This window comes from Haliotis rubra, unplaced genomic scaffold, assembly GCF_003918875.1.
Source record: "Haliotis rubra isolate DU_JTF1 unplaced genomic scaffold, ASM391887v1 Scf364, whole genome shotgun sequence".
Classification (NCBI taxonomy): Eukaryota; Metazoa; Mollusca; class Gastropoda; order Lepetellida; family Haliotidae; genus Haliotis; species Haliotis rubra.
In genome coordinates this window covers 12,914-85,002 of record NW_025767040.1, presented here as the reverse complement: position 1 = coordinate 85,002, position 72,089 = coordinate 12,914, and the positions used below count along the sequence as shown (strand labels likewise).

The following is a 72,089-nucleotide window of genomic DNA, read 5'->3' as shown; positions in this document are numbered from 1 at the left end:
AAGTTCAGCATCCTTTGCTGTTTAAAGAAGTTAAAGTATATAAATAGTATGAGTGGGTCGATGGAGGATATGGTGTAAGGTAGTTTCAGTTGGATTTGTCATATATATGAAATGAGAAATCATAATAATTATCTGCGTTAACTTTCCTTTGGACAGCAGTTACAATTAGAAGAAAGACTTGTTGAAAGTGTTGTTTTTTATAGTAAAGCGTAGGGCTAGTAATTTTTGGAAAGGACTAGTGACATACAAAATCCACTAGCCAGGAGGGCCAGTTACATTTTTTAGTGAGTGTCGATCCCTTCTGTTCTAAAATAAAAATATAAACAGAAGAATTTTCTGGATTTTCCTTTTGTCACTTTGAAAGAAGCTATACAATGCACAATGGTTACTCACATATACTGCGATTCAATTTGAAGGTAAAAGAATATTACCAAGTGGACAGATCTCAATAACTGTTCTTTCACAATATATTGCAATACGTATCGCAATACAGAAGACTGTATCGCAATATATCGCAATACGAAATTTGGGGCAATACAAAGCCCTACTTACTACTGGGGTATGAGTTGGACTAACCTATGTTTCTTATGGATATACAGCTATTGTCAATAAGGTTAGTGAACCACATGTGTGATTTTGAACTGGCTGACAACTTGGGTATCTGGGACCTAGGCGGACAGCTTTGAACTACGTCTTTGCACATAGAAGCACGAGCCAGAGGTTACAGGGAGCTCTGTAATATCACGTATATTTCACAACAGAAATCCTGGCAGGTGACAATTGTTCCCTGATCAATATATTTGCTTCACATTATCATGCAATGAGGTATTACATATTTGTTATAATGTGAACGAAGTATATATAAAGGATAATGCTTTCAAATTATATGCCTATCATAATCTGGTCTGTACATAATGTAAATAATGATTACTAATAGCTATTTTCAGTTTTACTTACTTTTGAGGTACAGCCGAGCATGCTCTTTTTATCAGGATTTCAAGAGCGTCATACCATTCTTGTTCAGAAGTTGTTTGATCAAGGTTACAACAGTCAATGACTCAGTAAAGCTTTCAAGAAGTTTTATGTGAGACATGTGGAGGAAATCTCCAAATTTGATGAATCAGAGACAAAAATGAGGTCCGATGCAATTCCCTATTTTGACTTATACCAATGCATTCTCGAATTATTTCAGGTGAGCAATTGACTAGACTTAGCATATGTTTATGACGGGTACCACCGGTGGGGCAGGATACATTCACCTTTTCGCGAACCCATGGTATCATCACTATTTCATAGAGATTCATAAACACATGCTCTGTCATCGTATTGCATGGTGACAATCACGAGATTGTCTCGTGCGGACGCGGTTTGTTTACAAACATCAAACAGCTGTAATGCTTCTGAAACAAATATATCCTCATGATATAGTCACAATTGTACAATCGACTCTGCTTTTATCAGAGATTTCTTATGAATGTGGAAAGGGTTTTGTCGCTTCTGTTTTATCACGAAGACAGACAAACGCTCATTTCCTAATACAATAAGGTCGCTATCAGAGTTGCTGACAACAACTATAGCGTTTGTAAGTGTCGTATCGCGTTGAACACCCTGACCACTCGTTTGAATCGACCCGTAGCTAAACGCTCCTGTCAACACCACTTGAATATTGGATCAGCTGACAATACGTCCCCTGCTGAGTGGGCAACATGTAATTGGCTTGGTCATTACGGCAGGGTACTGTAACCGTCTTTGTTCCAAGAAAGCAAGGGAACGTTTCAGTTGTCAGACCATTGCCAGAACGATGCTACCGTGAGACTATAGACCATTGTGACAGGTAGGTAAGCGCTGTCAGATCAGGCGAAGGCAGATTTGAGGTGGACAGGTGTAGGCTTTGGGGGAGCTGTCTCGTCAGCCACCCTGGCATCCAGGGATTCAAATAATGTTGACATTTTGCAGCTCATTCAAGACGAACATTGAGACTACTCTCGGTGATTTCCGAATTGGGGAACAACTATGAAGAGGTTCCTGACATGATACCATTCAAGCAGAACCCCCAAGAAGGCGTATACATTCTATCATTTCTAATGCTGTTGAAATATCTGATCAAATTGCCGAGACATATGACTAACTTTACGCCACCACTCAGGAATTTCAGCCCGAGGGTGGGTGGGGAATAGCAGTGTCCACTTAGACGCCAGCACATCTGAGTGTGTTCCCCTTTCAGCAAGAAATTATATCCCTCTCCCTAAGTACTTCGCTGATAAGAAGGCTGTCTTAAACATACAGACTATGGTGTTTTGTTTCTCCTCGCAGCCAAATACCCACTTGAGAGTATGGAGTTTGCTGAAAGACTGAGTAAATATGTTGAACATGAATTGCACCTTAACACAATCGGCATGTGTAGCGTGTGAATGATTAAACATGGGGGAATGTAGCGTAGTGATATTATACATCATGTGATGTAATGTGATGTAGTGCGCATGTGCGTGGCGTACCGGATGCTCTGGCACTCGGGAAGTAAAAGGCTTATCGTCAACACTTAGTTGTGTCGTCTCTCCTCCTAGGAACAGCAAGTCATGCAGTGAAGGACCCAAAGAACACTACATTGGGGGCGAGGATGTTTGTTTCCTAGGACTTCAAGTGGTTAGACTAGGCATGTTTCGATAGGCAACTCAGAACTTTTCGAGTCTCGATATAGCCGACCCGTAGTCAGAGATACATTCCGCCATGTTTTCCCGTGCACATGTGATTTTTCAGTCGACCCATGATATCATCTTTTCTACTTGTGTTGAACACTTACAGAACTGTCTAGCATAATGAGTTTACTTCTACTCATCATCTATATCACGTTTATAACTTCGTTTGAAGTGTTGGAGAATTTCGTTATAATGGCAGAGTCAGGTCTTAGACCGCCACCAACTTTGAACATGAACGCTAGTGACTTGAGTAATGAATTCAAGTTAAAGTGAGAAGAGCAACGTTACTTCATTGTTTCGGCTTTCCATGTCAACGTATATTTCACACGTTACCTGGTGAAAAAGACTCTTATACTTCAGCTGTAACTACATTGGAGGGTTATTTCATTCAAAAGAGGAACATTGTTGCTGAACGTTACAGCTTTAGGTCTAGAGCACAGATTTCTGATGAAAGCATTGATGTTTATGTGACAGATTTACGTGAACTTGCTAAAACATGTGACTTTGGTACTTTGAGTGATGAAATGCTTCGTGATCAGATAGTTGAAAAGTGCTATTCCAAACATTTGCGAGAGAAATTTTTATTACAAGATAATTTGGCTTTGGAGTCAACTTTGAAGATAGCTAGATTAGATGAGAATTCCAAAACATTTTGTGGAAATTTAACTACTGTGAATAAGATTAAGTTGTCTTCGCAGCCTGCTAAACCATTCCAGTGCTATATATGTGGTTATTCTGATCATCATCTATCTCAATGTGGATCTATTGGTGCAACTTGTCTATCTTGTAAAAAGAAAGGTCATTTAGCTAGAGTGTGCAAAAGTAGAAAGCCTAAGAAGCCTGAGGCTAGTGTTTCTGTTTCACACAGGTCTAGAGGTAAAGGAAAGAATAAATCTAAGCAGCATGGTTACAAGCCAAGGTTAAATTCAGTCTTTGTAGAGGATGGTGATTCTGATTCATTTTCTGAAGATGCAGAGTTTGTACACTATCTTGACTCAGATTGTTCAACTACTGTTGATGTAAATGAATTGAACGTAACCATGAATGTTGACTCTGGATCACTGAACAACATTATTTCTTCAACAACTTATGATAAGTGTTTCAAACATTTTCCTTTGTCGACAACTGCTAAGACGTTCAAAGGATATGGACAGACAAAACCATTGAACTGTTTGGGATATTTTGTTGCTACACTCAGACATAGTGGTAAAGAAGTTTCTGACAGAATCTATGTTTTGTCTGGTAATGAAGTGTCATTACTGGGAAGAAAATCATGTTTGGATCTTGGTGTGATAAGCATTAACACTGTTCATTCACCTGTTGATATTGACTATCTGTTTGATGAATATGAAGATGTGGTTGATGGTATAGGTATGATCAAGGATTTTATACTATCAAGGTAGATGAATCTGTTCCTCCAGTTACTCAACCTTTGCGTCGTTTGTCATATTCTATGGTTGAAGCTGTGAATTCAGAATTGGATAGAATGTTGGATGATGACATTATAGATCAGGTTCATGGTGCTACACCTTGGGTATCTAACATTCATTGATTACTAAAGCCCAATTCATCAGAGATAAGGGTGTGTTGTGATTTTCGCGAGGTGAACAACGCAGTTGTTAGGGAGAGATTTCCAATTCCTACGATTGATGATACACTTAATGCTTTGAACTCGGCTAAGTACTACGCTAAGTTGGATTGTAAGCGAGGGTTTTTACAAATTGAACTTGCTGAAAATTCCAGAGACATTACCAGTTTTGTTACTCATAGATGATGTTACTTACTCATAGAGGATGTTACAGATTCAAGAGATTACCATTTGGTTTGAACTCAGCATCATAGGCTTAACAGAAAGCTATGACTTATGTTTTTCAAGGTATAGGTCTTGAGAAATACATTGATGATTTGATCTGTTATGCAGAAAATTTGGATGAACTAGTTCTGAGATTAAGAAAGATATTTCAGAGGTGTAGAGACTACAGTGTAAACTTGGACTAACAGAGATTGAAGTGTTAGGACATGTTGTATCACCTTCAGGAATTAAGCCTAATCCAAAGAAAGTACAAGCAGTAGAATTAGCTTCCCCACCAACGAATGTGTCAGAACTTAGATAATTTCTTGGTACGTGCAACTATCTCATGAAGTTTGTGCCTAAATTTGCAGAATTATGTGAGCCATTGAGAAAGTTGACTAGAGCTAGTATTCCGTGGAAGTGGGATGCTCATGTTGAAACTGCATTCAATACTTTGAAGAAGTGAAAGTGAAAGTGCTTCTTTAGCATACTATGATTTGAATGCTACTACAGTTCTCATTACAGATGCTAGTCCAGTTGGTCTTGGGTCTATATTGTTACAAGAACAGTCAAGTGGTCCCATGATACCAATAGCTTTTGCAAGTAGTTCTCTCACTGAAACAGAGAGGAGGTATTCACAGATTGAACGTGAAGCGTACGGATGTATTTGGTCAGTTGAACATTTTCACAAATATCTGTGGGGAAGGAAGTTTGTTTTGCAAACTGATCATCGTCCTTTGATTCATATGTTGACTCAACAGAACACTGTACAGTTACCTCCACGCATTCTGAGATTTGCTTGGAAATTGCAAGGGTGTGAATTTGACATTGTTCATATTCCTGGAAAGACTTTTGTCTAGACAACCTTTGTCATCAAAGAAATCTGAAAATGTTGCAGATCTTTATGTCAGGTCTGTGGTTGATACGTGTATTTTGGATTTGAATTCAGTTTCACTGGATGAGTTAAGAGATGCTACATTGCATGATTCAGAGCTTGTAAAAAGTAGGGAATTCAGTTGATTCTGGAATTTGGAATTGTGAAAGTGAATATTTTAGATACAAAGATGAACTCTCTATGTTTGAATCATTATTGTTGAGAGGAGAAAGATTAATTGTGCCAACTGTGTAGAGAAAGAAAATTCTGGACATTGCACATGAAACTCATCAAGGAATAGTCAGGACAAAACAGTTTCTACGAGCAAGATTCTTCTGGCCGAAGATGGATTCAGATGTGAACATTTAATCAATAACTGTACATCATGTGTATTGAATCAACCGCTACAGGATGATACTCTGTTACAACCTGTTGAACAAGCGCCTGAAGTTTGGTCGACGATTGCCATTGACATTGTAGGACCTATTGGATCAGACTATTTATTAACTGTGATTGACTATTATTCGTCATATCCGTTCGTAGTTGTGATTAGGGACACTACATCATCTTCAGTGATTGAGAAGTTTGAACGGATATTTTCAGAGCATGGATTTCCTGAAAGCATTATTACTGACAATGGCCGACAGTTTGTTAGTTCAGAGTTTTGTAAATATCTGAAGATGGCAGGTATTTCACACATCAGATCTTCACCATATTTTCCTAAAAGTAACGGGAAAATTGAACGTTTTCACAGATACCTTGAGAAATCTTTCAGAACTGCAACCAGTGATGGAAAGTATTGGAAAGTACAGAGCTACAACTCATCGTGCAAGTGGAAAACTCCAGCTGTGTTATTTCTTAACAGGGACATTAAGACAAAATTACCTGTGTTGAAATCTACAAAGATTGATCCTTTATTATCTAGGAAATTGGAGTATGCAGAAAAACTGAACACCTATGCTGACGAGAAACGCCATGTGAAACATCATACATTTGATGTGGGCGATATTGTGTACGTAGCAAACATTGTGCGTGGAAAGTTAGAACCGACATTCAACAATGTGAGACATGTTATCTTGCATAAGAAACAGAGAGACTGTTTCCAGATTGTTAATTGCAACACTGGAGTAATGACAGTCAGAAATGTGAAATATCTTAGACACGTCCCATGTATGGAAGGTTATTCAGAGATATTAGAAGAAACCATCCAGGAACTGGTGCCTCGAGCTCCGAATATACATGTGACACTACCTGCTCCAGAGCAACCTTAACCTGTTGACACTGGTGAGACAGAACATTCAGATGTTGGTCCAGAACTACCAATATCGAACGATCTTCAGGTTAGAGAACCACGACGTTCGCAGAGAATCAGAAAACAACCTGAACGATTTCACGACTATGTCTTGAAATTAACTTTGAACTGTCATCGAATATATCTGAATGACTGAAAGAATTGAAAACTAGTTTACTTTTAAACTTTCTGTATAATATGATAATATATCAGGAAATCAATTCTTTGATATTGGGCTGGTGTTATTTGATATTGCATTATTTCGTAAATATCTTGTCATTGGTGAATTGAATGAAAGTATGTTCACTGTATCATGTATCTAGTAACAGTAAAAAAATAAATATATTGATTTATTGATAAGCTCTACAAATGTTATATATTTTCATATTAACATTTTACAGTTGTTGAGAGAATGATTAGAACCAACTCGTTTGTGAAGCGTGTGAATGATTAAACATGGGAGGAATGTAGCGTAGTGATATTATACCTCATGTAATGTAATGTGATGTAGTGCGCATGTGCGTGGCGTACCGGATGCTCTGGCACTCGGGAAGTGTAAGGCTTATCGTCAACACTTATGCAGTCATGCAGTGAAGGACCCATAGAATACTACAGCATGCTAATGTCATTGTCACAAATATTCATATTTGAAATACAAAACGAAATATCCATCAGTGTTAATACAGGTCTACCAAAGAAAACTTCCCACTGTGCAGAAAAACGCAGAATAGCCCGCAGTAATCGTGGAAATAGCAACACAAACATAATACCTCTCTGCTGAAACAGTAAAAACGGCAACTTTAAATCGGTTAAAAATGAAATGCCTGCAACTTCGACTTTGCGCATGCGCACATGGAAGAGGAAGTTTCGACCGCATGTTGCCATTTTCCAGTTTGATCAAAGGTTACATTCCCTTTTTAAAGTATTTCTGTTGTGTTATTTGGCAGTTATCATCATCATACTTGTGTGCACACTTGTTTAGTTTACTTTCCATTCGTATGACATGATTGACAGTAATTATTTGGACATATTCAATCCATGTTCTACGCGAGGCGACGCACAGTTGCTCGGAAATTTGACAGAAGCGCGGGTCGTAATGCGCATGCTCAGTAGAGGTCAAAGTTCGCTGATGTAAATATGTTGCAGTTTCATAGTTTTTCGTTGCCGTTTTTACTGTTTCAGTAGCTAGGTATTATGTTTATGTTGCTATTTCCACGATTAAAAATGTGGGCTTTACTGCATTTTTCTGCACAGTGGGAAAGTTTCCTTTGGTAGGCCTGTAATAGCTATGGCGAAGTTGATGGGTCGTTTCTTTTATATGTAAGCAAGTACAGCAGTTCTAAGGAGGGAGATCGTTTGTTAGCAAGTTAGCATTTTTTCAGATTCAAAATTTCACTTGACGACTGTGTGACAGATCTAATTAAATATGAACATCGACTGTCCTACTGCAGCAAATGCCTTAGTGGGTTTGTAAGATATTCTAGACAACCACATGCTTTGTAAATGATTTGTAAATATATTTTTGCCTTTGGGGGTGAAGAATGGTAAAATCTTTCTAATTCTTGTGTTATGATGACTTGAAAATATTGCCTTTTAGGATGAGAACATCACGCGAAAGGTTCTCGGATTTGACCCCAGTGGAGATGTTTCTTATACTTCAGAGTATCAGAACCATGATTCTTCTGGTCCCGTGAAAATCCGGGTTAGCAGTGGACTTCAGCAACCCATGCTTGTCGCAAGAGGCGACTAGTGGGATCGGGTGGTCAGGTTCGCTGACTTGGCCGACACATGTCATCGTATCCCAATTGCGTAGAACGATGCTCATGCTGTTGACCACTGGAGTGTCTGGACTAGACACGATTATTTACTGATCGCCGTCATAATTTTGGAAATTTCTGACTGGGACTTTACGCAACAAACACACTTCCGATTCCTGTTAGAAGGTGGTCAATTTAGTTCCGAGATTATACAAGACAGCTGTGGTATATAGTGACCCGAATGGCAATCAGTGATGGATGGAAAAAATACTGAAATAAACTGAAAGTGGTTGAACCCAGGATGCTGTCGAAATATGAATAACTGGTATTTCAAAGGGCAGTATAAAATATCTATCGATGAAGGTCGAATTGGATGGACATTTGTTCTTCCAGCGTAGGAAAATACAACAACTAGAGATAATGGGTAACTAAAGAGGTATATCAGGGGGGCATACTTTGAATTTGCCATTCATAGTTGCGGTGCAATTTCAACATAGATAAGCTTTAATTTGCTTTATGCATATGTTCATGATGTGATTTTGTGCTTGAGTGAAATCATGCGGTTACTAAGTTAACTCAAAGCTTGTTGTCGATTTGATGGTTTAGTCGCCAATAGATGGCTTACAGCTGACTGACAACTTGTTTCCGATTGATGGTTAGTCGCCAATAGATGGCTTACAGCTGATGGGTTGCTTACAGCTGATCGATGGATTGTGAGATAAGTGCGGGAATGTCTTTTGTAATTTGTGACAACACTTATGGTTATGTGTGTGCGTTCTGCATGGTATACCGCTGTGTGTTATGTTGTTAGTGTGTATGAAGAATCTGTATCGGAACGTCGCTGAAGTTGTTCGTCCATGAAGTTTGTTCTTATCAAACACAATGAAACCGAAACACCAACATCATCTCTTCTACAACAGAATGTGACAGTGGGCAAGAAATGTTTAAGTACATGACTTCGTTCCCATGACAACAATAGGAAATATGTACTTTTCAAACAGTTCATTGTGATGCATATAGCGCACTTTTAAACAACACACATCAAAATTAGACTCATTTAGACACATTACAACATACGATACTACCACGCACACGGATTGTTTTAATATTTTTATTGTGCAATGTTTCATGTATATGTTAGAATTCCAGGTAAGAATACATCTGACATTTGTAATAAATATGTTGAATTATTTTGTTTACGTTAAAACCGAAGATAAAATAACACTTGTAACTAATTGACAATGCATGTATTTTCCATTCAACTGCCACCGTTCAAAGTCAACATCGCAAGTGCTATATCCAGGCGGCTAATCACATTAGTGCCATAATCACAATCAGTAGTCCATTGGCCAGCTGACTTGACGCTCCATCAGTAAGTGGTACTGAAACAAAACAGTGAAGCCTGGCTTGACTTAAGGATTTCAACATAAGCTACGATGCGGGTGAATGTATGGTTATACATCAAGTGCTGTACATAGAGTAAGTGACATCTTGAGTCATGAAAACACCAGTATCTAAATGTCGTATTGAGGGAATACAGTGAAAGTGTAAGTGTAAGTCTGTAAGTATGTAGATGAAACTGTCATTCTTGATGACGTAATCATCAGTCCGGTACTATATTGCAATACACACGCTCTCACACACAATTTTGGATTACAATTGATTTAATAAACATTAAATACCCATGGTTGATTGGTTGGATAGTTTGTTGTTTAACGCCACACTCAGCAATATTACAGCTATATGGCAGTGGTCTGTAAGTAATCGAGTCTGGACCAGACGATCCACTGATCAACAGCATGAGAATTGATCGACGTAATTGGGATGCGATGACATAGATCAACCAAGCGAGTCTGACCACCCGATCCCTATCGCCTCTGACGACAAGTTTGGGTTACTGAAAACCAAGTCTAACCCAGATCTTCACGGGTAAAATACACACGAATGTCTGCTGTGTAGGAAGTGTTTGCTTGCGTCCAGAATCAGAATCATAAACAACAGATACATTTAGAAAAAGCATATCCCACTATTCACCATGACGCCGCCACTTCATCATACAACACGCCAACACACACGCAAAAACGCATACACAAACAAACATGCATACATATTTGTGGATTACAAATGCTGGAATAGTACATTTCATTACACAGACATTTAAATATCTTTAAGGAGTGCGGGCTATGCGTTTCCTTCCGAGTACCCAGAAACAAAGTTGTCAGTTGAACAGAATATTCACTGAAATATTGACTATCAATTGTCTCCCTTTGTGCAAATGTAAACGACACCCTTACTCAACATGTAAAACCCTTACGTCAAATGCAGCATCATTAATAGACACGAATATACATTGCAGTTTCTGTTTACCTGTGAATGAGTTGTACTCCAACTGGAATCCTTTGTCGACACCTCTGCTGTCAGTGGAGAACTTGAGCGTAATGGAAGGACCAGTACTGTCAATCGGAACGCTTGTCCAGGAACAAAGAGTCTTCAGTAAAGGGTCATTCACAGTGCTACCTGGTTTTAATACATAGCAGTCCGGTTACATATGAATTGTTTACAGGCATCGTTTTTTAACAAAGCTCTCAGATAAAACTTGATATTGACACGTTATATTTTAGAAATAATGTAGCATAACATAATCATGGTAATAGTATTTGTCCCGCTGGGAAGTCAGGAAGATATTTCAAATTGACCAATTAGTAAAATGTCTATTTCTCACCCATTTCAGAATATTTCCCACATAGTTGTTATCCATAAAGTTTGTTCTATATTGTACTTCCCAACTTCTAATATGCCGCTCAAAGAAGTTACATCAGCAGTAGACTGGAAGGTGTTGGCCCTGTTGATGAAGCCACCATGGATGTATACAGTGTTCGTGTTGGCAACAGAAGCTAAGGTTCAGGTGGATCACAATAACAACAATAATAACCTTCATCGGTTATTATGACCTTTTGTGTTCGTGCCATCATGACAGTTCAATATGTAAAAAGGTCATCTTAAACGTGGAACAGAATATGAGCTGTAGGAGCATTTCTCTTCATAGAGATAGCAACGTCTTCAAACTAAACACACGAATAATTAGAAATCGTGAAGCATCTGTGAAGATTTGTAATGAAATCCATCAAAATAGTTGATGAAGTAGAATTCTGTCACCATGAATGTATACAGCGTTCCCCTTTCGATGTTGCCAACATAGGAACACAGGAACAACGATAATGATCCTCAATGATTGTTACTGACCTCTGTGCTCGTGTTGATAATAACACCATCGTGATAGTTCAACATGTAGAATAGTCATTTCAAATGTGGAACAGAATATATGAGTTACCTAAGGAGCAGTTCCCTCATCCTCAGAAGAAAACGAATCTTCATATTCGTGAGAGAGTTTTTTGCGTGGGGGTGCCATGGTAAAATATGTATGATTCACCCTCCTAGCTCCCCACCCACCATGGAGTGTCAACAAGGACAACAACGCCCGGGTCTCCATTAGAGAAAGCAACATGCACAAACCAAATACAATGTATAGGAATAGTTAGAAACTAGGAAGCATTTATGAAGTTCTGTAGTAAATTGAATCGTGTATAATATTGGTTGTTCTTACCATCATATACGCTGATAAAATCTCGACTACAGGTTTTATCTGATTCTTCCATGTCGGAAGAGAATCGGAATTCGGACTCGGTATGCAGCTGATTCTGCCGTAATGGTCCACATATAATATTTGTTACTGATATATAAAGAAAGAAATTAAGAAATGTTTGTTTGAAGCTTTTGACTAGAATGACTCATTATAAAGGAGCTCCTGTACAGTGGCTAACATAGGTAATAATATAGTTCACCAGTTATAAGAAAACAGAAAACAACAACATATACTATCAGCATTTCAAATAATCCCTCAGTTAAACATTGATGACAACAATGGAGTTATTGCCTATAATTCCAGACTATTTCTAAATCTGTATGTACACACCTGCATTTATCACAACTATAAAAATAAGGCGAATTCTACATGACCACTGTATTTTACATGACCTGAAGCTTATGAAACACACTAACTGATAAGGAATTGACATTACTTGTAGTACTTGACAGGGTAGCCGGGAGACGTAAGGTTCTGTGGAGTCGATGTTGCTGTAAGTGCAGTTGCTGTTGGAGCCTGTGCGTTAAAGTGGGAATCTGTAAACAAACGGTAACACACTGTAAAATAACATTACATGTTTTTTTCAAGCTTCGCGCGAGCAGAACTAGTGCGCAATGGAATATTTTGTATTTTTGATCTGTCATGTCTTACTTTTGTTGATGGTAATGTTTTACATGAAGGAAAAGACAACATTAGCAGACCAACCCTAAAACAATGCTTTCTGGTAATATTCTCTAATGAGTCACCACAAACATGTTTCAATAGGGGGATCTCGGAAAAATATAATTGTAAATACAAAAATGATAAAAAAAGAATGAATAAGAACATGACATCATATGACAGGATATTGTATGGTATCAAACCATTAATCAACCAATTACAAACAGTTCAACACTGTTCTGATAGAGGCATTAAGCAAGTGTGTTCAGTTTTATTGATGGTTTCAAGAAGACAAAGACGACATTTGTAGTCCCATTCGTGACTACTCGCCTCCATCCGGGAAATATTTGAAGACCCGTACCCCTATCGTACGCCATTATTGCCAAGAATCGTGGCAAACCAATCAAATCGCGCGCATTAAAACTCATTTCGAAGCACAAAAATGGCAGCACCGTTGAACTTGGAAACTTCGCTAAACTATGCAAAGCACAAATTAACATAAACTTTGTGCTAAAGGATCAGCAACTTTAAACACTGAAACATATTTCCACAGGGAATGACTGCATTGCTGTTTCGCCCAAGGGTATAGGATATTGTAGGAACCATGTTTGGAAATTCAGAGTTATCTTTCCTTGGTAATAGTACTTGACTATTTTTATCTCTATGCCCGTTTTCGCTTAGACAGGGCCCAGTCGTAAACATAGCTACGAGAGGGGTACGACACGCCATCCGGCTTGCCGGAAAGACACGGGTAGTCACGAATGTTGTAGTCCAGAAACAGTGCTTTCGGGTAATTTAATGAAGGGTGAGCTAACGCAAGTATTTGTTAATAGCAGGAATATATATCCAGGTGAAAAAAGATGTGAGTGTTTAGTTTAACGCCGCTTTTAGCAATATTCCAGCAATATCACGACGGGGGCACCAGAAATGGGCTCCACACATAGTACCCATGTGGGGAAGCAAACACGGTGTGACGAGCGAGCGCTTTAACCATTAGGCTACCCCACCGCCTCAGAAAAAAGATGAGCATGACACCTACTGTGTATGTAGTTCAGAAGCGTCACCCCTTTTTCGTACACTAGTTGATGAAACATCCCATACATTGTAAAGATATGTACATTGCATCTTCTTACTCACCGTCATAGTCTACCATCCTGTACTTCAGTCGAAACCCAGACCCGGAGCCAACGCCATTGGTTTTGAAGACAACTCTCATAATGGATCCCCGCGTGATTAATGTGCCTTTGTGGACCCCACACAGTGGTCCTAACGGTTCATTGGCATTATTTACTGCAGACAGGAATAAATATATCAGGTGTTTGTGACTTTTGTAAAAATTCTTTAAATTGTTCTGATTAACAAATAAGTAAAGCCCAAAGGATGCGGATATAAGATGTTAGACAAATACCACTTTGATTATTGTGAGGATCGCGCAAACGTTGATGGTGCTGAGGAAAAGTCATGATCGAGGATTCGAACTCACGATCATCGGACCCAAGAAGACTTAATAACACTTCAACATTATTTCTGAGCCCCTTGTCCACTGATATGTTTATACATGTAATTCATATATTGTATCTTGCATTTGTAGAAATAGAAGTCAATGTCTGAAACGCTCCACGTTGATTTACATTATACTTATTACTTCCATAAAACTTATAACCGTATTAATTCGACCCCTACAATTTAATAATTACTGTCATGTTCTTACTGTCATAGACTTGGACAAAATCGCTCGCACAGTCAGTGCTTTCATCAAAGGTGTTGTATATGATGTCCAGGGCAATATGACGCATGGAAGCTGTTCTTAAGGTCCAGGCACAATTCAAGTTACTGCAAAAGGGAAAATGCATGAATTAACATCAATATTCTGCACTTTTTAGGATTTAGGAAATAGTTAAGAGAGTTATCAGCTTAAAAAGCTTATATCCTTTTTTTAAAATGTTGTTGTTCATTGCGCCTGTATAGGACAGAACTCCCACGAGACGTTCAATTTTGATTTCTCCTTTGGCCTACAAAACACAACAGCTTTTACGAAGTTGTTCACGATGGGATTGTTTGGAGAGGCGTACCAGTAACATACATCGAACTCACAAACGTTGGGAACAGGCTCAAACTATGTTATTATAACGAAATGGTCCAGAGGATTTATAACAGTACAATGGCGAAACAGTACAATGCATAATGAAGGATGTTGCTTACATCTGGATTCATTGCTTTCAAAGTACTTAGTCTATATTTATAAAGTTGCTTACTTGTAGTAGTCATCTGGGTAGCCAGGGGACAGGATGTAACTAGCATAGCCATCTCCCGGCGTCAGAAGCAAATTACACATGGTCTCTGGGAAGAGAAGAAATAGGCTATAAGGAGATGCTAATTTTAGAATATTGTACTTTGTTTTACACAGTTAGAATAGAAATAACTAGAGTTGCGACCTCTATCATGCAATGTGGGACATGTATATTTGCATTCTATTTTAGTAACTACAGCAATTATCTGTAATCTAATTGTTCATGATATGATACTATTGGGAACGTTTATAATTTAATTGACAATGAATGCTACCCAATGATTTAACACTGTTTTTACCTCTCAGGCATACGCTTGGGAAAATAGTATTGAAACATATTTGAAATATTAATACACCAACACATAAAAATACTTACTGGAAATTGCTTTGTAACTAAAACTGAATATATTAGCAGCAAACCTCGTCAGGTGTATTTGTGCACTCACAAGGGCTTTGCTACTCGAACTCTGAAAATACTTCGGGTTCGAGCCGCATGAATGTGATAATAGCTCCGATTCTGAAAATTTCAAAACGTACCATTAATTTCACTATGTATAGTGTATATTGATACAAGATGTGGAAACGATATCATCATATCAGTATCATATACATGGTAGAGCTTTCAAGACACAGCAACAATTCACGTTCTACGAGAGCAAAAGAGAACGTCAGCTTGTCGTCAGAACGCTGGGTTTTTCTGTCCAAGAAAATCACGCTTAAGTTTTATACACTGCAGATATGACTATCTTACCTTACTAACATGCTAAGCTGTCAGAATAACTAATGCAATTTAAAGTATTCGAGGCCTGATGTCATCGCAGTTCCAACTGCATAAATCGATGTATATTGTGTCAATCACTTGATTGTGTGGTTCAGACTATTCACAGACTGCCACCATGCAGGTCGATATAACTGAGTTCGGGGCAAAATAAAAAAAGAACAATCGTATCGCTGACTAATAATATAATAAATCACTGTTCGTACAGATTCCAAACTTCTGTGGGGTCTTTGGATAAATGTGGGCGGTGGGGTAGCCTAGTGTCTGATGCGTTCGCTCGTCACACCGAAGACCCGGGTTCGATTCCCCACATGGGTAGAATGTGTGAAGCCCATTTCTGGTGTTCCCCGCCGTGACATTGCTGGAATATTGCTAAAAGCCGCGTAGAACCATCGCACTATATCTTAAGTAAATATCAGTACATTAAGTGTTCTTACAGATGATCGAAAGGACTGGATCGTTATACATAATCCTAAAATGCGGAGGTTGTAAATGAAAGGGCAGTCACAAAATATGGTTTCATTAATTAGAGACTTACCTGTAGCAACCTGTCCGTTATAGAAGGATATTGTGTCATTCCCACAGTACTTGCTTGTAACGGAAAACGTGACCAACTCAATGAAGATGGTTTGATCACTGTTTTGGGCAGAGATTATCCAGTCACACACGAGATAGCTGCAAATACATCATTGTACTTATCAAATCAGAGACATACACACCTTAATATCAAATATTGTAATTACTATTATTATTGATAATTATGTATTATTACATGTATTACGCACACTATTATTGTCATGACCATGCAAATCTCTAACTAGGTGAATGTTTTCTTAACTCTAGCCATCTGAATTGTTGCTTCAAACCTGCCTTCAGACAGGCCACAGTGAGTGAGTGAGGGAGTGTAGCATTTAATTTGTTTATCACCGCGTGCCAACTTGACGTGTGATAAACCAGGGAGAATAGAAGACGATGAACTAAGTGATGGTGATTATGAATTTTGTGATACGTTAACTTGAAGATACATGTAACAGAACACATGGTCACATGACATGCGTCAATAGGTAAGATACCTGTCATCACTCTAGTAGGGGATTGGACGAATTGGTCTGTGTAGCCGTGAGTGGGCCTCCGCAGTCAGTCGCAACTGGAATGTTACTAAGAATGTGTTAAGCGCTGTGTCGCTTGGCAAAAATTATTCGTGTAACTCTTTCCACATTTAAACGTGTCGCTTGTGAAAGTTAACAGTGACCACTGAATGTGGCCTAGGCAATTTTGCAGGTTAATGAAACCCAATATTTCGGGCCCTAAATATAACTGCAAAAATAGCTTGAGCAGAAAGTAATGACAATGAAAGTAAAATAACTATATTTGGGGAGGGTTAAGACGAAATTATCATGTTTATAGTAATGCAAACGGTTCGTCTACATGATTTAAATATACAAGAACATGGGGAAAGTCATTAAAAATGTGACAGGAAGTACAGGAGGATAATATTTTCAGTAAACATTCCTGAGTTTTTTTATTGGCATTCTAAAAGTTGAGGAGATGAAGAATGAGGGCAATTTTTATGGATATAAACTTCTTTATTGAAACTCTCGTGATCCACGTTGTAAGTTGGAGTATGCCAGACCTCAAACAACAAACAGTTGACTGCACGCACGCGAATATTTGCGTATACTCTAAGATGGCTGGAGATCTGAAGCCAGTACATATCGGGATATAGATGGACAGTACCGAGGACAAAGGGCGAGGCGATAGTACGTTGATATCTCTGACCCTCGTCCTATATCACAACAGCGTTATCCTTTTTGACCTGACACATGACCACGTTGACCAAGCATTCAAGATATAGGATTTTGCAAGATTGATTCACCAACATTACTATGTAAATATAATAATATTCAATAGAACGCACCCGCATCTTGACATCCCAGCACCAGGCACAGCAAAACTCCCAGAAGAAACCGCCTGGTAAACATCTCATCCATCATTGTGATGAGACTGACCATGGCTTACCTGCCCGTTATATATAGTGACAGTCTAATATAATCAATTCTTGCAAAACACCCTTTGTCCTACGTTATATTGTCTGGATGCCTCATAATGACAGTGTTGTGATATACCCCACCGGTCATGTGACCATGATCTGATATTTCTTTTCGACAATGAATCAAAATGGAATTTCGGGGCACGTTATAGACAAGCTAAAAACATTTAAGAAGACACCATATAATTAAACATACAGGCTGTGCGGTCTGGACCTCGAGTCAATACTATGTATTCAGTATCTGTCCATGTTCTAATGACAATGTTCAGTTCCGCGTGTTCTAAATCAGCTTGTGTTTGTATGAGTGTGCAACAGGACACGTCTGCAAGATACTGCTATTAAAAGATATACATTATTACCTACGAGGGCGAAAATATCGGGGTTAATATTCTTCATACGATGCCCTAGGGCGAAATAGCACTTTGTCATGGTGACGTGACGTCATGAACAATGTTATGACGTCACGTCTCTTCAGTGACGTTGTTCTACACGCGGTGACGGCGGGGTGGGTGGGGTGGGGTGGGGATGGGGCAGTCTGTGTTTGAAAGTAGATGTGGGTTTATTTTCCTCAATTTGACGACTTCGGTAATAAACAGAATATTATAACCGTGCCCATGTCATGCTATGTTTAGGATACTCGTGCTTAAATATCGGTACTGGTATGTCCCTCGTTCTCGGGAAATGCCAACATGCAGGCACTCGTGTCGTACACATAGTATGACATGGGCACTCATACAATATCCTCTATTTATGATACGAAAGTGTCTATATTTATGTCCAAAACCCGCGTTTCATGTTTCGATACTATGATTTTTTTTTTGAAGACTCCACCCATTTTCTTTCTAGCTGTATTAATAGAAAGTCCACATTTTCTTGCTGTGAGTCTCAGGAATATCAATCTTTTTCTGTATGTTAATAACCCTATCACCATTTATTATAGCAACATCACCGCAAACAGAAGAGGAAAGTGAGGGTACAGTTTCGTCAATCACTCGTGACAATGTCTGTAACAAGTTCATCAATATTCTGAATATGTATAGTGACAATACGATAAGATAATCCTTATCGATCCTCTCCGGACAGGAAGTCAATCCACAACATCACCGCGCGTGGTGAAATTGTAGGATTATTCTAGATTTTCTCATCAAATGAAAACGATATCAAATATTTGAAATCGAAAACGGCGTCAAAGATAGGTGAATATATATCAATTGGCCAGCAGGATAATGACTCCGCAAAGAAACCTGTCTGGCTTTCACATTGCCGTAGAGCAACTACCTCTTAGTGAGCATCCATTTTATTTTACCTATTTAATTCGTTTTGTTAAAACGTATATCTTTTTACCATGAACGACCAAAATACCTTTTACACAGCACCATGAAACAATCTTTGAATTTTCACTACTAAAGCAAAACTTATGACGGTTGCTCCCTCTTGCAAAGTGATTGGGGCTGCTACTGGATGTATAGGGTGTTTGTACCATGGAGAGAATAAACTCTTCGTGAAGTCGTCATAGTAACCCGACAAAGAAATAAATACATCAACGCTTCTAGCACACTGGAACCCGTGAAGATCGTCGTAAAAGACGACTAAAGGGATCGGGTGGTCAGACTCGCTGACTTGGTGCACACTGGTCCAAGGTAACGTTGTGTTTTTTATAGAACAGAGCTTCAATACAGTTCTGAAATGTACAAGATGAGTACTAATGTCACGGGGAAAGGCTTTACCTTGTCATCTTGTCATAATCATACACATACTTCTAGTACAATCAAATACACATATCTACATGTCATATCTAACCTGCAACATGATTGGATGATACCCGTGATCGGCCAGTGACCAGGCTCCTGACTTGGCTGGGGCATGGGATCGTATCCCAATTGCGCAGGTTGTTGATCTCTGTATTGTCTGGTCCATACTCGATTGTTTATCGACCGCTGCCACATAACTGGAATATTGCTGAGTGAGGCGTTAAACGACAAACAAACACACAAACTGAGTGAATAAACAGAGTGATGTTTGACTGTCAATAATCTATTATAACGACAACAGATAATCTTGTTATCTTTCTATATTAACACGGCGATTAAGTTGTCAATGCGGTGGTTGGCGAGACCATTTCGACAAAATTTGTATGATTTAGTTTGTCAGAAGTATCGGTAATAACAATGTTTATGAAGGAATGAATATGAACAGGAGCAGTTGCCCAGCTAATATGCCATTGTTTGTATATGTGGCTGATTGTGATATGATATAGGTGGATGCTAAGTATAGCCCTGGATACAGAGATATTTATTACGGCCTTCAAGTTGCTCAAGTGCTTCTGGCAAGCACAGTTCAATATCTCTTGGACCATGTCCTTAGCGCGTTATCATTTAGGAGCTGTGGAGATTTACACTGAAGATGACACAATAGTATTGATATCCTGTTATTTTATCCTTTTCAATCCTTAATATTTTGCATGAAAAGTGTTTTTGGTAACTTTTTGTCCCCTTCTCCCAGTGTTAAGGTTGTCACACACATGTCTTGATATGAATAACTCCGAAATACATGTGTGTTGTGTCAGGTCATTCATTGTGTGGTATGTTGCTGTGTTTGTGATATATGAGTATGGTGAGTGTTTGTGTGGTACTATGTGGTATGGTGAAGTGTTTTGTATTGGTACTATGTGGCATGGTGAAGTTGATGCTGTGTTTTGTGTGGTACTATAATGGTATTGTTTGATGTGGTACTATGTATGGTGAAGTGTTTTGTGTAGTACCGAGACTGTGATGTGGTATGATGGAGTGTTTGTGTGGTACTATGTTGTATGGCCAAGTGTATGGTGAGGCACTATTAGACATGGTGAAGTGAGACGTGGAGGTACTATTAGGTATGGTGAACCACAGTGTGTGGTACTATGTGGAATGGTGCTATGTTTTGTGTGTGGTATCTATTGGGTGTTTGGACTGTTTTTGTGTGAGTACTGTGTTTGATGTTTGGTATGTTGCATGGTGATGTGTTTTGTGTAGTACTATGTGGTATGGTGCTGTGTGTGGTACTATGGTGTGTTTGTGCTGTGTTGTATGTGGGATGCAATATGATTGAGTATGGTGCAGTGTTTTGTGTGGTACTATGTGGTGTTGAAGTGTTTTGTGTGGTACTATGTGGTATGGTGAAGTGCCTATGTGTGGTGCAATTATTAGGTATGTGTGGGGAATTGTGGTATGGAAGTATGTGTGGCTTGGTATTATGTGGTGTGGTGGTATGCTGTGTTTTGTTTTGTGTGGTACTATGGTGGAAGTATTTTGTGTTGCATGCATGTGGTTGTTTTGTGTGGTACTATGTTATGGTGAAGTGCCTTTGTAGTAGCTAATGGGTACGGTGATGGTTTGCTGTGTTTTGTACGGTACTATGTTGTATGTGGTACTATTGGGTATGGTGCTATGTTTTTGTGGTGAAGTGTTTTTCTGTTGTACTGTGGTATGGTATTATGGTACTATGTTGTATGGTGCCGTGTTTTGTGTGGTACTATGTGGTATGGTGCTGCGTATTTTGTGTGGCACCATGTGGTATGGTGTGTTTGTGTGTGGTACTTTGTGTATGCAACCATGGCATGGTGATTGTGTTTTGTGTGGTACTATGTGGTATGGTGAAGTGTTTTGTGTGGCACCATGTGGTATGGTGAAGTGTTTTGTGTGGTACTATGTGGTATGGTGAAGTGTTTTGGTGGTACATTTTTTGTGTGGCACCATGTGGCATGGTGAAGTGTTTTGTGTGGTGCACTATGTGGTATGGTGCCATGTGTTTTGTGTGGTACTATGTGGTATGGTGTGTGTTTGTGTGGTACCTATGTGGTATGGTGAAGTGTTTTGTGTGGTACTATGTGGTATGGTGATGTGTTTTGTGTGGTACTATGTGGTATGGTGAAGTGTTGCCTGTGTTTTGTGTGGTACTATGTGGTATGGTGAAGTGTTTTGTGTGGTACTATGTGGTATGGTGAAGTGTTTTGTGTGGTACTATGTGGTATGGTGAAGTGTTTTGTGTGGTACTATGTGGTATGGTGAAGTGTTTTGTGTGGTACTATGTGGTATGGTGAAGTGTTTTGTGTGGTACTATGTGGTATGGTGAAGTGTTTTGTGTAGTACTATGTGGTATGGTGAAGTGTTTTGTGTGGTACTATGTGGTATGGTGAAGTGTTTTGTGTGGTACTATGTTGTATGGTGAAGTGTTTTGTGTGGTACTATGTGGTATGGTGATGTGTTTTGTGTGGTACTATGTGGTATGGTGAAGTGTTTTGTGTGGTACTATGTGGGTACTATGTTTTGTGGTGAAGTACTATGTGGGTGGTGGAAGTGTTTTGTGTGGTACTATGTGGTATGGTGCTAGTGTTTTGTGTGGTACTATGTGGTATGGTGAAGTGTTTTGTGTGGTACTATGTGGTATGGTGCTGTGTTTTTGTGTGGTACCTGTGGTATGGTGTATGGTGTTGTATGGTGATGGTGTTTTGTGTAGTACTGTGTTTTTTTGTGTGGTACTATGTGGTATGGTGAAGTGGTATGGTGAAGTGTTTTGTGTGGTACTATGTGGTATGGTGAAGTGTTTTGTGTGGTACTATGTGGTATGGTGAAGTGTTTTGTGTGGTACTATGTGGTATGGTGAAGTGTTTGTGTGAAGTGTACACTATGTGGTATGGTGGATGTGTGAAGTGGTACTATTGTATGGTAAGTGTTTTTGTGTGGTACTGTGGTATGGTGATGTGGTATGGTGGAGTGTTTGTATGTGGTATGGTGAAGTGTTTTGTGTGGTACTATATGTGGTATGGTGATGTGGTATGGTTGGTAATGGCAAGTGTGGTACTATGTGGTATGTGAAGTGTTTTGTGTGGTACTATGTGGTATGGTGAAGTGTTTTGTGTGGTACTATGTGGTATGGTGAAGTGTTTTGTGTGGTACTATGTGGTATGGTGCTGTGTTTTGTGTGGTACTATGTGGTATGGTGAAGTGTTTTGTGTGGTACTATGTGGTATGGTGCTGTGTTTTGTGTGGTACTATGTGGTATGGTGAAGTGTTTTTTGTGTGGTACTATGTGGTATGGTGCTGTGTTTTGGGTAGTACTATGTGGTATGGTGCTGTGTTTTGTGTAGTACTATTTTGCACGATACTATGTTTTGTGTGGTACTATGTGGCATGGTGAAGTGTTTTGTGTGGTACTGGCATCTAAGTGTCTGATGTTGGCTTTTGGCCCCTATCGCTCAAATTCATAAATCCAGAAAAATTATAAAAAAAACAGTTGTCACCCCATTTACATGTATACATCACTCCTGAACAGAAGCCGTTTCGGAGACTCAGTAAGACTTACCGGTGTGAAATGTGACAAAGAAACACCACATAGCAGTATTACCGTATGAAACTTTCCATTCAATGCTCGGGAATCGTACATATATATCTGATAAACCTATAAGGCTGCCGAATGTTGGTCACAACACACAAACATATGCAGATACACATATTCAACTCGCTATCTACCCACACCACATTAACGCCAGACAACATTATCTAAACGTCCGAAGGCGAGTTCAGAAGGAGTGCTCTATATTGGACAAACGAGCCTCGTGGCTATTCTGGTTAAAAATAGGTCTCAATGTAACAGTGTTTGGGTTAAGAGGCGGGTGTTAAGGCTCAGTGACTGTACATATACTACCCTGACGACGTGGGGCGTTGTGCAATATATCGTTTGTTTGTCTGGCTCTGTATAGGGTATTTACAAACCGCTGTGATATAGACAGAATATCGTAAACTGCAGCATTAACACTATTTTGTCACTTTTAGCACTATTCCAGCCATATCAAGTCGGACGGCACCAAGATTGTACCTTGTGGGGAGTCGAACCTTTTTCCTAGTTGTAACGAGTGAGTGGGTGAGTTTAGTTTTACGCCGCTTTTAGCAATATTCCAGCAACATCACGGCGGGTACACCAGAAATGGGCTTCACACATTGTGCCCATGTTGGGAATCGAACCCGAGTCTTCGGTGTATCGAGCGAACGCTTTAACCACAAAGCTTACCCACCGCCTCTAGATGTGACGAGCGACTGATTTAATCAATAGGCTACCCAAACGCTCCTTATATAAAATTGAGGTGAGGTGACATTGGGTTTAACGTCGTGCTTGAGAGTATTTCGCTCATATGACGACGTGCAAGTGTGTGTATGTGGATGCGCGGCTGCTTGTACTAGCCCAGGCTTAAGCTGGTTTTATAGTGCTAGCCCACTGAGATACCATGCCGCATGAATACCCCACTCAGACACATTATACTGACTCCGAGCCGACCAGTACTTGTTGTACCCATTAATGAGCGCCAGGCAGGGACCAACAAGTACCATATTTTAACGTCTTTTGGTATGACGCGGTCGGGGATCGAACCCACGACCTACCGCTCTCCGGGCGGACGCTCTAACCTCTACACCACGGAGAGGCAGTCCCTTATATAAAAGTAACAACTATGTTACTATATACTAACCACAGACAGAGACCCATTTGCTACCAATGTACTCTGTGCGGCATTCGTTGTTACCTTTTGCCAAAGTCACTGTAATATTTTATCTAAATAAAATTAAAACTGTAAGTAAATCAATTAGAATACATCCGCCACTACGCTCTCACGTGTCCCCACTGTGTCATCAGATTTCACTCTCACTTAGCCAGAGTCTACCCAAAATGGTCTTGTTTTTACAACATTGTACTATGGCTAAGTGAGAGATGAGAGCAAGATAATTAGCATTAGCCTTCTCTTTTAAAAATTCTGGCTAAGAGCGAGGACAACGTCCTCAGCGTTTGTTTAATGTCGCTGATACCAAGTGTTCGTGAAAAGGTGAACGTATACTGACCGCCCATGTTACCCGTCACAAATACACGCAACGGCAAGTAAACTGTTCATTCGCAACAACACAGGAATGCGTGGTAAATGTCCGAAAAAGGAAATGCAGAGATCAACAGAGATCGTTGAAGTGTTGCTTTTATTAACTTTTATCAGAGATAAAGTAATGTAGTTATGAAATATTCACCGATGTCAAATGTCTAAAATAATCAGCAAAATATTCATCACGATCATTTCTATCAATCCTACTAAGAAAGTCCTTGCTTTACTGAAAAGAAATCACAGCATCTTTTTTATGATTGACAAATATATATGAGCTTCTAAACATGTAAAAGAAATTCTGATCTGTGTGTCGAAAACACACTTTGTGACAAAAGTTGTAAGCCTAATATTGGTCAAATTAATCTAAGTGAGGTGCAATACATATAGAGAATACTAAACGATGTCCCGTGTAATACCATATTAATGAAACGAGTGAATGGTTTGGTATCAAACTAGCGAAAGCGAGTTAGATACCAATACCATTCACGAGTTTCATAAATATGGTATTACACGGGGCATAGTTTAGTATTTTATTTATTACTCACCCAACATTAGCAAAATAACATCGAGCAAAGTACTTCTTTCCTAAGAATTCAACGAGTGTGATGACTCTCAACTTTCCGCGAGTCGAGCCAGGTCTAATACTATTACGACAGAGGTATTAGCATTGTGACGTCATAACTGTAAGTCATACGTACGGCACCACGTGATGTTATTACACAATGTGTAATAACATTGTAAAATTATTAACCAGTGATATCTTCAATGGGTGAGTAATAAATCCCGATACCCGTGTGGCCAAAGAGGTAATTTGGTTGGTGTTAGGCATTAAGGAGATGATAGATATTGATTGTCACAAACGTTACAGACAAAAAAATTAGGTCTCTTTAATGTAGTGTAAATACATTGGCTGCTTGTATCTTGTTCCGAAGAAAAATAACAGGTTTTATCAGCTGCCACAAGTGAATGCGTGCATTTCAAAATCAGTTACCAATAACAACCACTGTCCAAAGTCAACGTCTTGCGCGACATCAGAATAAGTGCAAATACCACAATCAGTAGCCCACTGGCCAAATGAATTGTAGCCCCATCGGAACGTGCTGAAATTATAACACATCAAGTCATATGGAAAAGCATCAATATGAAACATAAGCACATACACACACTGTATATATGTAAAAGTCATCTATATTATCCAAATGTACATATATTTGAAAAGAATCATCAATATAATCTTTATGTGCAGTATACATGTATTTGGATATGGTTATCAACACACATACATACACGCCCACAGACACAATCAATACCGTCAATGTGCACATGTATACATAGGAAGACATCAATATGAATGAAGGAGTATATTTTACACGACAGATCTTGTACACACATACTATTTGTCACATACTAACATACTAGCTGCCATTTTAAAAAATTGTTAAGTTACATTTTTCCATCCTCTCTGAACATTCATAAGTTAAGTGTGCAGCAGACTTTTTGGGCTATTGTTGTAAATGTATTAGCAACATATACATACACTCACATACACATACACATATACATACATACACTTATACATATACATATACATGCATGCATGTATGTATGTATAATTTATAATGCATTCAATTTTCAGGAATCAGTGTGAAAATGAAAAGAAGACCAGAAGGCATGAAAGCTTGCAAAGTTACAATTTGAATACGCAATAAACTTTGAGGTTTCGTAATTTCTTACTATTCCTTTTTGAAAGGTTAAAAAGTTTGGTTTAGTCATTTTTCTATTAAAGGACAAGGTATGATAAAGGCCCTTATTGGCCCACAAAATTTCATGATATTCAAAGTTCTACAACATGATAATTTTAGCATAATAAATGCTAAATAAATTGTTGAAATTACCTCCATATGCCTTTTTTCATGTTTTAGTGCTGGTTTTTTTCCTCTTTGAAGACCTCAAAATTTACCTATTTTACAATATCTTCGAAAAACCTACATTTTCATACTTTCAGAGTGATAAAAAAGTGTGAGCAAAAGCATGACCCATCCCAATTTTTTCACCGCACATGAAGAGAGTAAATTAGAATGCACTCCTAAAAAATTGTGGTGGGTCACGCTTTTGCTCATATCAAAATGTTTAAAAAAGTACATTTTTTCTGTTATATGAAATTGCCCCATACAACATATCAAAAATAAACATTGGCGTAAAGTAATATCTCTGAAAACTATCCGTCACATTTACACAACTATACCGGACTCATTATTTATTTTGAATGTTTTAGAGCACTAAAATTAACTTATCAAGCATGTTTATTACAAAAATTCAATATCGTAAGGGACTCTCAAGGCTGATTACTTTGAGGTAAACAAGGGTAGTTTTTTGGAGGCCCTGTTGTTCTCTGCTGGAAAAGTAAGAAGACATCAGAAGATTTTTCAAAATATGATCAGGCAGCTTTCTAAAGGTGAGAATCTTTATAATTATGCTAGAATTTTATCATATTTGTTCTATCATCTGTTTAGCAAACCCCTCTGTGTCAACTGGCACTGTCAAATAACACTGGCATTCAACAGGATGTAACTGTGTGTAAACATACACATTTTAACAAAAATAATGTACCTGGATGTTTTCTAGGATATATTAGGCTACATTAAATATTGTTAGTATAGGAACATTGTATCAAGGGTCTAGCAGATGATGAAAAGCAAGCAGACGCCAAGTGACACATTGTTGCAAGATGTAATATATAAGCTTAAAGTGACAAAAAAATGATAGTAGAATTTGTAGCCTAGTGGTTATAGTGACGGCTTGTCAATTTTTTCTGTTACCATACATGCAGGTTCAAATCCTGATGTTCTGGGTTTTTTTCAAAAGTTTGGTCAGCCAATTTACAATGTTTAACTTAACTTGTACACATGCAATCCAAATTTTATTAAAAAAAATTCTTGTGGGTAATGTTAGTTACACTGTTCAAACAAACTTGAATTAACATCATGTAAATCTGGCTTAAGCCTGAAGACACTGACTTGTTGCCTTTGTTCCCACACAATAGAGAACCTGAAGAAGGTAAGCATTGTTTCAAAATGTTAGTATGGTAATTTCTTTAAGTACATATTTACAACTGTCCAGAGCTGTTAATTAGTGGTGTACTGATCAAACAAATAATTAGTTTATGGATATTTTGTGGGCTGCCAGTCAATTACCGATAACCAAACCACATAATCAATTAAAGCATTCACTATTTCTTCTTAAAAATATGTTTACAGAATCGATGACTATTGGTTTCAATTGTCATATTGAAACTGAGAACTGATTACCTTTGTTTTCATGTGCTCTAACAGTTGTTTTTATCTTATATCTATAATTGATCAAAAGGTGGCCTCAACAATTGATTATGCTATTGGAGGTCAATTCCCTTCCCTATATAACTATACTATTGACATATTTAGTATTAGAAAAATTAGAAAGCATCAATTTCTTGAACATAATGATAATTCTTTTACGATTTCAAATATTTGTTTTCAGATAAGAGAAATTTGCTTGGACTGATTTCAGGAGTGCCATTTCATGAAGATGACAACTTAAAACTTGAGGTTGAAGGTAAGCATAATATGTGTGTTAAAAAATAATAATTTTTTTTTTTTTTCAGTTTTCTAATTTAATGTGACAGAATTTCAGAAATACTGATGCCTCAGTGGTGATTAAATCTGCATAAGCCTTCAAAGCCAGACTACTGACATTTGAAAATAAATAAGTAATGTTACCCTTGAATAGATTTATAATATCAAAGTTTTTAAAACAGAATTCTCTTTTGATATAAAGTCATCTGTTTTTCAGTTGAGAGAAGATCTGGCTATGGCAGACACCAAGACAATATGCCTGTTTCCAGCAACTCTAGTGATACACGGTTGAATGCTGCAGTTTTTGACAGTGATTCAGAAACTGATTTAGAGATTGATGACCATGTGGATGAAGAGTGACAATGGATGTTTTATATATCTTTGCAGTGAATGAGTTGTGAATAATTACTTTTTGAAGATTTTTGAATACTGACTTTTAACACTTACTTGGTGTCAAAATCAAGCTGTGCCAAGAATGTAATTTCACCCGAAATGGGCCCCCTTTGAGGTCAAGACCTGATTTTTAGTGCAACATGATTGGTTATTGTAACAACATGTTGTGAATGAGATGTTTACTGTATATTTACAAGAATGTTGTAAATACTGACTTTTAACACTTACATGGTGTTAAAATCAAGCTGTGTCAAGAATGTAATTTCACCCAAAATGGCCCCCTTTGAGGTCAAGACTTGTGATAGTTAGGGAAGCATGATTGGTTATTATAACAACATGTTGTGAATGAGATGTTTACTGTATATTTGCAAGAATGTTGTAAATACTGACTTTTAACACTTACATGGTGTTAAATCAAGCTGTGCCAAGAATGTAATTTCACCTGAAATAGGCCCCTTTGAGGTCAAGACCTATAACTTTTAGTGGGACATGATTGGTTATCATAAGTACATGTTGTAAAATTGACCTACAGTTTATATTTGCAAAGAAAATTGTGAATAATGAGTTTTTTTGTAATCAATTGGCAAGTAATTGAATTACTGTCCACAATGTATTGCAACCTTAATTGGGCCCCTTGAAGTTAAAACCTTGTGATTAATGTTTCTTCATCATGAATACCTGTTGTAAAACTGATACTTTTTGTATGTAAATAAACTGATAGTTGTATATAAGTCATTATGGCACACATCTTGTTAAACTGATAAAACCCATTTTGGGCCCCCCTGCATTGAAATTATGGCCTCAGATCATTTAAAAAATAGCTTTTTTATGCAAAGCTATCTTGTCTCTAAACAAATAACATGTGTTCAGCCAATTCTATTTGTGGGCCAAAATCCACCCTAATCATACCTTGTCCTTTGTAAAGGAGAGATTTTGTTATCATGATAACAACATTTAAATGATTATTATGTTAACCCTTTAAGCCAAACAATATATGTTCTTCAATAAAGGTGATTTTGCCTTCTGTATAATTTCCAATCCATTCTAATAGCTTTTTCCATATATCAACAGAATATAAACATTTACATGTAGCTGCCATTTATGACAGTCGACAGAACTAACAAAAGCATAGGTGTGCACACCTACGCTTACCTAACAGAAAGATCATATATTCGTTTATACAACATGAAAATGAGACTTAACCACACACACAGTAGCTGTGTACGCAAATATTCTTGCAAAACGATCTTCTCTTATTGTTGCCACACATGGGTACAATGTGTGAAGCCCATTTCTGGTGTTCCCCGCCGTCATGTTGCTGGAAAATTGCTAAACGCGGCATAAAACCATACTCACTCACTCGCTCTTATCATTGCGGCAAAGTGCCCAACAAAAGTTTTTGAAGTTTCTTTAAAAGTACAATTGACATGTTTTATAGTAGAAATATTTAACAAAAAATGTATTTGGAAAAATAACAGAAAACAAAATACAGCAACAAAAAAAAAGACAAACGTTTTCATACACTTACGTGTAGTTGGCGCAGCTGCTGTACGTTGATCTCCTACAGTGTACATGATTTTAAAGCCACGCCCTCTTGTGTTACCATCACTGTGGATAGCGATCTCGACATCCAGCCCTGAACTGACATAGGTGTTCTTGTCCGTGCCACAGAAGCGGCCGAGTTCTTTAGAACCGTCTGCAACTGTGAACAGTTGAAGATACAGAGAGAGAAAAGTAAGTCATAAAGGTTTTAATCAGCGACGAGGCTTTGACGAGGCCTTGTTGTGTGCGCTAATGCTCATTTCATTCCGTTCCTTTTTCTTCATTCAGGACAAAATATGCGAAACTTTAAACATCACAAGCACCCTCATCTGGTTTTGCAATTCGGTTGTCAAGTCTCTAAATTTACCACGTACCATCAATGACCTGTACGTAGTCGTTTTTGCAGCCTGGTGAACTCTCAATGTCTGCATCCACCACTTTTACTGTTATTCGTGTCCCATACACTCCTCGTATTGTCCACGCACAGTCTATATTGCTGCCAATGAAAAGAGCCACATTCCTTAAATATTCAGAAAGGCCTAGTGTATAACCAGTCGTCTATGTCCACATCCAATTAGTGTACTGGTGCGGAGTTTGCTTGTTGTGTACGGTCATATTCAGCAATATCTCAGCTATATGACGACGGTCTAAATAATTAAGTGATCAACATCATGAGCATCTATCAGCACATTTTGGATGTGATGAGTCTGGACCAGGCAATGCACACGCTTATCGGAATCAAACAATGCAACCTGTGTTAGTGGAGATTTCTGACAGACAGACTGACATTTTGTTTCAGTAACATAATACCCATAATGCAACATAATGCAAATATAAATAATACATGCTGGAGGTAGGATAACGATTGAAATACAAGGTCAATTGATTGTAATGGTGGGTTTACTTCTTAGTTTTAATACATGCCCTTAATGTTTTTAGATAATTTATGTTGTTACAGCTAATTAGACGCACAAAGGTTTCAATTGTTGGGTCTGATGGGTTGTGAGACGCTCCTTTCTTATTTCACAATATTTGCCACAGATAAGTAGGACATGGAGCTCATCTTCAACATAGTTTATACCAACGGAGTGGCAGTAGAGGAAGAGACGTTGATCATAGGGTGTATTTGTGTGGCGGTCGGTTTCCACTGCTAATCTAACGTTGTTACAGCGGAACATAGCTATGACTTTCCGTTGATATGGTCGGAGGTCACAGGACAAGTAGTGTTCAACATTAAGTAACGATTTAAATTGTGAATAGTATTTACATTTAGATAAAAAGTCAAGTGAGGTGTGCCAGTATTGAAGGAAGCAGTCATAAAACCGCTGCTTGAAGATAGACATATATGTTTTAATGCAGCTATTTTCTTAAGAGATCCATGCAAACCTAAAACCATACTGAAAAAGAATTAGTCTTATGTGTGAAGCCCAGGTAGATTTATTATTATCATCAAGAGATTTGAGCATTTGGTAGGCTTGATAAGGAAGTCTATGGTGTCGAAGCTGCATCAGTCTGCACCAGTACTTTAATGCTCTAGGGGTATAGTGATATTGCAGAGTGCACACTCTCTAAGCGCCATGCTATTGTTGGTATACTTTCTGACTTTGAGAAAAGTCTTACAGAACTTAAAATGTGCAGTTTCAGTTTGTTTGCAAAAAGTAGTTCCCCGAACCTCTGATCCATAACACAAAATAGGTGTAATCATGGAGTCAAATGTCATAAAAGTGCCATTGTGATGAATACACCCAAAATGTTTTTGGTAATTATAAATGGAGAACAAAGCTTCACTTGCTTGAGCTGCTAAACATTATTGGGCTTTAGTCCATGACAGTTTAGGAGTGAACACAATCCCAAGATATTTGTATATGCTCACAACTTCTTTTTGTTTACCATTTAAAAAACACTACATTTCCACAATATTAATTTTCTTTTGAAGCTGTAAAGCGGTACCTGCTACAGTTGAAACATCATAATGGAGAAAATGCATCAGAAATATGAGTTGATATAAAGACGCCCCTTCCACCTTCTTCCACCAAAATTTGAGAAAAATTATTTATAAATATAATAAAAGTCTGTGGACTCCAAGTGCATCCTTGGCGGGTACCAATATTACATTTGAAATAGGATGATAAGCCTGAATCAGTTCTTACACAGGCACACAGTGTAGAATACATGCGGATAATAAATTTAAGAAATGTTCCCTTTACACCCTTTTCTATCAAGCTCTTGAAAAGTAATTTGTGATTAATAGAGTCGAATGCCTTGGAAAAGTCTATAAAAAGGCAATAGAGCCTTCCATTTTTCTTTCACAGATATTCAGTAACCATAGCTTGCAGGGTGAAAATATGGTCTGTTGTTAAATAATCATGTCTGAATCCAGCTTGTGCCTCTGTAATTGTATTATTATTATCATTTCTATTTTTATCAGTTATTGAGGTCAGGATAGTGGAGATTTCTACTGATCATTGTCCGATTTCTTCGTGTTTCCCCATTTCCCAACCACCATGAATTTTCACTCCAACGGTAAATAATACGAATTTTGGTATCTTAGTTATCTCCGCCTCTGTGGATACGTATATCCTGATCATGATAAAAACTACTCTTACCCATGTACAATCATAAAAACCCAGGTCAACTTGATTTATATTCATCTAAATTCTAAAAAAATCGTTTTGTTCAGAAGCCAAGGCTGTCGATCTACACTATAAATATATTCATATCATGTGTCAAAAATAATTGTGAAAAGACCCCGTTATTTACAACAAACACAGGAGTTCGACAGGGATGTAGTCTGAGACCCTTGTACTTTATTTTCTTTATCAATAAACTTGAGAGTGAAATGTTTTCTGCGTCTAACCATGGGAATTTTCGTCTCACCGGCTATTGAGGATCCGTTACTTCTTCTGTTTGCAGAAGATGTTGTGACTTTTTCATATACTATAATAGATTACAACGGCAACTTGATTATGTATGAACCTTTTGTAAGAAATGAGGACTTGAAGTGAATTTGCACAAAACAAATAAATATAATATTATAATTAATATAAGAGTCTCTCCGCTCAAGCTGGAAAATCCGTCATTCCCATCTACAGTCTCTTCAAACAATACCTATCACTATCATTTATGTCTGCCTGTCACATATGTGAGAGTAAAACTAAACCAATACTGCTCTATGTGTCTGAGATATGGGGAATTAAATATCAAGAAAGTATAGAAAAGATACAATTCTGGGAGAAAATTGGACGATATACCCATTATACATATGTACAGAACTACAAGCTGTCAAATACTGGAACAGACTCATCAATCCTATTCAATGCTGAAAATCTTAGATGAAAAAGGAAAAGTAAATTGGCCATTGGAAATAAGGAGTCGGCTGTTTTCTTGTTTATTCTGACATGTATGGTTTTCCCAGGATGTAGGAAACGAAAATAGTTTAATTTATCAACTAAAGCAACGTTTAACTGATATATCTGTGCTCAAAAAATGGCATGATGAAATTTCAAACTCAACATATCTAGCTCGTTTCAAGTCTTTGGATATATCCCCTCTACAGCCAGAATTCTATATAAAACTTTGAGGAAAAAACTCCAACAGGAATATATATATATATATAAATATTGCGACGGATTTAAGGATATTTACATCTTTTAGAGATGACACAATTTTATGGTATAGGTTCTTATAACGTTTTCAAGCATATGGGGGAATGATGGGGTACACCAGTTTATATACAAGATAAGATAATGCGATAACAATAACAAGGGTGGGGAAACAAAGCATCAAAGAAAGTTACATGATGAGCTACAATGACATGATGATGAACTGAGGATAACAAAATGAGATGAGTGGGATTATCATGTGAATTAGTGAATGTAAGTTAATTAGGCAGAAGCCAAGGTGCCCCCTTCGTCAGGTGGATAATGATATGTGTAAACATACTCTTGTTCTTATTGTAAAAACATACCCTATCATTGTATTCTTCTCCTTCATCTCACTGCATTGTTTGTACATACTTAATTATATCTCCTTCCCCCTTGTGCTTGTATATATTTATTTATTTATCTGGCTTCCTGTACATCAATATGTATAGATATACTGTATTGTTCAATATCATCATTATCCACCTGACGAAGGGGCAAGAACTAGCCCCGAAACGTTGTGTAAAATAAATCAAGAAGTTGTTATCCATAAGATTTGTCTTGTATAACTCTGGTAAGACTGTGATATTTGATTCTATATCAAGTGTGCGACAGGGCTACGTCCAGAACTTCATACTTTTCATTTAAAAATCCAAATTTCAGCCCTGGGTTCGATTCCCCACTTGGGTTCGATGTGTGAAGCCCATTTCTTGTATCCACCGCCGTGATATTGCTGGAATATTGCTAAAAGCGGCGTAAAACCAAACTCACTCACACACACACGCTTCACCAATTTGACAAAAAGTCGTTCATAACTAAAGTCTTTCCTCCCACAGTAATGTAAGACAAATACTGCCGAAATCAGCTTTATACCAGTCTCACTTACTTGGAGTAGACTCCCGGGTATCCTGGTGTTGTCAGGTACTTCTCACGGCTGGAGGCGGTCACAGTTCCGTTGCAAGCGTTGGGTTCAAGCTCTGCAAAGGATATTGATGTACATTATGTCTCCTCTGTCAGTGAGTCAGGAGTTGGATATGGTTGACTTGGTTTAAACATCTTTAGTTCTTCATGTGCAGATCAAGCAAGTGCTGATTTAATACGTGTTTTATCTTGAAGGATCAAACTACCAATGGCTTACTAAACCGTCGCATTTATAAAATATAGAAGAAGAAACCTGTTCTAGATGATCTGACATTATTGATGACATTACGTCAAACTGCCACATCAATCATGATAAATCCAACACTATAGTAACACACACACACAGCGCTCTCTCACTGTCTCTCTCTCACACACACAGATTGCAAATGCTAGAATAATGCATAATATCTTTATACAGACATGGAGATAAATTTAAGTTACATCTTATATTGTCTGTTCCAGACTCACCCGTGAAGGTCCGGGTTAGAATGAACCTTCAGTAACCCATGCTTGTCGCAAGAGGCGACTAACGGGATCGGGTGGTCAGGCTCGCTGACTGGGTTGACACATGTCATTGCATCCCAATGGCGTAGATCGATGTTCATGCTTTTGACCCCTGGATTGTCTGGTCCAGATCCGATTATTTACAGACCGCCGCCATATAGCCGGAATATTGCTGAGTGCGGCGTAAAACTCAACTCACTCACTCACTCACTGTTCCAGACTCGATTTGTTTACAAACAACATCGTACACCTGCAGTACTGCTAAAACAAATCTATGCTCATGATATAATCACATTAGTACAATCGACTCGGAGTTTTTTGCAGAGATTTCTTATGAATGTGGAAAGGGTTTTGTCGCTTTTATTTATACATAAATGTCTGCTTACAAACATATAGATATAGAAACACACAAAATGTAAAACAAAACATATAATCCGAGTCAGTTGTGTTGAAAATATTATTGAAAATGTGACCACAGACTATCTCCCTTTGAGAAGGTTTGTTAGTTATATATTAAGTGAGGTGAGGTAAGGTGAAATTGGGTTTAACGTCGTGCTTGAGAGTATTTCGCTCATATGACGATGTGCATGCGTGTGTATGTGTATGTGCGGCTGCTTGTACTAGCCAGACTGAAACTGGTTTTATAGTGCTATCCCACCGAGATACCATGCCGCAGTGAAGCAGGAATACCCCACTCAGACACAGTATACTGACTCCGAGCCTACCAGTCCTTGTTGTACCCATTAATGCCGAGCGCCAGGCAGGGACCAACAAGCACCATATTTTAACGTCTTTTGGTATGACGCGGTCGGGGATCGAACCCAAGTCCTTCCGCTCTCCGGGCGGACACTCTAACCACTACACCACGGAGGCTGTTATATATTAAGTATACACAAATATACATTGTCATTGTTTACCTGTGAATGAGTAATACTCTAGCTGGAATCCTTCCCTGACGTATCTGTCGTCAGTGGAGAACTTGAGCGTAATGGAAGGACCAGTACTGTCAATCGTTTCACTTGTCCGATAACATTTAATCTTCAGTAAAGGGTCATTCACAGTGCTACCTGGTTGTAATATATAGTAGTCCAATAAATTGCCACATGTAAATTGTGTACAAGCATCATTAAAAAAATGCTCCCTGCAAAGAGAACTTTATATTTAAATGTTATATTTCGATTATAGTTTTGTTTTAAAAAAACATTTAGTCATAACTGCTGAAATGTCATGGTATTAATCCTTTAGTAACATATATTATTCCCATAAAGAAACGCACAGGCATTGTGTATTTAAAAAAAATCTATTATTTACCTATTGTGCTCAAACAATCGTCAATATATGTAACAAAACTGTTGATAACATGATTTTGCACGATTGCACAAGTAAAAATTCGACTTTACCTGAAAATATTGATTTTGATGAGATTTCTTACAAGGATTAAAAACGCATGGCCACAACGCAACAAAAATCATCTTCCAGTTGAAATTGTGCAGCAAAGACATGCAAAAATCCAGATTACTTTCGGAAATCGGCATTCGTTTTGAAGGAGTTGACGCTGCGACACGGAACATCAACACTGAAAGAATGCACGCTGCACATAACCAATCTTTTGTTGTCAGGCGTCTGAATGTTAATCTGAGCACGATATCACGGCTTGCAGCTCGTTAAAACCAAACAGGTATTACAAATGACCGTCCCCGTACAGGCAGACCTCGAGTCACCACTTCAGCCCAAGATCGGTACATCCCGGTACTACATTTGCGTGATCGAACTGCCACAGGTGAGAGCATAGCAGCCAGGGTACCTGGACTTCGGATGATATCCGGTCAAACTGCACGGAACAGGTTGAGAGAGAGATTGCACTGAGAGCTAGGAGCTAGGGACCGTGCTACGCCGTCATCATCGCGCTCAACGTCTCCGTTATCTAAAATTTCCTTCTTCTAAACGGATGTAAAAATCCATGCACTAAAGTCTATTTGTGGACGAGTTATACATGTTTGAAAATACAACATTTTTGCAACAGATTTCTTACCTATGCGTTTCTTTTCTGGCATAGTATATTTCAAACTGACTAGTTTATCAAAATGTGTATTAGAAATTGTGTAACTCATTAAAGTATCTTTTTGTACACACCGTCATAGAAGGCGAGGTAGTCCTTCGTACAACCGTCGCTGTTTTGTAATTGGAACTGCAAAGTTCGAACTCGGACTATTTGACTGTGATTGGCTGCCGTGATGGTCCAGATAGCCTCTTCGTCACTACGTCATTATACATGAAGAGATAAATGGGTGTGTTTGAAAAATGTTGTATAAAAGTTTAGACCCATTGGCCGAATATAGCCATGATTATCACGAAGGCGTTAAAAAAAGTTACATGGATACAGAGTATTATCCGGGAAAGTTTACGTTTAGTAAGTATCATCTATTAAGAGTAAAAAGTTAATTTTACGACCCAGACAGACAAACAGATAGATGTGTTCATTCACTTACTCAGTGGACTAATTCTGACACAGATGGCCATGTAAGTGTAAAAGCCTTGAATGCGCTGTTATACCCATTTGAGTTGTATGTTCCCCAGGGAGTTGAGATTGATAATACGACGCGCCGTTGAGATTGACATCCAGTGATCGAGGGAAAAACAAAGCGCCTATGAGCAGCTGAGCTACACAAATGTTAGTATGTATGTATGGGTCTCTCTCTCTCTCTCTCTCTCTCTCTGCTCATGCTAGTGATCACTGGATTGTCTGGTCCAGACTCGATTATTTACAGACCTACGCCATATAGCTGGAATATTGCTGAGTGTGGCGTAAAACTAATTTCTCTCACTCACTCACTCACCAAATATGTCACAAGCTGTAATGTTGGTATCGATATTTTCAGATGTCCCAGACAGTGCTGTCGTACTTAGTATATGCGACTGGGAATCCAGGTGACGTTAAGTTCCTTGGGTTGCTGTCGGCTGTTAGTGTTGTCTCGGTAGGTGGGGGCGTTGTTAGGCCAGCGTTTCCTGAAAAAGTGCAACAAGTATAAATTAATTAAATAAAACACCATTACATAATGCTTTAAGAAGATTCAATGAACATTGTTTGTCTCTTCTTTCTGCAAAATTGAAGTCCCAACAAGTAGAAAAATATAATAGTTATGTCACAGCTGTATAAGTTATACACAACTTTGATACCAGATATATAACTGAAGCTACACTCTGAACATTTAACAATTACCATTCACAGAAACATAATTTATAGTGTCATTCCACCTTTCGCATTTACAAAAAATATAACAGACTCGGGCTGTTACCTGGCACTTCGTAGTACTCCATTAGGAAACCTTTATAAACGGAATTTGAGTCCGTCTGAAAGGTGACCGTCAGAGATGACCCGGTACTCTGGAGCGTTGGGGTCATCGAGTCGCAAATGTGAATCAGCAGTGGACTGGAAGGTGTTGGCCCTGTTGATGATGTAGAATTATGTCACCATGAATGTATACAGTGTCCCCTTTGTTGGCTTGAGAAAGCTCATTTGGACACCAATAACAGCGATACTGACGTTCATCAATTATTATGACATTTTGTGCCATGTAAAATAGTCATTTCACATGTGGAAAAGAAATGTGGAAAGCATTATTTCTTTGCACAGAGGTAGCAAATATACACAAACCAAACACCTGAAAAATTAGAAGTGAGTGAGTATGGTTTTACTCCGCTTTTATCAATATTTCAGCAATATCGCGGTCGGGACACCAAGAATGGGATTCAGACATTGTATCCATGTGGGGAATCGAACCCGGGGCTTCGGCGTGACGAGCCAACGCTTTAACCACCAGTCTAGCCCACCCTCCCTGAATAATTACAAAGAAAGAATCGGGAGAGTCACTGTGAAATGATAATCAAACTATACAATATTTACAAAATCAGTCTTAATGTGGATGTTGTTCATACCGTCATAGACGCTGATAAAATCTCGATGACAGGCTGAATCGAAAGCATCCATGTCGGAAGATAAGACCTTAATTCGGACAAGCCATGTCGGCGATCTGGCAGTTACCGTCCATATGTAATACTTGTTACTGAAACAAAATCACAACCAAGCAAACAATATAATAAATATATGTGTTCTTATCTCTTAATGACACTGATTCATTTAGAGGAGAGCTTCAATAGATATACCCAAACAAAGAGTTGAGTTTTACACTTTCTCAGTAAAGACTTTGAGTCAAGTACTTTGTGCAATCCTCAAAAAGGGTAGATTGGCACGGCTCCCTCGGTCGAAAGCTGTGAATAAACTATGCCGTTTAATACGTTGTCAAATGTAATATTATGTTTGGGATTACACTTCTTCAGTCACGTAGATATCCTGGGGTCTTACCCACTCAGCCACATAAACTTCCAGAAAAATATATCTTGGCAGTCATATTGAAAAACGAATTCAAAATTAAAAAAAACTGGGGTGTCATCATAATTGAATTAAAAGGAGTGAAATCGGCTATCTTCATCGGTCCAGTAGTTTTTAAGGGAGAAATGTTCACTTGCATTTCAGCCAGGTGAGCCAGAAATAGCAAATATTGACATTTACAGATCACGACCACTAAAATTCCAGCATGTTATTAGGACTTAAACATTACTTGTAATAATGGACAGGGTAGCCGGGAGACGTAAGGTTCTGTGGAGTCGATGATGCTGTAAGTGCAGTTGCTGATGGAGTCTGTGTGGTGAAGTAGGAATCTGTAGACAAACAGTAACACCCATATGACAACACTAGTACTGTTCACCACTGAGCAGATAGAGGGATTCAACAAGGTCGTTCAGTTTTCGTGTGCGTAGATCGAGCTAACACTTTTGTAATCTGCCATTGTCTAGAATTCGTTAATGGTAATGTTTTACAAGAAGAAAGAGACAATAGTTTCTGAACCATCACGAAACAAGTGTTTGCCACTGATATGGCAATGTCCCCCGCCGCAAAAGAATGGAATATTTATCACACATTTACTACTTTTTATTTCTTGGTCACATACAAGATGCCTGAAATGACTGGTGTCTGCATAATCACCCAATGTAGGCTGTCGACATAAATGAAGACATTGGGTGCAATGTTTTATGAGATATCGCGTTAACAAGAGTTTCAAAAGTGGTCAATGTGTCGTGGTGACCTTGAAGATAAAGTCAAGGTCACCCAAAGCAACTGGTGTCTGGGCAATCCCCAAATATAGGTTGTCGACATAAATGAAGACATTGGGTGCAATGTTTTATGAGATATCGCGTTAACTAGAGTTTCAAAAGTGGTCAAAGTGTCGTGGCGACCTTGAAAATAAGGTCAAGGTCACCCAAATAGACTGGTGTCTGGATAATCAACCAATGTAGGCTGTCACCAAATTTGAAGACATTTGGTACAACAGTTCATGAGATATCGCGTTAACAAGAGCTTCAAAAGTGGTCAAAGTGTCGAGGTGACCTTGAAATTAAGGTCAAGGTCACTAAAATCGACTGGTGTCTGTGTAATCCGCCAGTGTAGGCTGTCACCACATTTGAAGACATTGGGTACACAGTTCATGAGATATCGGGTTAATAAGATTCGGGACGGGGGACAATGATGCTCTCTGGTAATATAATCAATGATGTCACAAGACGCATTAGCTCATCCTGGGATCTCGAAAATCATTGATCTTGAATAATGATGAAAAAGACCATGGGGCCTAGTAGAGTCTACGAGCGTTGTCCTTTTTGTTTTCACACGAACGAAACATCCCACTTCATGGTAAAGATCCGTGCTGCTTACCGTCATAGTCTACCATCCTGTACTTCAGTCGAAACCCAGACCCGGAGCCAACGCCATTGGTTTTGAAGACAACTCTCATAATGGATCGCCGCGTGATTAGTGTGCCTTTGTGGACCCCGCACAGTGGTCCTAACGGTTCATTGGCATTATTTACTGCAGACAGGAATAAATATATCAGGTTTAAGCCACTTCTTGTAAATATTCGTTTAAATATTCGCATACCTTTATCGTGTATGTGAAATATGTTATGTCATATATGATTGATACATTTGTACTTTCTAGACATACATGTGTGTGCATGTATGTGTGTATGTATGTGCGTGTGTGCGCGTGTGTGTGTCTGTAAACGTGTATGGCGTGTGGGTTTTGTCGCAAATACAAGTCATTTTGATGTAATTATGACATTGCATCAATCATTGTTGATCAATTTTAACTTTATAATTTCACACACCAAAACTTTATAAAATATGTACTTACTGTCGTAGACTTGGACAAAATCGTTCACACAGTCAGTGCTTTCATCAAAGACGTTGTACAAGATGTCCAAGGCAATAACGTGCTTGGACGTTGCCGTTAAGACCCAGACACAATTCAAATTACTGCAAAAGGAAGAACACATTAATTAAAAACATCTTAAAATAATACTATCACGGGAGAACTTTAGGGTGAAGATGTTGTCAGCGTTTTTCAATTTTAAGGTGCCGTTGTTCATTGTAGTTGAGGGCGTTGGGGATAGCCCACTGGTTAAAGCGTTCGCTCGTCACGCCGAAGACCCGGGTTCAATTCCCCACATGGATACGATGTGTAAAGCCCATTTCTGGTGTCCCCGTCAGCGATATTGCTGGAATATTACTAAAAACGGCGTAAAACTAAACTCCCTCACTCACTCATTGCATTTGATCATTTCACACAACATCTCTAGACATGAAACGAGTTTTGATTGATACTTTGACCAACAAACTCAGCTGCCAAAGCTCTTACAGTTCTTATAGGGTTGTATTACGAACAACCTACATCTACTGTATACATACAAACTTGATTATCTGGAGCGTTATCTTCCAGAATGAAAATGTATTCGACCATCATTTCGGAATTGACTTCAGCTGTATTAAAAAGTTCTATTCCGCATATTTTGACATAATTTTTTAAAGGAAATTAAGTTTACTTCAAATGTAGGTTAAATCTAGATCACATCTCAAACAAAAATATATGTATAAAAACCTACCTGAGGTAATCATTTGGGTAGCCGGGGACAGGATGTACCTGGGAACATCTCCCGCCCTCGTTGTCAAGTTGCACATATGATCTAATAGGAGAAGAACTAAGAAGTTTAGAATATTGTATCTGGTAAATTAGAATAGTAGTAACTGAAGTTGTATTCGTGTTCATACAGTGGTTAGGCACGGTGACTTGGTTGACATGTCATCGTATCCCTGTAGCGTAGATGGATGCTCAGGATGTTGATCACTAGATGGTCTGGCCCAGACTCAATTATATACTGACCGTTGTCATATAGATGGAATGCTGCTGTGGACGGCGTTTAACTACAACTATGTGGACGATGTAAATAACAGCACTTTCGTGACATGATATCATCAAAATTAATATATTACTCACACTTTGCTAAGGATCACACAAATTCGCAACTTTACTTAAAGGCAGATTTATGATTTGAAATTGTATCCATTTAAAACCTGGATACATACTGATATGGTTACACATATCAAAAACAGGAAAACAGCCACTTTCAGCTAACCGTATGCACTTGATTCATGGGTAACCATAAAAATGATTTTCATGGCACCAACTAACCATTTTGCAAATCATGTCACGGGTCATTGACAAGTACACAATACCTGTCAATAGCAGGTAGGGGATCCACAAGATGCAATGACATACAGAAAACATACTGATTTGATCCTTAGCAAAGTGTGAATAGTATATGAATAGTGGCCATACAATCAAATGCGCTGAGTTACATAACGTTCTTGTGTGCTAGCGACTAGGTGCCTCACCCTGAGAGCGTGAGTTCAAGTTCCGGTATCGGGGTCGACCCAAAAAGTACAAAAATCTGTTCTTTACTGAGAAAGTGTAATCCCAGATATGTTATATGTTCCATAGCAAGCATTGTCTAGTGTAGTCGATGACAGGGACGTGGTATAATAGTGTGTATTCGTCACAGATAATAATTGAAATTCACTGTCTGGATCAGGGTAAATAAAACTTTTCGGCAGGAAACATTTACATTTTCGTAAACATTGTCCGGAAGGCGAGATTTCAGACCCAATCGCCTCCTTGGAGTGAGTGAGTGAGTCTAGTTTTACGCCACACTCAGCAATTTTCCAGCTATTTGGCTGCGGTCTGTAAATAATCTAGTCTGCACCAGACAACCCAGTGATCAACAGCCTGGGCATCAATCTGCGCAATTGGGAACCGATGACATACATGTCAACCAAGTCAGCGAGGCCTTCTTGGATTCGTTTCATTGCATAGGCAATCGGATTGGATGTTGATTACAAGCAGAAATTGTGTGCTCCGTAAGTCACTTCGTTGACTTGTCTGATAATTCGTTCGAAACCTTCCTCTTCGGACAGGTCATTGTATGATATCTTATCGCCGATGACCATAAACAAATGTGAGCGAAACAACTAACCCTCATTTATGTTGTGATAACACAAGTGTACCCTTCAAAGCATGATCATAATAACTGCCAATCCCAGCAACGGATTCTGTAATAGGTCAGGTTCGCTGACGTGGTTCAAACATGTCATCGAATTCCAGCTGCTCATGATGTCAATCACTGGATCAGTTACTGCACGCTATGGAGTACGGATGAGTGCGGGGTTAGGCCTCCAACAGACAAACTGGATAAATCGTTTCATATACTTGTAAGAAATGTACTTACTGGAAACAGATTTGTACTTTATACTAAATTGATCATAATGTACCAAAGCCCTCAAGTGTGTTCGTGCACGAACAAGGACCTTGCTTCCCGAACTCTGTAAAAAACATGCGGGTGGAGCTGCAGGCATGAGCTAATAGCTCCGATTCTGAAAATATCAAAAAGTATCATTATGAACAATATGTTTTCATTACATATATAAACAATAAATATTCATTAATTACACATATGAACAATATATATTTATTACATATAGGAACAATACATATTCATTAATTACACATATGAACAATATATATTAATTACACATAGGAACAATATATATTTATTACATATATGAACAATATATATTCATTACATATATGAATAATATATATTCATTACACATGGTTTAAACATATGTATTTCCAAACGTGGAACCTGATTGGTATACAAGCAGTATGATGCTTGTCATAACATAAATGAACAATGTATATTCATTACCGTTATATATATTACAGCGCTAAAATCCCGTCCACATTTATTCACATATACACAGTTTCTTAGTCTCAGAAGAACCCACCAACGGTGGTGCATGAGAAAAAGTACACTATAAATCCACATATAACGATATAATCAAGATGACAAGGGCATTGGTAAATGCAAATAGTGAGTGAGAGTTTCAATGAATCGTTACAGAATTACCTTAACATGAGTCTCAAATAGCTGGGACTATTCTAAAGAAGGCATTGATGTCGAATTTAGACATGTTTTACTCTAGTACTCTAGGATAAACATCTTATCATCTTATGCACATTAGGCCATTCGTAACTGGAGAAAAGCTTCACACCTGAAAATGTAGTGAGACTCGTCACCAACCGCCGTGGATAAACATGCCACTCAAAGAAGTTTGCCGTGGAACTACATAAATTGCACAAACGTTCCTCCCTTTTCAACTGGTTAGTTGTGGTAAGTGGTTCTAAATTTGAAGATTGGGTGATAGACGGTTTTGGTAGATAAAGGTATTTTGGTCGATGCATGTCATCGTATCGATACCACCGATGCCTGAAGGAACGGCGAGTTGGTACACTGCATGTTCATCGAGACGGTCGCAATGACTGGATTATCTTATATAATTCTAAAAAGCGGACACATTATAGGATAGGATAGTAGTCACAAAATATGTAATTGCCTAAAAAGATTGAAGTTTCAGTATTTAGAAGTTAACATAAAACGATACATTATACGATTCTTAATATTTACACTTTTCATATAGAATTATGTAATTAGCTTCGCCAATAATTTTGTTGTCAATCGTTTCAATAATGGGGAACTTACCGGTAGCAACCTGTCCGTTATAGAGGGACACCCTGTCGGCCCAGCAATCCGGGCTTTCATGAATGTAAATATCCGACTCTAGGACGATTGTTTCATCACTGGTTTGGGCTGTGATTACCCAGTCACACATTAGATAGCTAAAAATACATTATCGTACATTATCATGCATACACATCAGGGAAACATGATATTGTGTTGGTGGTTTTTATTTTCATTTGGGTGACATTTGTCCTAAGTGGCATTTGTCTGGGTGGCATTTGTCCTAGGTGACATTTGTCCCATGTGGCTTTTGTCCGGGTGGCATTTGTCGAGGTGTTTTTGTCCGGATGGCATTTGTCCTAGATACATTTAATCAGATACGTACACACCTTGATACCCAATATTGTAAAAAAATAAGTATTACTGATACCGATACATGTTGTAGAGGAAATTACTGAATATTATTAGTATCACAAATACTGAAATTACCATGCTCATCATGAAATACAGAAACTGCTTTTTCACCCAAGCTGGATGGTATTTTAGACCTACGAACAGTCAATCCAGAGTTAGTGAGTGAGGAGTTGGTTTTCATTACGCCTTTCATTTGTTTAATTTGCGTCAGCTGACGTATCTTGAAGATGTATTACTTTGGTGATACACTTACTGAACTTAAGATACACATTTTATAAAAACACATGATCACTTGCATATGTCAGTCGGTAACGTACCTGATATGTTTCACAGAAGGTGACTTAAGGGTTTTCTCAGTCGCTGTGGCCGTGAGCGGACCTCCACAATCAGTTACATCTGGAACAAAACATGTAATTTAGAGTGAGAGAGTGAGTTTAGTTTTACGCCACACTCAGCTATATGGCGGCGGCCTGTCAATAATCGAGTCTGGACCAGACAATCTAGTGATTAACAGCATGAGAATCGACCTATGCAATTGGAATACATGTGTGAACCAGTTAGCGAGTGTGACCATCGTCTTACGACAAGCATGGTTTACTGAAGATCAATTCTAACCCGGATCTTCACGAGTTGTAGTTTAGAAGTTGTAGCACGCCATGTCACCGGGGGGCAATATAAGTCGTGTAATTCTTCAATAAGCGTGTCGCTTGTAATAAAGTGACCCCTAAGTTTCGTATCAGCGAATTAACACACAAATGAGCTCCAAATGAGCTCTAAATACAATAGCAACAATAGTTTGAGTAGAAAGTAATGAAAATGAAAGTTGAATAATAAAACGAGTTGTGCATCTTACTTTTTGCACCGTAATATCTAAGTTGAAATCCCTTCCTGTTGATGAGGTTATTTGTCTTGAATTCTATAAACAGAGATGTTCCATTGCTGATAAACTGTTCATTTCCGGTTCCGCAGAAGGTTGTAAGCACGTCACTGGATCGACTGTTCCCTGAAAAGTAAACAAGCAATTGTATATTTTTCCCATGCTTATGTAGTTTATACTTTAGACCTTTATTAGAAAATTAGCATTATGAGAACATCTGTGCTTAAGCAGCACAATAGATTAGTAAATAATCGAGACGATATACATCGCTTCTCCCTTAAAGAAAGATACACATGGTTTTAGGTGCCTCTACTGCCTGTACACATTTGTGGGTGGTATTTGAGTTCAGACAAGTTCCATGTTGTTGACAGTATATCAAGTGAAACGCGATTAAAGGGATCGGATGTTTAGCTCGCTGATCTAATTGATGGATGTCATTGTATCCCTATTACATAGATTGATACTCAGTTTGTCTTGAAAATTGAACAATTATAAATGTTACCGTTATAAATCGTCAGACTGTCAGCATTACAGTTAGATGACACTTCTATGTCAGCATCCATGATGGATACCACGACGTGATCCCCATAACTGGGTGTCTCTATTCTCCACCAGCAGTTGACATTACTGAAACAGAGCGAGGACTCCGATGAAGTTTGTTACTCCCGAATACTCAATAAATAAATACGTATTACTAAGTAAGTACGTAATGTGTTAGCAATGAAACGCTTCTAGGGACCCAAACACTGACACAATGTTATATGTGGTGTCTCAGCGGGCAAGAGATTTTGTTAAAATATACCTAAGTGACACCAGTCGTCCGTAATAGGCAAGCGTATTTTGCCCCAACTGCATCATCCGTCACAAATACAGGTAAAGGCTAGTCAATTATTGACTGTCACCCGAATTGTTTACTGTTATCTTGACGCATAATTTTCAAATACAACCGAGATATCGAGACAACCGAGATATCGAGTTATCATAGTTCGACACAACGGTGCTCGACTGTATGAGGCTCTATTTGCATACTGTTTCCCCATTCCTTCATTTTTCTGCCCCATAATACTGCTCACATAATGAAACGGGTGTACAATGGAGAATTATATTTGTTTCACAACTTGTGCCCGATCCACTTGTCTTCCAATTTTAAATAGACGGAGAATAAGGAAATGGAAATGCTGTCCGGAACGTAAAGCATGGATCCCATTTCTGGTGTAAAATGACATGTACTCAATGGTCGTATCCTTCATCAGTCATCAGTCCAAATGGCTAAAAAATAGGTATGATTCATTTAAAATGACATTACTCAATGGTCTTATCCTATCATCCCAAATGGCTACAATAGGTATATTCATATACTGCATATATATATATATATATATATATATATATATATATATATATATATATGTATGTATGTATGTATGTACATGTATGTATGTATATATGTATGTATGTATGTATATATATGTATGTATATATATATATATATATATATATATATATACATATACATCCCTCCCCGTGCGTTGATGGAATCTGATGTTGATTATTGTTAATTTTGTTTGTACCTTCCATAACCAGTTGGGTATCCATCAGATTCAAGAGTCTTCTCATAGATTTCTGCCTGAAGAGTCTCATTGCAGGCAGCTGGTAAAGAAAACACGTGTTAATTAACACAATCTTTGATGTGAACAAAATTTTCATGAAAAGCCTCACATATGTGCCGTTTGAGACTGACATCCAATGATCGAGGGAATAACAAAGCGCCTTTGAGCGGTGATCTGGATATTGGCGCTATAAATAAATAAATACATAAATGTGTGTATGTTAACTGCTGATATATTTTGACAGGCAAAGAAATTTATACTTTAAAACGTGCTATGAACAAAACATTAAAAACATTATTAAATGTTACTTTTATGAAAACTGTTGCTAAAACATACAAACGTAATGTCGTAAAGTCAAATGATACATGTAACAAATACATCACTAAGAAAAAACATTTCATATTTGCTTAATTTTGGACAGCATGAAACGTGATAGTAGTTTATATAAACCATACTGGATATTTTCTCTGTGTTTTTTGTACAAAAGTTAATGTATGCATATGGGGCCTTATGGATGAAAGTCATAGCCTTTCTCATAGTCACTGAACTATAGTATGACCAGAAATTATTGAGAATTTTAGGAAAATGTGTAATTGGATTTCTAGTATAAACAACCTTGACCAGCTATCAAGTACTTGGTTTCATTCAAGAGAGACAACTCCGTTAATCCTTTTTCATTAGTTTGTGAAGAGTTATCCCCATTTGTTTACTTGCTAGCAGACGACATTTTCAGTGAACCTCAGTATTGATGATTTAGAGAAGAGGAATTTGATTTTAGAGTATTATAACAAGGACATCAGATCAGTTAAAGTGATTTCAAGTAGAACAGGCATCCCCTTGTCCGCTGTTTATCGTGTTTTGAAAAAATATTGCAAATGGATATGGCATTGAGCACCAGGGAGGCGCAGATAGGCCCAGAAAATTGACTGTCGGTGACAGGAGGCGGCTTGGTATTCTTGTTTCTAAAAACAAACAAAAGCGTTTAGAAAGCTTAAGACTGGATATGATTGATAGATGAACTGTGGCTGTCTGTAAGGAGACAATTAGAACTGAGCCGCATGCAATGGGTTAGCAGAAGAGTCTAGGAATTCCATCACCGATCATGAAACCTGAACAAAAGGAGCGAATGTTGAACTGATGCTTACAGCATAGAGATTTTAACTGGGACAATGTGATTTTCTCAGATGAAAGTTCTGTGTAGCTGTTTCCTATTACACTGATATTCTGGACCAAACAAACTGAAAAACCTTTGTATCAGCGCCCAAAGTACAGCCCGAAATTTAACGTGTGGGTTGGCATATCTGTGTTAGGGGCAACGCCCCTCTGTGTATTTAAAGGGAATATGAACAGTAAGCGGTACACAGATATTCTCGAGGGACATTTACTTCCGTCTGCTCACGTGTCACGACAACGACCCAAAACATCGTTCAAAGCATTTACATGCCTGGTTTCGCACCCAAAATATGATTAGATTGGCCAAGCTACAGCCCTGACCTAAATCCATTAAAAAAAGTTTAGGGACTTACGAAGGAAAGTGTCAAAAAGAAAAATCTGACAAATATTGCTGAAATGAAGGAAGAGGTGGTCCGATATTGTAACAGCATGGACCACGACTTTCTAACTTCTTTGATCAGTAGTATGCCCGCCGCATTGAAGCCTGCATTGCTGCCCATGGTGACTTGACAAATTACTAACTGTTCACCTGTCTTTGAATCTGGAGTTATGTTCTGCTAATATTCACATTTGATACAATCTTAAATTCTCAATAGTTTCTGGTTGTACTGTATATTATTTCCTGTTGACCAAGCCCTTAACCTAAGCGCAAAAGTCTCAATGTTGCAATTGAAACACTGAATAAATTCTATCAAATGTCTTGACTCAAAATGAACATAAACAAGACAAAAGCTATCTGGATAGGCTCAATGACAGGTAGTAATATAACTTTAGCCAATGACTTTTATCTTGACTGGCACAGTGGAGACTTTGAAATCTTAGGAATATCACTTAATGCTTCTCTTAAAGACCTTTGGGTAATTAACACAAGAAAACGCCTAGAATATATTAATAGATTACTTGCTAGTTGGCGAAGAAGAAACTTGACTCTACTCGGGAAAATCACTGTTATCAAAACTCTAGCAATTTCTACTCTAGTACATATTTTCTCAGCACTTTCTAACCCGCCAAAAACATTGATCGATGAACTCAATAAAATAATCTATAGATTCATATGGAATAATAAAAATGATAAGATTAAAAGGTCTAATATCAGTAGAACTTACGAAGATGGAGGCCTCAGAATGATTGACATTGAATGTTTCATTAACGATTCGAAATTATCATCACTGAAATGTCACTTAAAGAAAACTTCAAATTGTAATAGCATTTTCCCCTTAAGTCAACTGTACTTTCTAGGTTCTAATGCTGTTGATTGCTTATCTGGCAAAGATAATCCCTATTGGAGAGATGTTTTATCTGCTTGGAGAATATTTTATAAAAAACACTGCTTTGACAGCGATGACTTAGACCAAATCTTAGCTCAGCCACTCTGGTTAAATCATTTCTTTAAATCTTCTTACATGATAAGAAATTGGTTTAAGTGCGGTATACATTATGTCAGCGATATTTGTAATGAAAATGGATTTCTCAGTTTTGAAGATGTAAAACAGAGGTACAAAATAAGCGGAACCTTCTTAGACTATCATCATTTGTTAAATAACATTCCAATGAACTCTCTGCTAAATCAATTAAACATTAATAGAGTTTACCTAGATATGATCTCAAATATTACAGGTTCAAGGATATTCTATGATTAATTGATTAAGAACAACGATACCCCTAAAGTACTAGAGTATTGGAAAACTGTCTTTCAGCAGGATATAATATGGAGTAATGTATTCAGATATTACAGGAAATGCACAAATGATTGTAAGCTGTTAGATTATCGGTACAGATTTATTTACAGAATAATCTATACAAAGACAGAATTATTGAAGATGAAGCTAGTTAATAATGATACTTGTACTTTTTGTAAAAATACCTCAGAAGACATATTGCATGTATTTTTTTACTGTGATTCAGTTAAAAACGTTTGGCGAAATGTAGAACAATTTCTAAATGCCCACCTCCAGTGTGATGTCACATTTACAAAATTCACTATCATGTTTGGAATGTTCTCAAACAATAAAATACTAAACCATATTATACTTCTTGCCAAAAGATTAATTTATGTTTCAAGTATAAAACAACAAACACTTTCCCTTGAGGGATTTCTTAAGTTATTAAAAGATATATATACAACTGAAAAATATATAGCTGGGAAAAACAATAGCTTAGACCCCTTTATAAGGAAATGGAAACATTGATATACCTTACTATGTGCTAAACATTAAATTCTACATATAATATCAGCTGAGACTTCCAGACCCCACTCACTACAACCATACTATTCAACCTTACCCCTCCAATTTCATATTCCCTCCACAGAAGCTTTAATGACATCTTATGTATCTATATAATTGTTGTAATCTCACGATGTTATATTTATATATATGTATACATGCGTGTATGTATGTGCATATGTATGTATATGTATATATGCATGTGTATATATGTATATGGGTGTGCGTGTGTGTATATATATGCAATACTGTCTTTTATGTCATATATAACCTTGCAAAACATCACTGAAGCTATATACATATATATTTGGATGTTGTCCTCTTTGGCATATGTATTTTATGTGAGACTTGAAATGGAATACAAAAATCAAAAAAAATCAAAATAAAATAAAATATACTAAAAAATGGCTAGATTTCCTCAGGTTCAGGAATCTCACATCACATTGGGGCTCCTTTTTAATGTGCTTACTAAACGTAAGTATTTTTAGAGATTAGGCTTAAAATTAGTCTTGTGCCCCCCCAAAAAAAAACCCAACAACAACAACAAAACACAACAAAACAACAAAAAACAAACAAAAATAAAAAAACCCAAAACAAACAACAACAAAACAAACAAATCAACAACAACAACAAAACACACACAAATAATTGTTCAATTACAGTATACTGTTCAAAACCAAAACAAATATTGCTTGTGTGTGTCCTTTGTAAATACAAATCAATAGTTCATATGAAATGCAATTTCTAATTTTATGACACTGCAAATGTAACGGTAAGAGTAAACTGATACTCCGAGTTCTGGACGTAACTACAAACAGTCAAGTGGTAAGAGAGTGAGTTTAGTTTTACGCCGCACTCAGCAATATTCCAGCTTTAAAGCGGCGGTCTGTAAATAATCGAGTCTGGACCAGACAATACAGTGATCAACAGCATGAGCATCGATCTGCGGAATTGGGAACCGATGACATGTGTCAACCAAGTCAGCGAACCTGACCACCCGATCCCGTTAGTCGCCTCTTACGGCAAGCATAGGTTACTAAAGGTCAATATTCTAACGCGGACCTTCACGGGTAGTCAGGTGGTGAACATTGTTATGCTGATGACGCACAGATAGGGAACGGTGATATAAAGTGGAGTTGGAGTTAGAGATAATCAAGAGAGGGTCACCAAAACATAATACATATGGAATATATGGAAAATGCCTCAAAGTAATCATTAATATGTATAAATGTATTACATACTGCATAGTATATAACACTAAGATCTCAGTATTCCCTTTTTGTATTGGTGTAAGACAAGGATAAAACGTATCTCCCTTGATTTTCTCACTGTTCCACATTGCTAGAAAGGAATACATAGGAGCGTGTGAGTTTAGTTTATAGTTTAGCAATATTCCAACTACATGGCGGGGGTCTGTAAATAATCAAGTTTGGATGGCACAATCCAGTGATCAACAGCATGAGCATTGATCTACGCTGAAGTATGTGCAGTGGCGTTATGTTTCCTAACTGTTCTAACTGCGTTTTAAATGTTGTATATAATACAACTATAAGCGATGATACTATCCTAGCATCAGCCAAATTAATGCTAATGACGTTCAATATGTCATGAATATATTTGCAGTTTGCACCTAAGAATACAGTTTGTAAGCAAATATATTGTTTTTCAATCAAAGCAAATGAAAAAAGAACTGGCACAATCTCCTTACAAAGAAAGGCAAAAGTAGAGACATTCATTGGTACATACCCGCATCTTGAAATCCCAGCACCAGGCACAGCAATGTGCCCAGAAGAAGCCGCTTGGTAAACATCTCATCCACAATTGCATGAGGCTGCATGGTTTACATGTGCTCTATATACACTGACGCTATGTCGCTATCATCGGAGTGTGTGAGGACATTCTTGCGAAAGACCAGTGTCGCATGACGTGTTCGTTTTTATCTGGTTGCTATTGCCCTATCAGTTCACATACAGGACACACTGTATCTAGCTCATTGATAAGGATTGAAGAGATTACAGCGGTTCAAAGATTGATAACGTAGCTGTAGCAGCATCCAACATAAACAAGTTCAGCATATGAACTCAGTAACAGTTTCGGAAGCGGACGTCTTTCCTAAAATGGGCGGTAGGGTAGCCTAGTGGTTAAAGCCTTCGCTCGTCACATCGAAGACCCGGGTTCGATTCCCACGTGGGTACAATGTGTGAAACCCATTTCTGGCGTCAAACTAAACACACTCACTCACACTTTACTGAAAATAAACGCTATATGAACGATACGAATTTAACTCAGTATTCTATATATTATAAGAATGTACTCATATCTTTTATAAACTTCTTTGATTAAGATTTATCGGAATGGTGTTTCTCTTCATTGAGTTGTGTTAGTTTTTCATTTTAGTTTTCTTATCATTATATTTCATCGAACTTAATTATTGACCAGTATCATTCCCACATTCCATTTAACTACCCGAGTCGTTTGTGAAATTAACTGTCAGTAAATTTTCCAAAATTTAAACTTTGTAAATATTTCAGATCCTAGTAAACACAAAACTGGGAAGGAGTCCCATAGGAACATTATGGTCGTTTAGCCATATAATTTATCTTCTCAAGACTCGATTCAAAACATCATAGATACGGTGAAATTGTATGACTATACGTTGATAGCAACTGGACACTCCCACGAATTATTTACCCCCTGATAGATATTACTTTAATTTGTAGTGGTTCGCTGACCATCTTCGAAGTTCAATACTGATTTTACATTGTCGAGTATTTCAGAAAACATGTGCAATATCAATATATACATTTTTCAATATATACATTTGTATAGCGCTAATATCCATCCTTCGGAAGGTTGGTCAAAAGCGCTGTTGGGTGTGGCTGCCGAAAATAAATGGGTCTTTAATTTGGATTTGAAAGTACTCAGTTGCTCTTCAGATCGTAGAGACAGTGGTAGTTTGTTCCATAAAGATGGACCACCAGATTGAAAAGACCTGTCTCCGAATGTCTTTGTCCGACCAACAACTGACTTTGACATTTGTTGTGTTGATGATCTAAGGTTCCTTGGCGGCTAATATTCATGCACAAGGTCAGATAGGTATACTGGCGCTTTTCCGTGCAAGGATTTGACATCAATGCAAACATTTTGTACTGGATATGTTCTTTGATTGGCAGGCAATGTAATGCCATCAAAACAGGAGTGATGTATTCTGACTTCTTAGTTCGTGTCACGACTCTCGCAGCTGAGTTCTGGACCTTCTGTAACTTCATCAGGAGGTGTTCTGGAAGTCCGTGAAGCAGAGCATTGCAATAATCTAGTCGAGATGTAACATATGCTTGAATCAGTGTTGCTGCCGTTTTCCTGGGGATGTATTTCCTTATCAGTCAAATATTGCGGATGTGATGATAGCCACTTTTGCCCATGTTGTTCACGTGCTTCTCAAGGCTCATGGTTGTGTCGAAGACGACTCCTAGGTTTCGAGCATGTTCACATGGTTGCACGGAACAGTCTGCTATTTCCAATTTCATGAGAGGCAGTTTTCGCAGCGTGGAACGGGAACACTGAACAAGCATTTCTTTTTTGTCTTGGTTTAATTTAAGGAAGTGAGTAATCATCCATACTTGGATATCTGCAATGCAATTTTCAATTGCAGCACGAGCAGAGTCCCGGGATGTAGGTTGCAGAGGTTTGAAGCCAATGTAGAGCTGGATATCGTCTGCAGGTTGCAGGTGGAATTGTAGATCATGTTTCCGGGCTATATCTCCGAGTGGCGACGTAGTGGCGACGTATAGATAACAAAGAGAATGGCTCCGAGGACAGATCCCCGAGGTACTCCGAATCTAAGTAGTTCCTTTTGTGAAACTGTGCCGTTTATACATACAAATTGATGCCGGTCTGACAAATAGGATTGGATCCATTTCAGTGCAAGTCCAGTAACACATATCCTCTTTTCAGGGATAGTTAGATGTTGTGATCCACGGTATCAAACGCAGCAGATGGGTCCAACAATACCAGAATGGCCCCACCAGTAGAATCTATGGAACACAGTAAGTCGTTCTGCACCCGCACAATGCAGTTTCGGTGCTATGGCCCTGTCGGTAAGCGGACTGCATTACCTCAAACAAAGCATAGGAGTCCATGTGGTCTTTGGGTCTTGAGGCAAAACAACCCACTACAGGAGTTTGGAGAGGTAAGACAAGTTAGACACTGACCTGTAATTCTTCAACACCTCTGGGTCAAGGTGGCTTTTCTTAATGAGAGGAGAGACCAGCGCTTCTTTCTGATAGTGACATGTGACGATGGCACCAGTCCAGGCATTCTTCAGAAACCATGTTGGCTCGATAGTGACAACTTGACTACTTCCGACAGTGTGGTGAGCGATCAGGACGCTGTAATTGTCGAATCAGCCTAGAGTAGTCCTTGCTCTGGCATTCCTTCTGAAACCATGTTGGCTCGGGATCGAGGAGCATGACTTCAGCCCGGACTTTGCTGAATCAACTTGACTATGAGCTTCCAGTTTCAGTTGCCTGCTTTGAAACAGGTGAGCCATGAGGACACTGTATGGTGTATTGTGATTTGTTAACTTGATCTGGCGCGCTTGTCCAACACATTCCGTAATGCAACTACTGTAAGCTGAAGTCGAAACTGGCACTCCTCAGTTCAGCGGACTTGCTCTGATTCCTTCCAGTATGCAACTTTAAGATCTTGTTTGAAGTTTGAAGATGTTGATATCGCCTGAACGCAGTTCTTGTATCTGGTGTCTGGGAACAGTGATGTTCGTGTTGTCAAGAGAACGGCGAAATCCTCAGATTTGACTGATCTTTGAAGTTCTATTGGTTATCTCCATCATGTCAGGAAGTGTAGACTAGACTGATCAAACTAGTTGGTGATGAGGCTAAGGATTGAAAGGTGGTGAAGAAGACTATTGAACTTCCCTACAGTCAGATTCTCTGGTTGAAATCGCCGCACATAAGTAACTTGCCAGGAAATGTGACTAGACTGTCAAGTAGTTGTGGAAAGGTGGTGAAGAAAAAAGTTTCTTTTCCGGGTGGACGGTGGACGACAATCAGTGTTACAGACTGACTACAAGTACACAGTGTAACTGGTAGCACTTCACATGATGATTCCTGTGTGCATCTCGCCTCTGCTCATACACAACCAGTATGAACACAGGTACCTTGAGGGACCCGCTCAGTAATTTATATTTGTATGTACAATTGTGAGGTTATCTTTTCGGAGGACCCGTGAAGATCCGGGTTAGAACTGATCTTCAGTAACCCATGCTTGTCGTATGAGGCGACTAACGGGATCGGGTGGTCAGGCTCGCTGACTTGGTTGACATCGGTTCCAAATTGCGCAGGTCGATGTTCATGCTGTTGATCACTGCATTGTCTGGTCCAGACACGATTTTTTACAGACCGCGGCCATATAGCTGGAATATTGCTGAGTGCGACGTAAAACTAAACTCACTCACTCACTCATTCTAACCAATTGTTAGAGATTGACTAGTCAAATTAGTGCCTCTAAAGTGAGTGAGTGAGGTTAGTTTTACGCCGCCTTTAGCAATATTCCAGCAATATCACGGCGGGGGACACCAGATATGGGCTTCACACATTGTACCCATGTGGGGAATCGAACCAGGGTCTTCGGAGTGACGAGCGAGCGCTTTAACCACTAAGCTACCCCATCGCCCCAGTGCCCATACATATCAAGAGTTTGATAAAGAGTTTTAATCAACATCAGTTAATACATACGCTGATCACGATTATACAACGAGCAATAGTTTGCATGCCATTGAATATAATACACCCGATTCACCCGACACCTGAATACACTACCCGAGTGGGCAGTAATACACGATGCACACTATGTGAGTCACTATACACATTCCCAAGTATAAAACTAACAGAGTTGGACAGACTTGCCATAAATTATTCACAACATCACAACAATGTCTAAAATGTACACAAAGTATGATATGCATCAAATTTCAGGCATCGCCAAGGATAACAGCGAACTGATTTAACAGCCTACGAGATACTATGAATGAATAAACAGAGATGTTTTAGTCAATCACAGAGCGATAAATACCTATTGTAACTGCTACTACGGATATTGTTGACATAGAAGGGGCTTTCAAAAGGTTTTGAGCCTAAAATATTTATGGCAGAGCATCGATGCAATCCCCATTTATTTCTCAACATAATCGCCTTGTAAGTCGATGCAATTGATCCATCTTGTCTGTCAGGCATTTATGCCTTGTCTTTTGAAGTTCTTTTGTTGGTCCTGTAGCCTACCACGGAGGTAACTCTTCATATAAAGAAACAAATGGTAGTCACTTGGTGCCAGGTCTTGAGGTACCATTCATCGTAGATGCTCGTGGAAGGTAATATATGTGCATGATGCCTTGGCTATCCCAAAATATGGTACCCATAACCTTCCTGGTCGATCTGGACGACTTGAACTTCTTGGTCGGAGGAGACTTGGAGTGCTTCCACTCCATGGATTCCTGTTTGTCATCAGGGTCATAGTGATGAATCCACGTTATGTTTATATCTTGTTCTCTTGGCATTACTTATGGTAACCCCCGGGATCATTCTTGGGACCCACCTTACGCAACCCTTAGACATGTGGAGATGTTCATGCAGGATGGTTACAACAGATCTATACGAGATGCCACTTGTCTGCTCTAACTCTTGGATTGAGATTCGACGGTTGCTCATTACCATGGTGTACATCTGGTCAATGTTTTCCGTGTAGATGTTGGTTGTGGGCCGACCTGGACGGGGGTCATCTTCAAGGGCACTGGAGTTCCCTTCACCCATCGCTTGATGGCTGCAGATAGTGGGCAAGACTTCCACTATACTATGCTAAAGATTTCCAGTGTGTGAATGATATAAATCATTCTTCAATATCATATAGTTATTTTCATCATGCATATATTAGAAGTTTTTTAGGATAAAAACATTTGATAGCCCCTCGTATCCGATTTCCTCAATGTTAGATTATGCTAGGACATGAATGGCTGGGAACGTAGACTTCTTGATGAGGTCAGAAGTGATGAGTGTTTTGAAATTGGCTGTGTGTGTTGAACTTCCTAATTTAGGGATCATTACGATGTCTGCCATTGTTCGTTCAACTGCTAAATCCTTAATTCCTTATCTACCCAAACATCACGTTAATAGTTGACAATGTAGTCATCGTGCACAGACATTCATGAAACGAGATACCTTTGGAATTGTTCTATATATACCTTTTAACATGACCCCCACCTAGTATTGCCCGCTGCCCGCTGAAATAACACTTAAGACAAACAGAAAGTCAAAGCATTAGACATTGCTCTTTCATATTTGTTTATGTTTTCTTCAAGGTTAATTAATTTATATGCCGTTGTTGTGTAGTTATTCCGCTGCTGTGCAGAGCCTGACATCACACTGACGAAATATCGCTATGGAATTCTTCATAACCTGTGGCTGCAGAATTCTGAAGACTTCTGTAGTGCTACATATACTCACGTGATTGTTCCTGTATTCTTTTCCAGGTTTCTTCACAAGGTATGTATTGTACTGTGAGTGAAATTCGGGAAATAATAAAGAACACTTGTACTTCCATGTGTTCCTTTTCGTTTCTATGAGTATATATAAGCTGCCCTGAATATAAAGCAGGTTGGAACTGTCTTAATGGAGGTTTGTTGACCACACCATCACACTACTCCCTCATACCCGACTCATGGTGCCGGTGTTACACAGAATACCTGAAACGGGACCTTCATCAAACATAAGTTTATTCTAATTTGTCAGACTTGTATCAAGACAAAAGCACTGTGTCTGATCATGCCAAGCCCCATATTAGTGAATGTTATTTTGATTATGACGTTGATGACATAACATGTACTATATTAGATTCACCCATTACTAGGGATGAAAATCTGAGGCTATTCTTAAGCTTAAATCTTCAAAGTCTCCTGGTGAAGATAATTTATTGCCGAAGTTTTTATCAGCATTCAATGGATATTTTATTACCGTATATGGAGCTGTTGTTTAATATTATGTTCGAGTCCTCCACTTTTCCAGACAGCTGGAGTACAGCAATTATTGTACCTTTATTTAAGAAGGGTGATCGTAATGATCCAAATAATTACAGGGGAATATCTCTTCTTAGTACTTTCAGTAAACTATATACATCTGTACTTAACAATAGAATAACATTTTGGGCAAATACATACGAAAAGGTTGTGGAATCACAAGCAGGGTTTAGGGAAGTTATAGTACAATTGATAATATTTTATTCTACAATCTGTTTTCCAACGTTATCTATGTAAGAATAAGGGGAAGTTCTATGCTATATTTGTCGATTTCAAAAGGCTTTTGATTTTGTTAACAGGGATAAACTATGGGCCATTCTCAAATATAGAGGCGTTTCACCTAAGATGCTTAAAGCCTTAACTTCTATCTATAAGTGTGTTAAGGGACAGGTGACGTGATATTTCTCTCTCTCAGTTTGTTTGATTGCGTTTGTATTTACCACAAAACCTTTATTCGAGTCCCACTATTCATAAGTTAAATATGCTCATGTCAACTGGCAATCCATATATTGTAAAAAACCTTTAGCTATTTATATACACAATACAATGAAACTTAGGAGATTCACTTCTATGCCAATTATATCATATTTCCCTTGTATACTTTGTAAAATTAACTTATTGTCTTCTGAACTATATATGCACATATGCACCGCTCTGAAATCCTGAAGTGTAGCCTGGGCCTATGGCCTCCACTACAAAGAAAAAAATGAAGATTGATTGTCAGATTGTTTGTTTTAGCAATGTTTACTTAACAAATAGTTTTGGATGGAGCAAACTAAAATACAAACAGTAAAACTGAGCATAGAGTTGTTTTTCTTCTTTAGTTAAGAGAGAAAATATGTAGTTTAATGCAGGTGGTATATTTCATTTTTGCAAGTTTCATTGAGATGTTTTCTAATCTCCTAATCTTTAAACGACTGGGCGATCTGTTAAAAATTCGTGTGTTTGTCTGTGTGCGTTTGCGTCCGTGAGTGTGTTGATATTAAAAATACAAAGATACAATTGTCACTTCATATATACTCCCCATCAAATGTTTAGACTCAATAGTGTAAATAAAGCCATGTACTTTAGTCAACTGTTCTAAAAATATATTTTGCAAAACTTTCCATACTGTTTAAAGGTACTGTTTATACATGAACTGAATCATTGTAAAACACATTTGTAACGTTGAATAGATTATTGTCATGAGTTCGATAAATGATGAAAATCATAAATTCGTAGTGATGAATTCGTAGCAAAACGTTACACCAAAACACGGCTGTTCACATGCATGATATCTGCACATGCTTTACAAATTTGATGCATGTTCCTGTGCAATTCATCTTCATAAGGTTTGCAGTTGGTTCCCCAAGTTAGTGGAGAAATCCATCTTCGATGTAACCATACACATATACATAACATATAGTGAGTGCTTTAATGAGTCTAAACTTTTGATGGGCAGTATAGGACTGCTGACGCGAGTTGAACCCAAGCATTTTCAGAAAAATGTAAGACATGTTGATGTGAAATGTGAGTATGAAGAACGATAAGACACAGGTGGTAGTCACTTGGTGCCAGGTCTTGAGGTACCATTCATCGTAGATGCTCGTGGAAGGTAATATATGTGTATGATGCCTTGGCTATCCGAAAATATGTTGCCCATAACCTTCCTGGACGAACTTGAACTTCTTGGTCGGAGGAGACTTGGAGTGCTTCCACTCCATGGATTCCTGTTTGTCATCAGGGTCATAGTGATGAATCCACGTTTTGTTTATATCTTGTTCTCTTGGCATTACTTATGGTGACCCCCGTGATCATCCTTTCGACCCACCTTACGCAACCCTTAGACATATGGAGATGTTCATGCAGGATGGATTACAACAGATCCATACGAGATGCCACTTGCCTGCACTAACTCTTGGATTGAGATTCGACGGTTGCTCATTACCATGGTGTACATCTGGTCGATGTTTTCCGTGTAGATGTTGGTTGTGGGCCGACCTGGACGGGGTCATCTTCAAGGGCACTGGAGTTCCCTTCACCCATCATCTTGAAGGCTGCACATAGTGGGCAAGACTTCCACTATACTATGCTAAAAGATTTCCAGTGTGTGAATGATATAAATCATTCTTCAATATCATATAGTTATTTTCATCATGCATATACTAGAAGTATTTTAGGATGAAAACATTTGATAACCCCTTGTCTCCGATTTCCTCAATGTTAGATTATGCTTGGACATGAAGGGCTTGGAACGTAGACCTCTTGATGAGGTCAGAAGTGATGAGAGTTTTGAAATTGGCTGTGTGTGTTGAACTTCCTAATTTAGGGATCATTACCGATGTCTGCCATTGTTCGTTCAACTGCTAAAACCTTAATTCATATCTACCCAAACATCACGTTAATGATTGACAATGTAGTCATCGTGCACAGACATTCATGAAACGAGATACCTTTGGAATTGTTCTTTATATACCTTTTAACATGACCCTCACCTAGTATTGCCCGCTGCCCGCTGACAGAACACATCACAGAAGACAAACAGAAAGTCAAAGTATTAGACATTGCTCTTTCATATTTGTTTATGTTTTTAAGGTTAATTAATTTATATGCCGTTGTTGTGTAGTTATTCCGCTGCTGTGCAGAGCCTGACATCACACTGACGAAATATCGCTATGGAATTCTTCATAACCTGTGGCTGCAGAATTCTGAAGACTTCTGTAGTGCTACATATACTCATGGAAACAAATAAGGGAACACGTGAAAGTACAAGTGTTCCTGTATTCTTTTCCAGGTTTCTTCACAAGGTATGTGAGTGAAATTCGGGAAATAATAAAGGAACACTTGTACTTCCATGTGTTCCTTTTCGTTTCTATGAGTATATATAAGCTCCCCTGAATATAAAGCAGGTTGGGACTGTCTTAATGGAGGTTTGTTGCCCACATCATCACACTACTCCCTCATACCCGACTCATGGTGCCGGTGTTACACGGAATACCTGAAACGGGACCTTCATCAAACATAAGTTTATTCTATTTTTGTCAGACTTGTATCAATACAAAAGCACTGTCTGATCATGCCGAGCCCCATATTAGTCAGTGTGATTTTGATTATGACGTTGATGACATAACATGTACTATATTAGATTCACCCATTACTAGGGATGAACTATCTGAGGCTATCCTTAAGCTTAAAATCTTCAGAGTCGCCTGGTGAGATAATTCATTGCCGGAGTTTTTAAGCATTCAATGGATATTTTATTACCGTATATGGAGCTTTTGTTTAATATTTTGTTCGAGTCCTCCACTTTTCAGACAGCAGGAGTACAGCAATTACTGTACCTTTATTTAGAAGGGTGATCGTAATGATCCAAATAATTACAGGGGAATATCCTTTCTTAGTACTCTCAAGTAAACTATATACATCTGTACTTAACAATAGAATAACATTTTGGGCAAATACATGCGAAAGGTTGTGAAATCACAAGCAGGGTTTAGGGAAGGTTATAGTACAATTGATAATATTTTATTCTTCAATCTGTTTTCCAACGTAAGAAAAAAGAGAGGGGAAGTTCTATGCTATGTTTGTCGATTTCAAAAGGCTTTTGATTTTGTTAACAGGGGATAAACTATGGGCCATTCTCAAATATAGAGGCGTTTCACCTGTGATGCTTAAAGCCTTAACTTCTATCTATAAGTGTGTTAAAGGGACAGGTGCGTGATATTTCTCTCTCTCAGTTGTTTGATTGCCCACAGGGGTTTTGCGACAAGGGTGTGTTTTATGTCGATAAATTCATATTAGAATTTGTTTTAGACTAAGAGCAAGTTATGAACAAGAATGGCACACATCGCCTGTAAATAGTCCTATTTTCACTTTATTCTTGTTTTAAAATCTCACTTAATGTTGAATTTTACATAAAATATTTATCAATTTCAAAATTCCGACCGGCCCCTTGCTAAATTCAGATGTTCTTCACACCGCCTCCAAATTGAGACCGGTCGATATATTAATCAACCCAGGTCAAATAGATTATATATGTTTTGTATGTAAAGATAAATTTATTGAAAATGAATTTCATTTTATTTTGGTATGTAAATGTTATCAAAATCTGAGATGTTTGTATTTACCACAAAACCTTTATTCGAGTCCCACTATTCATAAGTTAAATATGCTCATGTCAACTGGCAATCCATATATTGTAAAACCTTAGCTATTTATATACACAATACAATGAAACTTAGAGATTCACTTCTATGCCAATAATATCATATTTCCCTTTGTATAATTTGTAAATTAACTTATTGTCTTCTGAACTATATATGCACATATGCACCGCTCTGAACTCCTGAAGTGTAGCCTGGGCCTATGGCTTCCACTACAAAGAAAATAAAGATTGATTGTCAGATTGTTTGTTTTAGCAATGTTTACTTAACAAATAGTTTTGGATGGAGCAAACTAAAATACAAACAGTAGAACTGAGCATAGAGTTGTTTTTCTCTTTAGTTAAGAGAAAAAATATGTAGTTTAATGCAGGTGGTATATTTCATTTTTGCAAGTTTCATTGAGATGTTTTCTCTAATCTCCTAATCTTTAAACGACTGGGCGATCTGTTAAAAAAGTGTGTTTGTCTGTGTGCGTGTGCGTCCGTGAGTGTGTTGATATTAAAAATACAAAGATACAATTGTCACTTCATATATACTCCCCATCAAATGTTTAGACTCAATAGTGTAAATGAAGCCATGTACTTTAGTCAACTGTTCCTAAAATATATTTTTGCAAAACTTTCCATACTGTTTAAAGGTACTGTTTATACATGAACTGAATCATTGTAAAACACATTTGTAACGTTGAATAGATTATTGTCATGAGTTCGATAAATGATGAAAATCATAAATTCGTAGTATTGATGAATTCGTAGCAAAACGTTACACCAAAACACAGCTGTTCACATGCATGATATCTGCACATGCTTTACACAAATTTGATGCATGTTCCCTGTGCAAATTCATCTTCATAAGGTTTGCGAGTTGGTTCCCCCCAAGTTAGTGGAAATCCATCTTCGATGTAACCATACACATATACATAACATATAGTGAGTGCTTTAATGAGTCTAAACTTTTGATGGGCAGTATAGGATACTGCTGACGCGAGTTGAACCCCAAGCATTTTTCAGAAAAAATGTAAGACATGTTGATGTGAAATGTGAGTATGAAGAACGATAAGACAGAAATTTGTGCACATGTCCTTTCAAGCACTATGAGAACGCACTGACCACAGTGATTGTTGGTTAATCTGGTGTGTTACTCAAGACAGGGTCAGTGATGCATGTCACAATACACAAACACACATCCACACAACCTGATATCAAGCCCAGACCCACAGTAACTTTTGATAAAGGCGGGGCCAATGGCTGCGCTCTATTTTCTTTAAGGAAGAGCAGCGCAAGTGCTACTGTGGAGAATATAAGGTCTCCAAAGGTGCCCGTGTTTGCGTTGAGAGGCAAACAACCAGACAGCTTCATGGGTTAGGTGTCTCTACATATACTATCCCGACCGCGTGAGAGTTACATGCACTGCCACGACAGCGTGTGACGTTAGCTTTTAATATAGAGTTCACCTGTCAATTCCGCTTGCCTATATGAGTAGGATTACTGCTCACTGACTGGAGTGAGTGAGTTTCGTTTTACTGCCGCACTCAGCAATATAAAAGCTATATGGCAGTATATAATCGATTCTGGACCAGACAATCCAGTGACCAACAGCGTGAGCATCGATCTACACCCAACGAGGGATACGATGACCTGTGTCAACCAAGTCAGCGGAGTCTGACTATCCGATCCTGTTAGTCGCCTCTTACGGCATGCATGAGTTGCTTTGAAGATCACTAACTTATATCTTGGGTTTTGCTCACTGAGGAAGATCACACTTGAGGAGCCTTATATTCTCTAAAGGACCCATGATTATCCATTTACTTACATACCGCAGTCATAAACCTGGAATATTGCTGAGTGCTAAACATGCTGCTGTTTAATTTACTATTTTTGTATTTTTGACACATCTATGGCTTTGATTAAACAGTTCACTAGCCTTTGCGGACGCTTTTGGAAACATTGATACCACTATCCGATAGTGATTCGAGCTCATTCATAACCTGCGGACGATATCATCATTTGATTGTGACCCTCCGCCATATAGCTGGGATAGTGTTGAGTGCGGCGTAAAACTAAACTCACTCATCCACAACCTGCTCTCGATATCACTATTTGATAGTGATTCAATCTCATTCATAACCTGCTCACGAACACGAGTGTCTATCAAACAGTTGAACATTATTTTTAGTCTGACTTTTATTTTGGTCATTCGTATGCTTTTCAGCGAATTCATTTAAAATTCCACTTGGGGTATGAGAGCAAGGTTAAACGAATGTTCAGTTTGACAAATATTTTAAATTCATTTTTGAGTTTCTACTTTGGGATTTAATGTAACTTTTATAATTTTTTATTTACATAGTTTGTAAAACAGATCCCATTTGTGAGTATCAAACCCTATTTTAGAAACATAAGGTGAACATCTGGTAATAATTACGTCAGAATAAGTCTGTAACAAATAAGTTTTTCTCCTTCTTTTAGTTGTATCAAATAGGTTCGATTCTTTAAAAACATAAACAGCAATACAATGTATGATTACTTCGGTGATATTAAGTACCATTGGAATCAAACAGGAATACAGTTATCGTCCCTGTTTAAAGTAGTTCTGATGTTCATGCGCCAATATGAAATCCTTCCAGTGCGGCACGAGTCGCTATTCGGCTTGTCCCGGACTAACACGAGTTGGTCACGAATGGACAGGTGCCTATTTGAGCAACACGTGCTGAAGCTCGCATGTGCACAATGAACCAACTCTACAAATAGCATTGTTGTCATATCATGCCGAAATAATTTGAATCGGGTCGCGCGCCAACGATGATGAATACGAAAACGACAGACAGGAAGCGGACACACTGTCGTAATGGATTCGACTGACGATGAGCCAAGCCACGCCAAAGCGCACCAGACTGACAGACATGGCGCCGGCGCAAGGACTTGCAACTGGTGCAGGTTAGGCCAAATGCTTGGCATATCAACCACGCGGCTCCATGTTCTTATTATTCACAACCAGTGAATGCTCCGGTTGCACTGAACCCACGCGCCCTATTTGACAATTAAGCAAAGTAGGGTCAGTCGGGAAGCACTCGTAGCTAAGAGTCATGACACAGAGACTCGCAAGCATAGAGTTTAAGTTGAGGTGAAGCAATGTAAATGTACGAGTTTTTATTTGTTGCCGTTTGTACAGATCTGTTCCATGCAGTTGTATTCAGTCACCATGTGCCTTTCGGTAGTTGAATGAAACTTTTATAAATGCTTATCCATGGCAACTGGGCTCCACAACAAAGTAGTCCCAGCTTGGAAAATTCAAGCAACATTTCGGAAATCACTACTTTCACTGTCTTGACCTTCCCACATTGTACTACTTTCACTGTCTAGAATTTCTCATATAGTACTAATTACACTGTGTAGACCTTCACACTGATCACTAATTACACTGTCTTGACCTTCCTTCACAGCAATAAACTTACGCTATGTAGACCTTCATACATATCACAACTGCGCTGTCTAGACCTTCATATACATATCACTAATTACACTGTGTAGACCTCTCACACACCACTAATTACACTGTGAAGACTTTCACAAACAACACTAATTACACTGTGTAGACCTTCACACACAACACTAATTACACTGTGTAGAGACCTTCACACACAACACTAATTACACTGTGTAGACCTAAACACATATCACTACTTACACTGTGTAGACCTTCTCACACATATCACTAATTACACTGTGTAGACCTTCCCACAGCACTAATTACACTGTGTGTGACCTTCACACAAGACTAATTACACTGTGTAGACCTTCACACATATCACTACTTTCTACACTGTGTAAAGACCTTCACACACAACACTAATTACACTGTGTAGGCCTTCACACAACACTAATTACACTGTGTAGACCTTCACACACAACACTAATTATACTGTGTAGAACTTCACACACAACACTAATTACACTGTGTAGACCTAAACACATATCACTACTTACACTGTAGACCTTTTACACATATCACTACTTAAATTGCGTAAACCTTCACACACAACACTAACTACACTGTGTAGACCTTCACACACAACACTAATTACACTGTGTAGACCTTCACACATTATCACTACTTACACCGTGTAGACCTACTCACACATATCACTGCTTACATTGTGTAGACCTTCACACACAACACATAATTACACTGTGTAGACCTTCACACAAGGCACTACTTCACTAATTACACTGTGTAGACTTTCACACACAACACTAATTACACTGTCTGACCTGACCTTCACGCACAACACACTGCTAATTACACTGTGTAGACCTTCACACATGGCACTACTTACACTGTGTAGGCCTTCACACATATCACTTGTGTGTAGACTTCACCCATACACTGTGTAGACCTTCACACTCATCACCAATTACACTGTGTAGACCATCTAATGACTTCACACATATCACTACTTACACTGTGTAGACCTCCATACATATCATTACTTCACACTGTCTCATATAAACCATCTGTAGACCTTCACACATGTCACTTCTTACACTGTCTAGACCGTCGCACAAAGTACAGCTTATATCTATGTCTAGAACTTCACACGTGGTCTCATATAAACCATCCATCTTGGCACTACTTGACTATCTAGACTTACACATTCTGTCTAGACCTTCACACACGGCCTCAAAAACACACAGTCTTTGAATGAAAGTAGACTCTAGGCCATGGAGAATAGTTCCACTTTAACACCCCGAAGAGTGAAGTACTGTATTGAGTTGAGTGAAACGTATGGAATTTCCCTTACCTTTCAGAAATGGACACAGACCCACCCGATTCTGACTCTGGAGAGCAGAGCGATGACCCATCCATGCAAGACCGTAAAAACCGCCAACTCAGTTCAAGAACGGGTCGAGGTCGCGCTTACATAACTGGTAAAACATACCGAGTTTCTTCCAGGGCCAGTGTTAAAAGGGAAGGTTGAGAGTTGGTCTCAAAGAATATACGCGATAACAAAGAGTCTTTTTAATGCTTCATGTGACTGATGTACAAGGTGTAGAAACCAATGCCATTCCAAATGGACAGGAAACTGTTTATTCTGTTTGTAATTCCGTTGTCTATTGAGGTTATCGACTATCATTTAAAACGTCCCCTGTATATATGCACGATTCTTCACTCTCATTAATCACAGGCCGTTCCGATTTGACCTTGTGCTTAACTTAGACACGTAAATGTTGATCAGGTACCCTTTAGTAGGTAAATGGGGAATGGCTCAATTAGCTGTCAACCACTACTTTAAACATCTCACACAAAATCACACGGAGGAAATCTGAACAGTTCTGTAATATTGCTGCAATTATGTCATATATCATCTTATTACTCGCATTTATATGGCTGCATATTCCAAATCCATCTTGTACATGTTTATAGCAAGCTCATTGAGCATACACAGAATTGCATATGGATGTATTGTTGTTTAAGGTGTAAGTGGAGGCACAGTGAAGAACTCTACAGTTATAGGAAGTGTGATCGACAGCTCAGGTAGGAAAACAAATGATTGACTTATTAGGGCTCCTTGCCTCTAGGCAGGAGACCTATTGTAATCGTTCGGATTATCATTATTATTTTTATTTATTATTCCGCTGATTTGTCTACCAGACGGGTCAAGTCGCTAAAACGTACCGTTTGGCAGTTATTGTTGTTTTCAGTTTTCGGCCATGTTTTTCAGCAGTTTTCTGAGTAGTTTGTTCCCAAAATGTGCAGATTCGCACACAAAGTGCCAGTATGGTAACCCATGTCCTGGTGATTCCAGAACACTAATTGTTTTGACCGTAGACCCAAGAACAACTGGGATACAGCCTTTTAAAGGGGCAACTATTTCTTCTCCGGAACTACTTACATGACCCCCGCGACCCCGGCTGTATTTGAAGATCCTCTCGCCTGTCCAAAAACGTGATTCTGGCTCCGTTTTGCACGATGCTTTCTTAGCCCTCATCATTGCCTGCAACCATATTTTCACTGCTATAATTTGTGAAATAGGAATACATATATGTATGCACATGATACGTATACATACCCGATAAAGTAAAGGAACCCCTCCGCGACAGACGGGTCAAACGTAAAGTCTTACTGCTAACGCAGGAGCATCATGCTAAGTACTAATACTATTTATCTTACATTCATGTAAAAATACTTTGAGTTCATTGGTCAATGACGGTTTAACAAAGCTTCCGTGTCACCCTCACACGAGGGTAACAACTGAAAAATATTACCCGCTGCCACGGTAACCGCCTAGCTCCTCGCCGAGAAGATGAAGCGCTAACAATCGTATGACAACATAATATGACGCATGCCGTGCCCGGAGTTCAAAACCGTTCGATCAGCCAAGTTTTTGTGTTCACTTTGTACTGATTTATTTTACCGACTTTTACTTCTTTATTTAAGCTATTTTATACATTGTGTGGTTTGCACACACAGCTTAAAACATAATTAACAATGTTTATGGCAGTTTTATGCTTGTCAGAATATGTTTCACTGATGTTACAAATCCAGTCGAGAGGAAGACGTCATTTTGTTTACATGTCATATACATGTCATGTAGTCGGTAGCGATCTTTAGCATAACATAAAAATGATATTTTGTACATTTAACATGGCGGTAAGATAAATACGTTGTATGCTTCTCCCCTCGGGTAATACGAGCGATACGTTGATGTGATGCCTCTTTGTAGCAGGTCATCCCTCGCCTACCGGCTCGGCTGACACTGCTACAAAGAGGCGTACATCAGACCGTATTACCCTTTGAGAGAAGCAAACAACTTATAGCATACCATAAAGAGAAATAAACGCCGAGAGTACTTTGTAGAAAAAGTAATCAAACGCTATTAACAAGAGGTGCTAAATCTCCAAACAAATTCTAATATAATGTAATTTATATCGTCATGTACATTCTAATTCACCTTTCATACTATGCTTGGTTAATTGGCTTAGTTGCCTTTTGTTTCAGTGAATGTACATAATCCTAAAAGTGTCTACATCAAGAACCAAGCACCATCTTTAGCAATGCAAGTTTCAGTTAGAAGTTCTTCATGGAAGCACAGACTACGTTGACTGTGTATTACAAGATGATTATTCTTTCGTCATTACGGCAGTAGTGAAGTGTTTAACTTTAAACATTTTACAAAGCTTGTGATCGTTCATAACTAATTAAAGTACTAAGTTCCATGCATGCAACTCTGAGGAAGATAATTTTATGGATGTCAACTTCTCTTTTATGTTTACATCTCATGAAGGAGTAAAGTATATACTCTTTTAATAAAGAAGTTGACATCCATAAACTTTTCTTCCGTGTATGTATCCCTTCCAAATGCCATTCAACGACTCCTCATGCAACTTTGGTTACACCAATTGAATTGTTGGGGTTTGGGTTTTCTTTTGTTTTTGTTTTGTTGTTTTTGTTTTCTAGTTTCTTTTTTAACTGAATCACAAACTAAGTTCAGTGTGTTGTAAGCCCTTAAAGCCCTATTTGTTTGAGCTCCCAGTATTTAATGCCTGACATGTTTTTATTACAGACAGAAATGAAGAATTTTTGAGCATATGGACTAATGGTATGATAAAAACCAAAGCAACTGAAATACTTATTGACAATAAGATTGGTAAAGGTGCCGGATGCATCACGTGATTACAGGTGGGTGCCCCAAGGATGGGAAGTCTACATTAGGCTACTTAATATTACAGCATTATCTCAAGATGAAAGACCAGTGTATGAAGTACGAACACCAGAGGAACATATACAGTCTGACAGCAGTGAGTCTGTCATAATGATCGACGATATATTTGGGCAGTTTTCATCTAACAAGAGTCATTTCAAATGGGAAAGTGTGGTCATGGATATTTGCAAACTTCCAGAACACAAAGGTAAACACTCAAATCGCAATGCCTCCGTGACATCATGTTATATTCTGACAAGCAGAACTGATGTACTCACAGTAGCAACTCATTATTTCAATAAATTTTCTAAACTGTTACTTAATGACGAATGCACAGAGTTGACCTAGCACAAAATGACAACCTCGATTTGGTACCCAGAAGAGTTCATCTCTGAAAGAGTTAAGATCTGGGAATCGCACAGAAGAAACGAAATCATAGTTGATAAGGACACTGTGGTAAAAGTGTGTTCAAGGAACTCTCTTGCATGGATTCCCCAGGTTGCCATATGCTAATGAATTACCATACAAAAGGACGATGACAGACTCTCTTTCCTGAA

The 72,089-nt window shown here is 38.3% G+C and overlaps 2 protein-coding genes across 2 annotated transcripts; one reads left to right on the top strand and one right to left on the bottom strand.

The window, feature by feature from the left end:
* Positions 1–12,485: 12,485 nt before the first annotated feature.
* Positions 12,486–37,395, bottom strand: LOC124285620 (deleted in malignant brain tumors 1 protein-like). Its single transcript, XM_046721882.1, has 11 exons — positions 37,374–37,395; positions 36,259–36,408; positions 34,803–34,893; positions 30,650–30,771; positions 30,262–30,435; positions 25,721–25,829; positions 16,320–16,456; positions 14,969–15,053; positions 14,425–14,546; positions 13,851–14,003; positions 12,486–12,589 (listed from the first exon to the last, which is right to left on the bottom strand). Exons 1-11 carry the CDS (start codon positions 37,393–37,395, stop codon positions 12,486–12,488), a joined length of 1,269 nt encoding a protein of 422 aa, XP_046577838.1.
* A 29,063-nt stretch (positions 37,396–66,458) lies between these two features.
* LOC124285611 lies at positions 66,459–71,504 on the top strand. Its single transcript, XM_046721875.1, has 5 exons — positions 66,459–66,766; positions 68,639–68,758; positions 69,306–69,365; positions 70,830–70,904; positions 71,395–71,504. Exons 1-5 carry the CDS (start codon positions 66,694–66,696, stop codon positions 71,502–71,504), a joined length of 438 nt encoding a protein of 145 aa, XP_046577831.1. The 5' UTR covers positions 66,459–66,693.
* Positions 71,505–72,089: the final 585 nt, after the last annotated feature.

What these genes read in the sequence shown, in the direction of transcription:
- LOC124285620 (XM_046721882.1), bottom strand. Translation starts at nt 37,395, where the DNA reads ATGCCAGAAAAGAAACGCATAG. An exon ending in AGCAGCTGCGCCAACTACAC is followed by an intron (nt 25,830 to 30,261) that starts GTAAGTGTATGA and finishes TTATAATTTCAG; the next exon opens with CACGTTCCGATGGGGCTACA. An exon ending in TAACGGACAGGTTGCTACAG is followed by an intron (nt 15,054 to 16,319) that starts GTAAGTCTCTAA and finishes TTCTCTTCCCAG; the next exon opens with AGACCATGTGTAATTTGCTT.
- LOC124285611 (XM_046721875.1), top strand. Translation starts at nt 66,694, where the DNA reads ATGAGCCAAGCCACGCCAAAGCGCACCAGACTGACAGACATGGCGCCG. An exon ending in AAGTGTGATCGACAGCTCAG is followed by an intron (nt 69,366 to 70,829) that starts GTAGGAAAACAA and finishes CTTTTGTTTCAG; the next exon opens with TGAATGTACATAATCCTAAA. An exon ending in AATGCAAGTTTCAGTTAGAA is followed by an intron (nt 70,905 to 71,394) that starts GTTCTTCATGGA and finishes TTTTTATTACAG; the next exon opens with ACAGAAATGAAGAATTTTTG.